Source organism: Protopterus annectens, chromosome 7.part0 (assembly GCF_019279795.1).
Source record: "Protopterus annectens isolate FY-2018-M chromosome 7.part0, PAN1.0, whole genome shotgun sequence".
Taxonomy (NCBI): Eukaryota; Metazoa; Chordata; order Ceratodontiformes; family Protopteridae; genus Protopterus; species Protopterus annectens.
The window spans coordinates 1,524,688,232-1,524,760,320 of NC_056739.1; positions in this window are offsets into that span (position 1 = coordinate 1,524,688,232).

Consider the following 72,089-nt stretch of genomic DNA (forward strand, 5'->3'; position numbering starts at 1 on the left):
GTAGCACCATTTTTAGCTGTAGTCAAATTAGTCTTGGGAATATCTTCATACTAATGTATTGTTTTTGCTCTGTTGCCTCCATATGTTTCTATAAATTTGATAAGCTTCTCCCTTCTTGTCTTAGAGAGACAGGAATAGTTTTTTTACTACTAATTTTAGGATGGGAACCATCCATAAGAAACCTTAACTTAAAGCAGTGTCAGTGGTACAACAGGTATCACACTCACCTTTGGTGAAGGCTGTGGGTTTTATTCTCACACAAGGTAGATCAATTGCTGACACTGCAGTGCAGTAGAATGCAGGGGTGGGTACTGTACTCCTGAGTGTGTTGTCCTTTGGATGAGATATAATTTAATTTATTTAATTCCATATAACCCGTCTGACATGAAATAACTGTTTATCTATTCTTTTAACATATTCTTTACTTCTATTCTTACAAAATCTATATTTAATCATATCTGTGTTTATTTTATCCACTTCTATTATAGCTTAAAAATCTTCTTTACGTAGTTTTACCCATATATTTTTTTGCTCTTTTACATTTCAAAAACACGTTCCGCAATTTCTTCTTCTTGGCAATATAAACATATTCTATCACGTTTCTTTTTATATGGCCTATTTACTTTTACTGGCACTTTATCTACTACCAGTCTCCACAAAAATCTTGACATTCTACTTTCTGATTGCAACCTTTGCTTCTTAGTTTTATAGCTTTAATTTTTTTTCATCTGTTAGTTTTTCCCTTGATTTTACATAATAATGTTTTATCATCACATTCATTCTATACTTCAATTTTTATTTTCCACAAAAATATTTTTTCTTAGTAAGATTTTATTTCTTTTTTATCTCTCTTTTACCATACCCTAAAATTTATCATACTTATATTTACACATTTTTCTATTAATCTGTCATATTTTTCATTTATCCACTTTAACACCTTGCACAAATTTAACGAAACAGCATATACCACTGGGTTAATTAACCTAAACGTACTTCCTCTTTATTTACATGCAAAACAATTTTACTGGGTTTAATCTAGAACCACATATAAATGAAAAACATATCTGTAATAATTCCTTTACAAATGTTGTTGGCAACATGAACACACTTGCTGAGTATGCTATTTTTCCCATCAACACTGAATTTATTAAATAATTTTTTTTCTGAATGATAATTTATATGTTCTCCAGAAATGATTTTTGTTTTATTTCTTCTATTGATTTTCCCAACAAATTCTACTTACATCTTTATTCCAAAATGTTATACTTAATACAGAAATTTAATTCATTGCAAAATATATACCACCATCTTTAATATATAACTTAAACCTTTACTTTTCTCTTTATTTAAAGTCATCCCTATCACTTTTAGGCGCTCATATGTGCAGATTATTTTTTATCCGAATTATTATAATGTCATCTGTATATGTTAACAGGACTAGAATTCTTAATCCTTCTAGTGTGATATACCCCACCGCCTTCATTTTGTAATTTATTTCACATACTGTCACATTCATAACTAATGCAAAGAGTATACAACTCACTAGACATCTGTGTCTTACACCACTCTTCATATGTATTTCTTGACTTAACCAGCTATTTACAAGTATTTTTACTTTATTATTACTGTACGTTGACATACATAAGTTCCTAACTTTCTCACTTGTATTATATTCTTTCATTATTACCCATAAAATGTCATGTCAAATTGTATCAAATGTCCTGTTAAGGTCTTCTGTCATGATTTTTGCTTCTTCTTTTCTGTTCATAATATCATCCACAATTTCTCTATCATTAATAATTTTTGACAACCCTTCCCCTTTATGCTATATATACTGTTTTCCATAACATTCTCCATTTTAGTTTCAAATCACTTTTGTATTATTTTCATAAAGTTCTTATAATCATTATTCAAAAATATCAGTTTCCATTTTTTAATTGTCTTCTATCTTCCTTCTTTTATTTGAATTTAAGTATTCCATTACATTAGTCTTTATATATAAAACCTTAATTTAGTCATTCATTCAAAATCTTTAAAATGTATATTTTTTGCCAGTTCCATAAATATTTATACATTTCATACCCTATTCCATCTAGTCCTGCAGACAAATCTATATTTACTTGTCCTAATACTTTATCTATCCCATTTAAAGAAATCTCCTTTTCCGATTCTTTATTCACTTTTTCTGTTAACTTTTTTTTACTTTCCATGTTTTCCTTATCTTCTTTTTTCTTTAAATATTTCTTGTACATATTGTGCTACACTATTCACAATCTTTTCTATTTCTCCATTTACATTTTTATTTCTCTCATTACACTACCAACTTCATTTACTAATATGCTTTAGTAATTTGATACTTCTTCTCTTTTTCCTTGTAAAATTTCCTTGCTTATATAACAATTATTATAGCAATAACCCACTCCTGGGTGTGGGTTATGCTGGATTTTTCCACGGTTGGTGTGGTTTGGTCACGAGAGTAAAGCCTGAGTGGCCAAAAAAAGACAACCGTGGGTAAATCCAGCATTACCCACACCCAGAAGTGGGTTATTGCTATTATACAATGACATTATTTAAGAAAAAATACTTACTTTTCTTAAATAATGGCATTATATAATGCCTCCTTGCTGCCCTTCCACAGCTGTCTGGTATTCTGCGGCAGTTCTGATGTACTGCGCATGCATATGCTTACGCAGTACATCAGAGCTGTGGGTGGAAGCAACTGAGAAAGCAAGATCTCCGTTGCTTTTTACAAACTGTCTCGCTATGTTAAAGGAGTTTAACATAGCAAGACAGCTTTAAAAAAGCAACAGAGAATTTTTGTTGCTTTTTTTAAAGCTGTCTCGCTATGTTAAACCCATTTAACATAGCGAGACAACTTTAAAAAAAGCAATGGAGAAAGGAAGATCTCCGTTACTTTTTTTAAAGCTGTCTTGCTATGTTAAACTCCTTTAACATAGCGAGACAGTATCTAAACAGCAATGGAGATCTTGCGTTCTTCATTGCTGTAAAAAAAGACTTATACTAATGGAAAAAGTCCGAGCGACCGGACCTTTTTCCATTAGTATAAGGTTGATTTACAACGTGCATGCTGACCAATCAACATACATGTTTTGGAATATTAATGGGTGGGTCATTGTATAATTTATTTTTTATTGATCTCTTTCATATAATTATTTTTCTTTGTCAAAGTCCTTTCTATCATTATGTTCTAAATCTTCTAATGCATCATTATATGTTATTATATATTTTTTCTCTATTTTCTCACATCATATTGTCACTGTAAAAAACATTTCTTTTATATATTTTTCCTTAAATGTCACCCACCATTCAGAGCATTTTTTATAAAATGTTCTCATAATAATATATTTCCATAACTTCATTACTAGTCTCTTTCCTTAATTGCATGCTTTCTTATTTATCCTTTTTATCCCTTTGCCTATTTTATATATTCTTTGTTTTCCATTATCTCTAGCCATATTGCAAGATGATAAGAAAATCCGATTTCCACTACCTCCCCTTCTCCTATAACGAAACCCTCTAATACTCAAAAATGATTTATTTCATTTCTCTACATACCCCTTTTGCAAGTCCATGAATTTTTGTTCCAAGGTTTTAACTTACCACATTGTATAACTTGTAACATTTTTCTTATATTATTTCCTTTCTTTTTATACCTGTTTTTTAAACCACAAATAAAATCTCGTTGTTATAATCACTACATAGTCTAATATCTGATAAAATAAACTTTCCCTTTCTTTACAGTTAGTAAAGCATATAATGTTATAATTCTTTATACTGTTTTTCCCATTTTAAATCTACAATGGTTAATTTTTCCCATTTTTTTGCTAAAGTTTCATCTAATGACTTTACTATATTTCTACAGAATATAGCTATTCCAGAAGCTCACTCATATCTGAAATTCCAGGTTATCTTTCCACCTCCATAGTTTTTCTGTTTGTAATATTTATTCATTTGCTAAAAATCTTGTGTCTTCTAATACAATTACATCTGCATTTACATCATGTATTTCGCCACTCCAAAATCTTCTTAATACTAGTCACATTTACAGAAAGAACTCTAAAAATTTCAGTTTCTCTTTTCTTATATTAATGATTTCATAAGTTCTTAGCTAATTTTCTTAATAGGACATTCTAAGGCTAGCCAATTTCTCCCAAATGTGAGAATCAAATCCTGTACCTTATGTCTGTGAGTCAAATAACATAACCATTATACCAACCCCAGTCATTAGTTGTATATATTCTTTTTCATCCATTTCCTTTCTTTTTTCTTTTGTACTTATCCCTTTAAATTTCCTTTTTCTGGCTTTTACTCTTTTACCAATATATTTTTTTCTTTTACTACCTCCCAATTTATGTCTTCTTCATCACTTATTTGAGAACCTTCTTCTGTGTCCTCTTTATCATTTTTTCCATCTAATTTTCTTCTATTTCTACTACCTCTAAAATATCTTCTCTTTTTTTCATTTTCTTCTTTTTTTCTGTTTCCATACTCTTATTTTCATTTTCACAATCCATCCATAAATGTCCAATTTTGTTAAATTTCTAACATTTCAATTCACATTTTTGCATCATGTCTCATTTCCCCTAACATTTTCTTTTGTCACAGTTGCTTAACAAATTTCCTTTTTTCCACAAAAAATGTTTTGGGTTGTCCCCAGGATTTTACAACACCCCTATTCTCATCCACATTTATCATGCTTGTTATATCTATAATTTTTTTCTTTCTATTTTTAACACAATATTACAATCCCATCCACCAGTCCATAAACCGTTTTCATCATAATCTTTTGCAATGTGCAGTATTTATTTCCATAAAGTCTTCAAATTTCATTTCAAAGTCTCTCTTTCCACCTCTGTTCAAAATTGTATATCAGTTTTCTTTTTTGTTTCTCTGTTAAATGTTTTTACCACATCAAGATTCCATGGATTACAGTCTTTCTTTTTTCATATTCTCCAAGAAACATTTCCATTGAAAAACAGTCTCAGATATAATGTCACAAAATATCTCTTTGTTACTAATAATAAATGCTTTTATCACATGCGCTTTTACACCCAAAGGATCTATTAAATTTTCCCACACTTCACACCTTTCCATGTAGTTGTCTTTACTTTGAATACTTACAAAGTACTTCCATTTTTCATTTTCTTCTGCTTTCTTTTCTGCTACTCCCCTTTTGTCTTCTTTTAGTTTCTCTGGGTATGTTATCTTTTCCATCTCACCACTATTCTTCAGGGTTGCCTCTGCACCCTCCATTTGCATTTTTTCCATAATGTCCTCCCAGGAAACATCTCTTTCATTTTCTGGCTCACTCTGCATCACCATTTTTTTAAGTAAATCATCTCACAACTCTCCTGACTGGTGGACTGTATTTATACATCAATCATTTGCTGACTCATCTCCATCAAACAGATTTCTTTGAGACATCTCCTCAGAATCCTGCACACATTCTCCGGTCTCAGATTTGCTTTGTCTTTCATTTCTCTCACCACTCCATTATCTCATTCTCTTTCCATCTGCCTCTTTGTTTCTCTGGGCTGCCTCTGTGCCTGGAATAGAAACAGGAAGTGCTCATGTAAAATGGGTCCTACTCGCCATAATGATGAGTAGAAGAGTTCCTTGATGCCCTAGCCACATTTCTACTAGTAGGATAAATACCACCTCTGGTCTCCCCTGAAAAGAGGCTGCTATCCTAATAGGACTAACCCAGTCAACAAAGGATAATCAAGAAAATAAAAAAATAAAAGACTGAAATGTTTTAGTGTAGTTTGAATTGACTTGTGAAGCTGAGGAAGGTGTCTAAGAAAGAATAATATTTTAACTATTTACATTTTAGTATGGAAAGAAAATGTGTGCTTGTTTCCACTTAGAGAATGACTGGGTCAAGGCAGAATATAATGGTTTTAATTTTTTCAGTTATGTAAATAATCTCATTTTTAGTCAGTGAAATGCTGATCTTATCTATGTAACTGCAAAATTAAGTAGATTATCAAACCTACAGGCAGCTATAATTAGCTTTTGTATTGAGAGAGAAAATGCTGACAACATTCACAGTCCTGCAGTGGGTGTGGTAGAGGGAAGATATGTAATTTTTTTTTTAAGGATTACAGCTTTCACCATTTAATAAATCCATGCTTTTTCACATAGTTTGTATTGAAAGCACTGTAAATGGACCACGGATAGCAATTTATGTGCTTAAAGTAAGTACACATCAGAGTAATTCAGCTGAACAGAAACAGTGGTTTAGCTTTCACAGACTATCTGAAAAGCCTGTGACACACAATGCTGTCATTGTAAATTAATGAAGGAAAAACAGAATTTCATGTATACTACAGAGACTGAAAATCTATTCTAGGAGGAGGAGGAGGACAAACAGACTGAAAAACAAAATCATATCAGTATATCTGTCCCAATGATGGCTAATTTGGATAATAAGAAAGTGAAATTTAGTAAAGAACACAAAGTGATTCTGATGCATCAGTAGCATCTAGAATATCAAGATATTATCAAGATATGTCTAAAAATATTTTTTCAGTGTCAGGTCAAACTTTTTCTGTAATGGGTATGTGCTGAAGTTTTAAGAACTGTAACTGTGCTTCTTAGAAATGCAAGCACAAATAAAGGGGAATATTATATCTTACATCTGAGACTGAGTTCCCTCAGAGTGTTCCTCTTACTCTAAAATACAGCACAGTGAAACTTACAGAAGGGCTTACAAAAGGACATGTATTTTTCTCCAATTAATGAACTTAATGCTATGTTTCTTTGACTTCATTAAGAAGCATCAGATGGCTAGATACACTGAAGTACTGTTTTCATAATGAAACCTGCAAACCTAAGTCATTTAAGCCCTTTCCCGCTAAAGGATTTAAGTTAGCAATCACTGGGTAAATGGTGCAAAACTCTTTCACACCCCAATAAAGGCTTCTCCCCCTTTACTCCTTTAATTAATATAACTTACTGCAAGGTGGTACAATCTCAGGGTAAGTTAAAGACTTTCTAGTTCTAAACACACTTATTGGAACAGCTGTAAGTAGCAAGATCCACCTATAGATGAAAAAAAGCTGAACATAAAAAATGAGTAGTTGGGGAGATGTACACAGTGGCATATAAAATCTGGACAATAATTAAAATTAAAGCAGAATATTTTTTGCAGGGCCAGGCTCCATTGTAATATACTTCCCTCCCATAAGTTAATTACCACTCCAAGACCACTGTCAGTTGGAAAAATCAGCCATATCAAATATGTTAAATAATCTATGTGAATAGAAATTCATGGCTTTTTTATTTTTAATTTTACTGTACTTACTGTAAATGAATTAGACAAATAGCAGCTGTGGATTTTACAACTAGAGCTTTTGTGAATATGTTTTCACATTTTCTGGCAAATGTTAAGTTCTTTATAAAAGTGTAGCAAAAAAGTGTTGTATATTATAGAGAGCATTTCAGTTTCCTGAATATGAATCTGATTGTACTTGTGAAATGTATGGAATATTCTTTATATGGGCAACACTGCCATTTTCTCAGCATAAACTAACATACAGTTCATTATCTCTGTAAGTACTTACAAGTTTTAACTTGCCCAACTTCCATTCACCCTGAAGTCTGTCTTTATAGTCTCCTAATGACAAGTACCAAAGGTGTTTCAGGGGACCTGTAGGATGGTTGCTAGCAACTCAAAATATGGGGATCTGTCTAAAGCACTGGCTTTAAGGTATTTTCGGCTCGTCCTTTCATGTTTTACAAAGTAATTTACTTCTTCCATCATTTTCTCTCTTAATTACTTTCCCTGTGTCAAAATCACTGACTAGCATAAAATCTCTCTCTGACTACAGATCTACTCCTAACAAGTGAGAGAGCAAAATGTAGCTTACACCACCAAATAAGACTAAGACTTACCTACAAAATCTGGGGTTAAAAGTAAATATTCTTGCTGTACATGAGGTGCTTATTATACCTGTGAAAATGTTCTCATAAGAAATACACACTGCTAGAGGATATTGTTCCCCTTTATCACTGTGCAAGCACCACCAATTAGGCAACTATATATGTGCATGAAAAGTTAATTCCTACAGTCAAATAAGATTTTGGTAATATCTTAAAATATCTAATGCACTCGATTAAAATCAGGTAACAAGACAAGCTCGACAAATTATAAACTGTAAAAACATAGTTATCTTGATGGTCGAAACATCCTTGTTTCCAGTTTATTTCTTTTATTTCAACTATTATATATATATTTCAGCTGCATTATTACTGTAGACACCCCAAGGTGCTACATACTATGCAAATTCACATAACATAACTTTAAATTGTGCTCTACCTTGGATTCTCCTACTTGCTTTTTTACTGAAACATGGTTTCATTGATTGTTTTTAGAGCAAAGCACCATCTTGCACAAGCGGCTATGCTTGGGCTTCACTACACTGTCTTACCCCCAATTCCCAGTCAACCCAACTAACCCTAAACATAAACCCAATTAACCCCACCCACACCACCACTCCATCTAATGAAAGAATTGAACCTCCCACTTTCCAGCAATTTCAAATGTAATGTGATATACTCCCCTAGCTCTAAATTGACAGCATTTATTATCAATCAGACCTGTAATCTTCACAACCCATCCTTCCACCTTTCTCACATATAATTCACCCTTGTATTCTCTTTATTATACTTCAGTTATTACTCTCCACTATCCTTAATATCTCTACTTCCATTCAACTAATCCTTTTAATTATCTCACACTTTACTTTCTACCAAACCAGTACTTCCTTCCAGCAATTGTTATAGTGCATTTTTCTTCATATAACCCTTACTACCCATTCAATTTCACACATATTAACTACACATATTACCACCAACCTTCAGTCATAACTTTCAACCCCTTAGTGCAAGAAATCAGGACAAATCCTAAAATAATCTGGTGACTCCCTGTATTCTAGCAACATTGCCAAGGCTTGGAACTCCCTACCACTACAAATCAGGGTGCAACCTAATAAAACCACCTTCAAAAAAACAGCTTATTTCCTACCTAAACAACTCCTGGACATGCAACTGCCTAGCACCTGGCTGACATATTCTAAGTCCTTTTCCCTACCCACTATCCAGCCTCTTTAAAACTCCCACAGATGCACTATATATTATGACATGTTACTTACCAACTCACTGTCGCCTACTCCCCACTGCCCCATATATACCCACTAACTCTCCCCTAGACTAAGTTGAAAAGCTTTCCCTTAAAAAGGCAGTGCAACTCATATGAACTTTATATTCTCCTCCTTTTTTTAGTTTTTTCCTTCCTTGTCTTATGTTCTGCATATCTTCAAGATCTCTACTAAACATACTGTATGAACAACAATCAAATGTTACTACCTGCTATATTTTTAATTGTATGTCTAAACCACTATGCTTATGTAAATATCTTATGCAATCATATGTTATTGTGTGCTATATTTTTATAACTGAATGTGTAAATATCTTACGTATAGTATGTTAGCAACTGTTCTGGAGGTTTTCTCCCTGGTCCTCTGCTGAAAACGGACAGGTCTGTCCAGTCGGACCTCCCCGGTAAACAAATATAAAATAAAATAAATAGAAATAAATAAAATAATGGAGGGACAAAGGCCCAAAAATAGGGACAGATTTTAAATATTGTTCTTTTAAATGTAGAAAGTTGTCAATATAACAGAATTTGTGTTAGCATGTATTTTCTGAAGGATATGAATTCTGAAATTCAAATGTTTGTCATCATTTAGTGACTTCATTCCTCCGTGATTTGACAGGAAACCACAAATTTTACGAGGAACACATGAAAATTATGAGGCAAAAATGTGGACATTCTCTGAAAATCTGGACAGTTGAGATATATGGGGTCAGTGCATAAAATGCTATATATACGAATAATCTCACTATTATTCCTCACCTACTCACTTGCACATATAACAAGCTACCACTATCATGTCATAGTCTACACCATCTCACCTACCAACTCTCCTTCACATGCATCCTACATAACATCACCTTCTTCTTCACATCTCCTAAATTACACCAACTAACATTATCAGACATATATATATATATATATATATATATATATATATATATATATATATATATATAGGTACATAAAAAACAACCCAAAATACTACACAATGTCTTAAGAATTAAAATTAAACCTAAATGGTTCTGCCTTTTTCAACACTCCAGCACTAGACTCAAGCTTATCAAGACATACATCCTAACCCAAGCCCAGCCAATAGCCCTTAGATGCACCAATCTCCACTTCACCTCTCACTTCCAGTCCTTGCACCTTTATGGATTAAACCTATTTTTATAAATATTAACCTTAGGAGTATTTGCAGTATACTTTAGGACTTTCCTGCATGCTAGGCATTCTAATCCCCAGAAAGAACAGTCACAACAGAAACCTGGTTAAAACCTGAAATAAATGATAATGAATGATTTAATATGCTCAGAGTGGATAGCAAAAAAAAAAAAAATAGCAGTCATATCCAAAAACTGACTTAAGATAACTCTCTATCCCCACCATCTCCCCTAATTTTTCAATATAGACTCCCTAGTTACTTATCCCAAACACAATAACAGAGTCCATATGTCTTGTTGGTTTATACATCCCATCAGGTAACAGCTTAGCCACTGCAGAAAAACTCCTACAATGGTTATCCAACAGTATGCCCCAAGAAACCTAGAACACCTCTAATACCATCACAAACAAACGTTCATGCTCTGACTTTCTGAATGAAATCAGCAACCTGCCACATGTTAACAGCAGCCACAATGCAAACCAACCACCACCATAGCCACCGTTTCCCTCCATTTACATTCCACTATTCCACTTTAAAAAGATTAGAACCAAGAGGCGAAACACAAATGGCCCAAATGCAAATAGATTCTCTCCCAGCCTCAGATAACCTAGCCCCTTGATTCATTCAACTCTGTAAGGACTCCATATCCCTCCCTCTCACTCACATATACAATCTATGCTTAACTAATAAGATTATGCATCAGATAATGACATCAGTAATAATCATTCCTATTCCAAAACTATCCAAGCCAACTACTGCTTCACAATACAGTCTTATTTCAATACTTTCCACTTTAGGTAAAATACTAGAAAAATATCTACAACCAAATTACTGCTTATTTGCATCAATATTTTTTCTATCCAGGAAGTGACAAGGATTCTGGTCTGCTCACAGCACCATAACAGCTCTCTACTCCCTCACAGATGGTATCCTAGCCAATAAAGAAAAAGGCAACCTGACAGGACCTGTCTTTATTGACTTCACAAAAGCCATTGATCTAATTGATCATAATTCACTGTTTCACAAATTAACTGAAATAGGCATTAATGATGATGCAAAATCTTGCTTTGTAGATTTCCTCACCAATAGCTCCTTCTAGGTGAAAGTAGGCACCATCCCCTCTGAAATAGCTCTGCTTATAAAAGGAGTCCCCCAGTGTTTCAACTTTAGTCCCTCTGCTATTTTCCATATTCATCAACAAACTTCAATCTGATTACCCTCAGATACAAATCACACTCCATTATACAAACCCAGCTCCAAGATGACCTCCAAACCCTCAATCAATGGCTAATAGGCCAGAAACCTATACTCAGTCCCTCAAAAACAGAAGCAATGCTGTTTGGAATCAACCAAAAAATAGCCAAAGCACCCAGCTTCCTTAATATTAAAGATGTTAACAATGCCACCATAAAAAATACTATATCCTTCAAATACCTTGGCATTTGGCTACAGCAACTTCTTAACTTTCAACTATACATTCAAAAAACATGTAAAAAGATCAGTACACAACTGGACTGGGCAAAAAAAACTATCACCTCTTCTGTCCAAACCAGACAGAGCTGTCATAGCTAAAGGAATACTATTATCTCAGTTTGAATATGGACTACACATAATAACTGCAGCCCCAAAGAAAAGTGATACCAGCTTGCAGATCATCTCCAATAAAATTTGACAGTTCACTGCTAATTCCCCATTAATGAACACCACTGTCTAACTCTTGCTTAAGCTAAATGGCTCTCTGTACATTTGAGCGCCACACTCTAGCTAGGATCACTAATTCACAAAGCCCATTCTCCTGAGGCATCTCCCTCTCACTCATAAACTTTTCACCAAATACCCAAGATGTAATTTCAAGGTATCCTCAATCTCAACCGACATTACTGACTCCAAAAACTAAACTTCATTGCACTGACCATGGATTTTCCATTCTAGCACCTAAACAATGGGACTCCATTCCACTCTCAATCAGAGACATCAAATGTACTCAGACATCAGACAACAGCTCAAGGAACAACTCTTCATCCAAAGTGCGGCTGCACTTACACAGGTCACTTACATGAACCCTGCAGCTCTCTCACATCCTTTTTCCCTGTTTCTTCCTCCCTTATCTCATCTTGCCATCCCTCCCATACTGCGTCTCATTCATCCCACCTCCCTCTTTTCTTTGTATCTCTCACATTTCTCTCATTTCTACTTCTCTTCCCTCTGCATGCCTCTCTCTATTTCTCTGTCTTCTCCACGTGGTATCCATTCCTGCAACTATTCTCACTTGTCTCTTCTAATGCTTTACCATGGATGGCTGCACCTCTCTCCTCTAGGCTTTTGATTATTAGCAAAAACATTGTCCTCTCCCATAGTGATTTTTTAGGTAATGCCAAACTGAAATTACTTTCAACATAAATCAAAACCAAGGAAATCTAAAAGTGCTATTCCTCAGTTCTAGGAGTCTAAACAAAAAACTCTACTCCCTACAAGCTGTCCTCACCATAGAGAATGCTGACATCACTGAGATTTGGTTAAAAGTTGTAGAGAACACATTGACACTACAAGGCTATAATGCCTTCCACTGAATTGGACTAGCTACTACATAGACAAGGACTAAACGTGGAGGTGTCTTGATATACATCAAAAATAAATATACCTCAAGTCTGGTTAAACAGGGCAATGCACTTGAGCTTCTCCACGTTCATATTACCACAGACAAAATCCCATACCACTTTCATGCAAGCTATAGGTCTCCCTCTGTGACACAGGAAACCCATAACATGTATTTAAACTTAATGGAAACACTCACCATCCAACCCAATACCATATTCATGAAAGACTTTAATTACCTCACTATTAACTGGGAATATTATACAACACCAGACATGCATAGAGATCCCTGGATTTTGTAAACACAAACTCCCTGGACCAGATTGTCAATACACCGACCAGGGGTGCAAACATACTGGATCTGGTCCTCACTAATATGGGAGCATTCTGCACACCCCCCTAGTGTAATGTCTTCTCTGGTAAGGTCAGACCACAAAATTGTCTCATTTGAATACAAAATAAAAACTGGCACCCCAACTAACCCTGGATTGTTCAGGAGCTACTATAAGGCTAATTTCCTACTATTAAGTGATAACCTGGCACAATTTCAAGTCCCCATAAACCACGAGAACACTACTGCCTGTGTGAAACTGTTTACAGAAACACTATACAAGCATGTTAATAGCTGCATAGAGGCACCTGTACCCATCAGGAAGGAGTACAGAACTAACCCAAAAAACAAGTCACCATGATGGAATCACATCATCAATAGGCTGTATAACAGAAGGAAAAAACTCATGGCAAATATTAGGAGGTGTACCACCCAGCAGAATAAAAAATTCTCATCAAACTAAACAAGAGGACAAATAAAGTCTACTAAAGTCAAATGTGAGGTAAATTTGGCCTCCCAGGCCAAGGACAACCATAAGGGATTCTTTAGCTGCAACCTCAAAGGCAAGACACAATTGTGTATGGAGCTTTTTGTTAATGGAGCCCTCTGTACTAAGCCAGAATATGTATAGCAAACTTACTGGCTGACAAATTCATCTCCAACTTTACCTTTCTCTCTCTCTCTCTCATGAAATGCCATCAAATATAACTCCTGCTACTATCACTAGGGAACAGGTCCTTAATTCTTTCTCTAAGGCCAGGAAAACTGCATCAATGGGCCCAGACAATATCCCAGGATGCCTTCTAAATAGCATGAAACATGACTTATCAGGTCCAGTAGAATTGCTGTTTAACTGTAGCCTCCAAACGGGCTCTGTACCTCATGAACAGAGAACAGCAACAGTCATCCCTCTGCACAAAGGTGGGTCATCTAAAAACCCTGGAAACTAGAGACCAATAAGTCTCACTAGTCTCATATGCAAAGCCATGGAAGGAATTATCATGAGGATAATCTGTAATGACATAGGAAACCTCCAGACACTGGACTTAACCCAATTTAATTTTGTTAAGGGCAGGCCATGCCTACTTAACCTGGTGGACTTTTTTAAGAAGGTCACCAAAGTAATGGATAAGTCGTAATGATTTACACTGCATAACTTGACCTGGCCAAGGCATTTGATACAATACTCCACTCAGGCGTTGTTAACAAACTCAAGAGGCTAGGTATAAACCCTTACGTCACCAAGTGGATAGGCAGTTGACTCGCAGACAGGACCCAGGAAGTTAGACTGAGGAGACTGCCTCTACAAAGAGGTCAGTCACAAGCACAGTCCCTCAGGGACTGTTTGTGGAACCACTCCTTTTTGGCGTTTTCTTCTCTGAATTCGAGAACAATGTCAATGTCCTCTGGCTGACTAAATTTGCAGATGATTGCAAATTAGGAACAGCCAAAGAATCTCCCACCAACAAAAATGTTCTTCATGAAGGGCTGACACAGGCAAATAAATGGTGTCAGAGTCATTTACTAAAACTAAATGCTATGAAATGCATAATAGTATCCTTCAGGAAGTTATCCACCCCTGGTAACTATCATATTGATAACGCACCTTTAAGAGCTGACCCAGTAGTCAAGTACTTGAGAAACATCACGTGTCTACAGTCATGAGGAAATTATTCTATGTTGTGCAACTTATAAACATAGGTATGGCATCTAGGTCGAAAGAGGTTATTGTTCCACTATGTTCAACATTCATCGGACCTATCTTTGAGTACAATGCCCCTTGGGTATGTACCTAACCAGGCACATCCAACAATTGGAACAACCACAGAGGTTTCTCACTAAAAGAATCCAGGGCATAAGTAACAAGTACTATGTACACCACCTCAAGCCCCTTTTCCTGTATTCTGTCTCCTACAGACTGTTGAGGGGAGATCTATGCCTGACAAACAAGGCATTGTCAGACCCCACTATGATGGATCTCCTGCATATCCACAAAACAAACAGCCCCAGAATTACCTATTTTAAAGCCTTAAACCTTGTCTGTGATATAGATAGGACCTGCTGGAGAGATAGGTATGTATCCCAGAGACTACCTTGTCTATGGAACAGGCTCCCCATCCATGTGAAACAGAGTTCCTCCCTAAGCCATTTCAAGTGCAACTTGGACAATTGGATGAGAAACCGGAAATTCACCCCTGGTTTGGCACTTTTGTCTCCCAGGCCCCTACTTGTAAATATTTCATCTTCCAGGCCTCTGCTTATACTTCCCTAGGGTACCAGAACTTGTCAGAAATTTGGGATGTACAGCTAGGCTTCAAAGGTACTTGCAGTTATTAGCCTAGTACATGTTTATGAACCTATGAACATATGTCTTCATACTTCTCTACTGAAAAGATATGCTGCTATCTCTGTGGCTTAAGCAATCTTAGTCATTATGGTTATATCTTAGCCAAAAATCTCTGCTAAGCATAATTCCATTTTTCCATCCATGTTTTTACCTCGTAAACTGTATCTTGATCTAAATGTTGTAGCATACTTTTGCATCTGTAAATAAGTATATGTTTTTAATATAACCTAGTATCTGTAAATATATTTTGTTCATTTTTATGTGATCTATTCACCTGAACTGTGCCTGCAAATGGTCCATTGAGACCAGTGCACTACCCCAGGAAACATAATTAATTAATTACTTAATTAATTGCATAGATGCATACACACAACATGCATCATGGGTGACTTAAACATTGACTGGTAGGAAAGCAATTTAGTCACCCCATCAATAAACTTATTTGATTTCTCACAACTAGTACATGGTACCACCTTCTTCTTCGTTCGGCTTTTCCCAGTTAGGGGTCGCCACATGATACCACCAACGTACATAAAAATACTAGGAAAGCCACCTTGGGTTGAATTCATACTAATAGACCAAAACCATAAACTCCACTGGATGCTTACCAGACAGTATTAATGACCAGCTACCAATATATTCTATCCGAGACAGCATAATAATATATACAAACAGGTAATTTACAATCAAATCCATAATCTAACCAAATTCCGCTTAGACAATTTCACCTCTACTCTTCAATATCACAACTGCAACATGCTAAATGTCCTGCCCTTAGAAGATGCTATTTCTCATTTCAGCAATAATGTCAACAAACATCCTCCATTTAGAGTTAAGAGAGTTAGGTCAAACCCTCCACCTTGGCTAACAAAAGTAACAAGGTAACTTCTATTAGAAGGGGATAAAGCTTGAAAACTATGGTCTATATGCAAAATCCAAACCACTTTAGATCCCTTAGAAATCTTACAAAACAGCATATAAACAACATTAAAAATATATTTATGTAACCTCCAGATCACCCATCAATACAATGCTTAATTATTTTGGTCTTCCAGAAGAAAATGACTCCTACATGGCCAAACCACCACTCCCTTCCCTTAAGTAATAATCACATGGGTAACATAGCAATCCAGTTCAACTTCCACATTCAATTAATAAACACAACTCCTTCCACCATTTCAGATGCATACAAAACAATACAGCACAGTTTACTTTTCAACCTATATCAACTGCCTGTATTGGAAAATTTCTTCACAAACTCAAACAACCTTGGCTGTTGACAATCTTCCAAATGAATACTTAAAATTTGCAGCTGGTGCACTTGCTTTCCCTGTCTCTGTTTTATAAAAGAAAACCTCATCTCTATTAGATGGAATAAATCATACCACTCCATAAAGGTGACAACTCAAATGGCCTGTTTGATTACAGACTCATTGCTATATTATCATTGCTATCACACATTCTTGAAAAATGTATACACTCACGGCACCTCAGATACCTTACTGATTAAAATGTACTCTCTATAATATATTTTCTATCCCTGCCATACCACAACTGCCATTCTCAACATTGCCAGCACCTTTAATCAAAACAGAAAAAATGTTAACCTAGTCTCAACTCTTTTCGTTGATCTCTCCAAAGCTTTCAGTACTGTTTTACTTCAAAAACTTCTCATAGAGCTCTCTTCTCTAGGTCTACATCATCACTTACCTGGTTTCAAAGATATCTATCAAAAACACAACAGTCTGTAAAATGGCAGCAAGATTTTTCTACCTCACTAGCAGTTACAGTTGGAGTCTATAAAGGGTAATTTCTGGGCTTTTTCCTATTTACCATCTTTATTAACAAACTTCATAGCACCACTAAACAAGTAACCTGAATTCAATATGCAGATGATGCAACAGTTACCTACACTGCCCCAGAATTAAAAATTAACCAGAAAATCACACACAAATCATTCTTGTGTAGAATCCTGCCTATGTACTTCAGACCTACTCCAAAATGAAAAATACAAATATAAACAATGCTTTTCACCCCTAAACAATATACAAAACAAAACATATATTCTGCAATCTTTCATCTAACAAAGCAAAACCTGAAACTGTAGCATATGCTAAACTGCTAAGACTGTGACATGACGATATTCTTAAATATGATGAGCACCTTCTTTAGAGCATTAAATAACTGACACAAAACTATTCTCTCTCTAGAGAACTAAGCAATATCCATTTTCTGTTTTTGTATTATCTTTTGTTTAGCCTCTTCCCACATATCCTTAGTTGCCACACTGGAATAATTTTAATCCATACTCCTAAATACTTAATTTCATCATGTCCCCATAAATGTGGATATTGCTGAACCAATTCATGTGTGGGTACAAAATTTACCACTATTGTCTTTGTTTTAGCTTCATTAATTTTGTATCTTGAAAATATTTTAAACTGTCTTAAAATATTCCACAACACTATAATGTCCCTTTCTGGTTTTAACAGGTATAAAATAATATCATCTACAAACAGAGCCAACTTTTCTCAACTACCATATCAATTATATCCTTGGATTTCTGAATCCCTTATTTTCTTTGCGAATGGTTCTAAATATAATGCAAATGACAAAGGGGAGAGAGGGCACCCCTGCCTGGTTCTCTGCTGAAGGAGCACTTATCAGACAGGACCCCACCTACTTTAAGTTTTACCTTTGATCCCTTATATATCCTCCTAATCAACTTTATAATTCTATCAGGGAAAGAAAATGCTTCCATTGTCCTTCTCATAAGTCTCAGCTTACTCTGTCAAATGTTTTCTGTGCATCAAGACCCATCAATAACAGTGGAATTTTCTTACATTCTGCTTCCCTGTGGAGCATCAATGTTCTGTTAATGTTATCAAATGTCTGCCTCCCCTCTGCAAAACCACATTGATCCATATCTATCAATGTTGGCATTACATTTGCCATTCTTTTAGCCATTATAGTCATAAACACTTTATAATCATGGTTTTGCATTGAAATGGAAATGTATGAATAGCTGAAGCTAATGGATCTTTACCCTGTTTAGATATTGCAGCTACAACTGTTTTCTTCCAGGATGTTGGTACTTCACCTCTTAAACTACTATTAAACAAAACCTTCCAGATCTTTATCAGTTTTCCCTCCTAGTTTCCAAACTTCCACAGGAATGACATCTATTCATGTGGACTTTCCTGTAGATTGGTCAGTCATCACCATTTTTATCTCATGTCGTATCCAGACTGTTAGTAAATGAGCCTCATCTACCTCTAACCTTGGCATATTTAATTCTTCATTAAACATTTCCATGTATACCTATTCTTTATTTCCATATTTTTCTGCTTTATATGGATTTTCATAGAATTTCTGAAATATTTCTGATACTTCTACAAGATATCTTGTTATCGGCTCCCAAATCTTGGTGACAGCCTTTTCTACTTTCTGTTGCCTGAGTAGCTGTGCTAAAAGTTTTTGTACTCTAGAGTTATTATAAAAACAGTTGCTTAGCATGTTATTGAGGTAATCCCGTATTTTCTGTTTAACATCCTGCAGTTACTCCTCTTCTTGTTCTGTCAGATTCTCTCTATTTTGCAATACTTTAACATTAGTCTGTCCCTCTAAATAATGCTTGTTACTTCTCAACCATGTTTTTAATCGACCTTATAATTTTATCAGGGAATGTAAATGCTTCCGTTGTCCTGCTCGTAAAGTCCCATCTTTTCTAATTCTCTCAATTTCTTTTATTTCTTTTTTTATTTCCAACTTATTTTTAAATATCCTAATCCCTAGCTATATTTTCAGAAGAATTTTCTAAGCATCACTGTCTCCTTTTTATTTCATTACCCTGTGTTTTTATTTTAGTTGTTATTGGAGAATGATCTGAAATAGTTATCGGGTGCATATAAAGACCTTACATTAAATGCATATGTTCCTGTGAAATGTAAATTCTATCTAGCCTAGCCCAGCTTTTGTATCTTGTAATATGTAAATTGACTCTGAACTCCTAGTACTGAATTCACATCTTCCATGCCAAATACATTCATACATTTCTTGAAAATCTACCCTACTTTGTTACATTTTCCCTTCTGGGCCCCCCAGACACTTCTTCATTGTTGCAGATCAAATTCCAGTCCCTAGCTATAAGTAATATTCCATGCTGAAAGCTGAATATTTCTCCCAGAATTTTCTTAAGCTCCAATATAGCAGTTTTTTCGTGGAATATAAATATATGCCAGTGTAATCCTCTTCCCTTGTCAGTAGCCCCTTAGTAGTACAACTCTACCATTATTATCTTTTTATCCTCTTCTATCACTGTTGGAGCTACTCTTGCAATTCCAGGTATTCCACTGAATAACGATCCTGAAAACCTTTCTTTATCAAATTCACATGTTCACTTGTTTCCAAGTGTGTCTCCTGTAGCATAACTATTTGCACTCTACATTTTTTAATAAAGTTCACTATTATATTTTTCCATTTGTCTATGAGACCATTTACATCTAAAGACATTGCAAAAAGCATCATTTTCTTGAAAAGTTATTATTCTCACATTTTACATATAACAACTTTTTTGTTAAATGTCTAGTTCCAGCTTTTGTGTTACATGCATATACTGTTTGACAGGTTAATATTTTATACAGTTTTTTTTCTTGTCATCTCCATTTGAGCCTATGCCACACCTTACAAAATGTTTTGTTTTATTTATTGAAAACCCTCAAAAACCCTTAAAACATATTAACTTAATAATAAGACACACAACTATGTACATCTTCAAATATTGAAGTTTTATACTCCTAATAGGAGCAAATGTTCCAAATTGACAGCCATGCAGACAGACTTAAGAAAACTTAAAAGAAAGGTTATCCATACTAGCATGCATGGTACAGCCTGTGCTTCTACTAGGTCCTGTCCAGCTTTGTCTTATATGTATAGCTCTCTCAGCTGGGAAAACACTTAAGTGCTTTCAGAAAACATTTTCTCCAAGACATTTCTCTTTATCAGATTGTCTCCTAGAGAGATGACAACCAGACACAAAACTGCCAAGCATATGTTTGTTTACTATAAAAAAGCCTTATAATATTCTATATTCTTTTTCATTTGCTTGCTTCCTCATAAAGCATGTTACTAGATTAAGCTAAAGGTCTTAACCCAGTCACTGCCCTATACAAAAATGAGAAAAAGCATGTTCATTTTTCTTTTGTCATGCTCTTTTAGCCATAAGTTTTAAATTGCAGTGCCTACATTTCTTAAAACTGAACAAGGAGAAAGAGAGAAGAAGGGAGAAAGAAAAAAAAGGAAAAAAAAAACAGGAGTACTTATTTACATTAGTATCCCATTACACTATCCCCATTACAATTAAAAATAACTGAGACACTGTTACTTCATAGAATGCAAAACAATCATGCACTATTAAAATAGTACCTTTAAGAAAAAAGTTTTACTTACAGTTAACTTTCTCCCTCCTTTCCCCCTCTCCAGATTATTTTTCTAAACATTAATGACATGAAGTAGGGCATATGCTTTTGAGTCCCCTACAAGTTTAACAAAGTCAAAGTCCAATATTTCCAGATTTTCTTGTTCTGTCATGTTTCACAAATGGAATTATTGCTTTGAAATCCAACATTTGTCAATTTGCAAGTTACTGCAGCTCCCAAATCCTATTGTTGCTTCATTTCCAATGTACTCTCGATTCTTCTAGTCAACTCTCGTGCTTTTCCTTCTGTCAAGTGTACACATGATGTGCCCTTTTAATTAACAATTTCTGTTGTGGAATACTAGTCCAGTTACTTATTTGTGCTTTCATATAATTAATACAGTCTGTTCCTTCCACCTTCTTGGGTACAGCAAAAAATCTCAGGTTTTCCCTACATGCTATGTCCTCTAATTTTATTATTTTTTGAAACATTTCTTGTGCAGTCTCATATTCAGCTAGTTTTTCTTCATTTCAACATCTGAGTTTTGCAATTTTTTCATGTTATCTGAATATCTGTTTAAAGCTTCTTCCATTTTTTCCAGCTCTTCATTGTTTGAGTTTATATACTCCGTAGTGTTTGATTTATCGTAATCAGGTCTGTGTGTAGTTGCCTTATACATTATTCTGGGTTACTGGAAGTCATGTCTGGAGCTTGCACTCCTTTCTGCTGAGCAGCTGCAGTACAGTTCCAAGTCAGTGTTTCTTCATCTCCTTTTGTAGCTAAATTTCCATCAGGTCTTTTGTATTTCTGTTCTTTTGGCATCCAGACAGTGCACTTACTGTTCAGTTACTGAAATTTACCCAGAAATTTAGGTCAACTAGCTTTGTCTGCTAAGTTTCTGTTTTCACACTGGGAGAGCTAGAATTAAGCTGTTACACGGTGTGCAGCCATCTTGGAAGTTGTTACAACCCTACTTTAATGCCAGATCTCTGCACTCAAACAGCAAACACTCATACATAGCTAAAACAAAATCAAATAACTCAGCTAGCAACTCACTACATTCTTATTATGTCACAAATCTGTAGAACTCTATCTGATGTTAGCTAAAATTGATGGGCAAAAAGAAAAGTTTCAAAATACTAGTGAAACAACATTTAAACACCACCTGGCTCTGATCATGCTCTACACTTGGATAATCCAACTGTACTATCCTTTCACTTATACTATTTTTTGATATCTTCTTTCTAAAATTACACTACTTCCCCAATAACTTTTTATTATGTTTCTCTTTATCCTGATTTTTTCTTTTCAACACTCCCACTCTTACATCCACCTAGTTCTCTTCTCTATATAATCTAGCCCCTCACTCTTCTCACTGCAAATTCTATTTTTTCTCCTTCCATTCTGTGTGTCTACATCACTAACCTATTTTCCTTTCTTCTTGTCCATCTTCTACTAACTTTAAATTTCTCAATGAGTTTTCTTCATTTTGCTTGTTTCTACCAAGTATGCATTGTTCGTCTCAATACCCTTCTCATCTTATTTTGACAATCTCTTACTCCTTATGCATCAGTCATTCTATATTACAAACAATTTCATTACCATCACTTGGGAATGATACATGGTTTAACTGCTAAATGTACTCACCACAGATTCTACTATACCTGCTTTGTAAATTAAAGTATCAACTACATCAACTGTATCTTTGTAAATTAATTTATGTAATTTTACTTGATCTATCTTGTATTCATGTTTTATTTTCTGTTCTCAATTTTTTGCAAAATAGTGTAGCTTTTCTTCTTCTGCTTACAATGCAATGGGTTCTATCCCATTCAGACTTTCTGGGTTAACAATACATAAATTATTTAAAAATACATTTAAAATATATACTGTTATTTATCCAAAGTAGTGTAGTCTCAGAATGAGAATAATTATGTAAGGGAGGTTTAGGAGGCAAAGCTCACCACTTAGTGAGTATAGTGCCTACAGCCCTTCAAAAACACTTAAGTCTATCTATGGTAACAAGTTTGAGTACATATTTTGCAATACAATTGTCTGCCAGGAATAGTGCAGAACATGTTATTCATCTAATTCCTGACAATATATTTTGGCTATATGTCGATTCTCCATACAGTAGTTTAACTCATTGTGATTAACTAGTTTTGATTTGATTTTATAAGATTTGCTGTTTTGTAGGGGAACCTCTATAAAATTTGCTGGTTACGAATCAGATCCCAGAGAATAGAGCAATGTTACCACAGGCTAGAAAATTGTAACGCTTACCAGTCAGCTATAGAACCAAACTCTTACTTTGTGCCCTTATCTAGAAACCATTACACTTAGGCCATTGTACTTCTTTAGCTAGATCACTAAGATGTATAGCAGATGAGGGGTCATGGCACATTATCATTTTTTCTTGGCACTAGCCAGTCCCCCGTACTGGCTGGAGTTATGTACTAAAGTATTTCTTATTAATTTCCAAAAATTTAGAATCCATTCCCTGTAAATGCTTACCAGTCTTGGATAGTGTGCCTCTCAGCCGAAGTCATAGCTTTTCAGGAATGCCATATGCAGATGTATCAGTGTTACATGATTAGGATCACTACTGCTGAAGTAATGGCTTTTCAGGAATGCATGATACAACTGTTGTATCAGTGTTACATGATCATAATTACTACCAGCACAGAGGTGCAGTTTAATTGACAACCTGTGCCTTACTAAACATGTTTTTTTTTCAGTTCTCCAAACATGATGGTGATTAATAATCTATTTTTATGCAATTATAGTATCAGTTGTAGCTCTAATTGATTGTATATTGTCAAAGGCTTTTCTACATGTTCATAGGTTCATAGGTAGATACTAGGCTATCTGCCCTAGGGCATTTATAAGCCTAGCCAGAGTGTATTTGGCCTCCGCCTCCCTATTAGATTAGCCTACTGTGCCTCTGTAAAGTAGGTCACAGAAGGTACCCTTTTAAGATTAGTTTACTGTGCCTCTGTCTAGCAGGGACACAGAAGAGATCCCAGGGGTGAATTTGCGATTTCCCATCCACGCGTCCAGATTTCGCTTGAAGAGGGTCAGCGAGGGGCTATGCCTAACATGAATTGGGATTCTATTCCAGAGTGAGGGGAGCCTCTGGGAAATTAATCTGTCCCTCCAGCATGTCTTATTTATTTTTGTGCTGAGGTTTAGCTCCCTGGAGCATGTAGCTCTAAGGGACTTGGATTTTTTGAGGTGGAGCATGTCCATTAATTCTGGGTTTGACATGGCTTTGTACGTCAGGCATAGATCGCCTCTGAGTAGGCGATAAGCAACTGAGTAGAGCTGGAGTTTCTTTAGTCAAGCTGCATAGGACATCTGTTTGTAGCCCATGATCCTCTTGTTGAGGTACTTTTGGGGTCTCTCCAGTTGCTGCAGGTGTCGGGTAAGGTACATCCCAAAAGGGGCATTGTATTCAATTATGGGCCTGATGATAGATGAGTAGAGGGGCACAATGACCTCTCTTGATCTAGATGCAAACCCTTTCGTGATAAGTTGGGCTATGTAGAAGGTCTTTCTAACCACTTTGGCAAAGTGATTATCAAAGGAGAGATTACTATCTATGTTGGTCCCCAAATCTCTAATTACTTCTTCCGTACTTAATGGATTACCACCTATGTGGTAATTTGTAGGCACCTTGTTTTTCCCAACGGGGATGACTATGCACTTTTTAGCATTTAGCTTGAGGCCGTGGCTCTGGCACCAAGCATCCGTCTCTGTGAGACCCTTTTGGAGGATGCTTGTGTCAGCTGGAGATTTGATTATGGCCCCCAGTTTGCAGTCATCTGCGAACTTTGTCAGCCATAATCCCCCCGTGTTAGCCTGAACCTCAGAGAAATATATACCGAACAAGAGAGGTCCCAGAACTGAGCCCTGTGGGACACCACTTGTAACTGGTTTGGATTCGGACATGGCACCTGCAATTCTGACCATGTGGGTTCTATCTCTGAGCCAGTTTGCAACCCATCTTGTGATATAGGGGTTGATATTTAAGCTGGTAAGCTTATTTATGATGTCCGAGTGGGGTATTGTGTCGAAGGCTTTTGCGAGGTCCAGGTAGGCTGTGTGGACTACCTTGCCCTCATCTATGGCTTTGGTAACTGTTTCAAAGAAATCAACTAGGTTTAAGAGGCAGGATCTGCACTTAACAAAGCCAAATTGGGTAGGATCCAGTGTCTGGAGGCTCCCAATGTCTTTGTTTATGAGTTCCATGATAATACGCTCCATAGTTTTACAGACCAGACTAGTCAGGCTTATGGGGCGATAGTTCCCAGTGTCCATTGTGGCACCACCTTTGTGGAGTGGGACCACTGTAGCTGTACGCCATTCTTTGGGTACATATCCTGTAGTAAGGCTAAGTTTGAACAGTGACTTAATGTGAGGGTTCAGTTCTTCTTGGTGCTCATGTAAGACACAGCCTGGGACACCGTCCGGTCCCATAGATGCTGTGTTTTTTCCTTTGGAGAGGGCAGCTTTCACCTGTGCATCTGTGATGTCAGGGAGGTTACATTCAGTTGGGATAGGCATTTGCTCCTTTGGGGGGGAAGGTAGGGAGAAGTTTGCTCTGAATCTGTCTGCCAGGATGTTGGCTATGTCTGTAGGTTCGGTATATTTTGTACTGTTATGCAACAATTCAGAGCATATCTAGGAGTTTCCACCCATGTTCCTGACATAACTAAAGAAGGCCTTGTGATTATCTTTAGTGTCTAGGGCAATTTTTCTTTCGAAACTGGCCTTTGATGATTTTATGAGGGATCGAAGTTTCTTGCTAATACTAATAAGAGATGCCTTCCCTTTTTGGGATTTTGCTCTGTCATGTAGTAGCTTCCTCCTTCTGTTGTATAGCTTATTTATGGCTGGGGTCCACCAGACTGGTCTCCTGTTTTTCGAGGAGTGAGTCTTGGTTTTATTTGGGATAGCACGATCCATGCATTCCTGCAGGTGCTCATAAAATGCATTTGTAAAGGATTCTGTGGATTGGGCTGTATTATCCTCTGGCCCGGGGGCTTTGAAGGATTCCACCTCAGTCTTGAGACGTGCAAAGTTGGCTTTTGAGAAATTCTTTACAGTGATTTCCTTGGCTGGGGGTGGGGACAGGATATGGATGTCCAGGGAAATTTGTTTATGGTCTGATCTTACCAATGAGAGGTTTACCTCTGGTGTGGAACATAGAGTCCCCATGTTGGTGATGACCAGGTCCAATATGTTGTTCCCTCTTGTGGGAGTGGTGACCAGTTGTTCCATTGTGTTAGAGTTTATAAATTCAAGGAACCGTTGGGTGAGGGTGTTTGGGCTTGAGTAGTTTTCCCAGTCAATGTTTGGGTAGTTGAAGTCACCCAATAACATAGTGTTTGGAGAGACCTTCATATTCTCCAGTGTTCTCAGGAATGCCAAGTGGGGTTCCTCTAATAGGAAGGGTGTTCTGTAGCAGGCTACAAACTGAAAGGCAGTTTTGCCTGCTGTTAGTTGCACATGGATGGTTTCCAGTGCTTCGTGCAGTGCCACTAACCTGGAGGTGTAGGGATCTTTGATGAATATAGATACTCCCTCTCCTTTTGTCCTTCGGTCCGAGTTTTGGGGCCGAAACGCATGGTATGAGTTATAACCTGGTAGTGCTGGGGTGCTCTCAGGAGCCTTGAACCAGGTTTGTGTTACTGCACAGACATCAATTTTCTCCATACTGAGGAGAGCCTCGAGTTCATGTATCTTGAGGTTTAGACTTCTGGCATTGAGTAGCATTACCTTTAGTTTTTTTATCCTTGGGTTGTCTATGGAGGTGGGTTTGTCCTTTGAGCCTTGCCTAAAAAAGGCACTATGGGGTGGCAAGAGCCTTGGCCAGTTTACGAAAGCCTAAGAGTGCCAGGTGCAAGCCGTCCCTAGTGAAGCAACGTGGCTTGTTGAGCATGTCATCCCAGGCTGACAGACACTGGATCCCATTTGAATGACACCAATACTTTAGCCAATTGTTGAAACTGATCATTTTGTCTTTATACTGTGGCATCATTCCTGGTGAGGGCAAGATGCTACTCAAGGTCAGGGTCATATCAGCCTGAGCTACATGGTCAGAGAGCTCCTCTATGTCTCTTTTCATGTAGTCCAGGGAGGTACGTCTCAGGTCATTCACACCAGCATGGACAATGACGGAGTCATACTTGTACTTGCTTTGGAGTGACCTGAGTGCTTGCATTATGTGGTGGATCCTGGCACTCGACAGGCAGCTTACAGTGACCTTCTCCTTGTTCAGTCTGGTGAGCGGGACGTCAGTGTGCCGGACAATAGAGTCCCCTATAACAAATGTCTTTGGTGTGTTGTTTGGCCTTAAGGGCTGTGACTGTGAGGCACACTGATTTTGTGAGGTATGTGATTCGTGGGTATTGTTGAGGGGTGGCTGTTGCTTGGATATCTGCTTAGGAGGTCTTTGCTGTTTTGGCAGATTTTTATTTAGAGCCTCCGAGTATGTTTTTGTGTGTTTATGTGTTGGGTATGCAGATGCAATAGGTCTGTCTGAGACTGGATTTATGGTGTGGGTAGTTACCTTTTCCTCCTGACTGACTGTGCCAGTCTTGGGTTGAGAGAGCTCTGCCTCCAGTTTGGCTGTGTAACTGCATCTCTCACATGTATTAGAGTTTGTTGGAAGGAGGAGAAGGTTGTCTGTGTACATAAGGCAATTGTAACATTGCCTCAAAATTCCCAGATTCATCAGCTGGACTGGAGAGTAACCTTGAAACTGACCCTTGGACATACCAGATTAGTATAGGGAACTGTTTTTTTACTGATCAGATTAGGGAAGGGAATTGATTTTTCACTTGATCAGGAAGGACCAATCGGGAGCCTAATACTTATGAGAAGTCAAGGAGGGTGTAGTGCTTTAGTTAGTGTGAGAATAGAGTGATTACTTTGAGAGTTTGAACAGTTCTAAGGGAAAAAGTGAAGAGCAGACTTTGTGGAGCTTGGAATAGTTTAAACCTGTTTAGGCGGCACTGCCCGATGCTGCTCAGTGCGCAAAACCGTGCAAAAAGAGAGTTGTAGGGTTTTAAGAGAGAGAGATCAAGGAGTTTAGAATTGACCCAAAATGGCCAATAAAACTACAGCTTCTAGGTAGTAACCACTCCTCCACATTTTGTGAACAATAAAAAACTATTAAAACTATACAAAAACAATGGTATTAGTAAGAAGTATTCTTAAAGTGGTAATAGTCAATGCATTCCTATAAATACTGTAATATATTGCAATGCACACAAACCTCACAATTATAGTTTTTCCAAACTTTCACAAATATTCATATCTTGAAAACTATACAACCTAGATGGGTATTGTTAAAATATTTTTGTTAAGCAGACATCATTTTTCACATGACAGCAAGACATTCCTTTATAACTGTATGTTTATTGAGATATTTACAGAAATGTGAAAACATGGGGCATGGCCAAGATGATGAACTCATAGCAGTACAAAGTTTTTGGTCTGCTTTCTTTTTTTCTGACAGGATATTGTTATATAAATTTAACAAAAACCTATTTTCTTATATATCTCGAGCCTCATAAATAAATTGGACACGTATTTGGAAGAAAAATAAATTTTATATGATTTTTCTTTGACTTTTTCCTGTCAGAAGTTTTATTTACTGTTTTAACAAAATGAGCAACTCAAACATGAACTCTCAAGAAAATTCAATGTAAATCCAAAAAAACAGTCAAGTCCAAACAGGCTGTACTAACTTTTATTCCATAAAAACAGGTAAAATGGTGATAAAAGTGTGAGCGCTTTTGGGATAACCCTTCATCAGACAATGAAACAGCATTCATGAAGTCTATTTAAATACATTTAAAAACACAACCACCAATCTTATCACTGCCCTCCTTTTTTTAAGGTCTGGTCTTAAGGTATACATATATTCAACCCTGGTGGGTGATTTGCTGCTAGCTGCATAATCCAGTGTAGTTCATTACACTCAGTGACATTCACTATGTCCCCCCCCCACTTTACTCATATGAGTAACCTGTGTAATCATAAATTTAAAGGTGTGTGTTGGATTCTTAGAAGTATGCACATACAGAGCATTATGTTCATCTTTCTGTCTAATACTGTACAGGTGATGTATTCTAATGTTCAGTTTACAGTTGGTTTTCCCTACATAGTAACTGGGGCATGATTGACACATTGCTAAATATACCACATTTTTCATGTGGCAGTCTGCATATAGTTTAAATATATATTCCTTTTTATTTATGGGGTGAACAAAGCTATTTTTATCACTAATCATGAAGCAAGTCTTACAGTGCCTGCAAGGAAAGGTACCTGTTCTATCTGATGTTAACCTAGTTTTATTTCTCATTCCTGGTTCTTTACACAACATGTCTTTCAAGTTACTGTTACATCTAAAACCAAAGCTTGGTTCTTTATCCATTATATTTTTGAGTCTATCCTCGCTTAACAGGACTTTCTAGTTCTAGTATGAGTGGAGCTTTTCTCCTCGGGCCTCTACTGAAAATGGACATATATCCAGCTAGACTAGCCCGGTTAACAAATGTAAAATAAAATGTAAAATAAAAAAAAAATAAAAAAAAAATGTTTAATTATTTCGCAAACCCCATTGATATTATTACTATATTGTAGCATTAGCCTATGTTTATTACTGTTTTGTATCATTGTGTTGTTCTCATGGCTTTCTGTCTCATTGGCTTTGAACCATGTTCTAGCCTTTCCCTTCTATCTTCACTAGTTCTAACCCCTCCTTGCATCACGTTGTTTGTATAACCCCTTTGTACCATATGGTTCTGTAAACTCTCCAGCTCTCTTTCAAAGTTAGCTTCATCTGTGCATAAACCCTGTCCCACTACTATGTTCTTAAAAGTACGTCGTGGGTGCATACTTGAAAATTCCAAATAGTGATTGCTCCAACAATTTTTCTTATATAGAGAGGTTGACATACCAGTCCCTGCATCTTTGGTTATTCTTACATCCAAAAAATTTATAGATTTAAAATCACTTTTTACTGTAAACCATAACAAAATCAGTGGTTGTTTCTAAATGCTTAGCAAACCTTTTCAGTTCATCCTCACTGTTTTGCCATAAAATATAAACATCATCCACAAATCGAACATAATGCAGTAGATATTCGCTCCACCATTGATCATTAATACATACATTCATTTCTTCCCAATACACCAACACTAGGTTGGCGTATGGGTTTGCACAGGGTGTGCCCATAGCCACACCCTGGTTTTGCCTATAGTATGTTCCATTACACATAAATACATTATTTTCAAGTAAGAGTTGTAGAACTTCCAGAATTAACTGGTTTGTTTTCCCATCAAACACTTTCTTTACTTTTAGTACTTCCCTAACCGCATTTAGGCCACAGTTATTACTAATAACAGTGAAGAGGTTGTTAACATCAAGAGTAACCATTAATACATTGGTCATTGTTTTATTTTTTACAACCTCTGATAACATACTCAAAATGTGTCTTGTGTCTTTTAATATTCGTGGGTAATACTGCATCACTATTTTCAGTTTAGTTTCCACCCATATGGATAAATGTTCTGTTATCCACCCCCTACCTGAGACTATCAGTCTCATGGGTGGTGGTATAACATTTTTGCGGATTTTTGGAAGCACTTTAAATATTGGTATCACATGATGCTCTATATGAAAAAAGTGTAACAAATCTTGTTCTAACAGCCCCTGTTCCTTGAGTTCTTCAAGTTTTGCTCTCACTTTACAGATTAATTTTCTCAGCATTGTAGGAGAAACACTTAAATAAGTTTGTGCATCTTTAAGTAAATCATTCAATGCTGAGGTATAAGCTGCAGTCTTCAAAAGAACAACACCCCCACCCTTGTCTGCTGACTTAATTACAATATGGTCATCTTAAATCAAAGAACTTAATGCTTCCTTTTCAGAAGCATTCAAGTTATCATATTTATTATAACTTTTATCAAAATAATTTCTAATTTCAAATTCAAGTGTCCTTAAAAAAGTTTGTATTTTGGGGTTTATTATTGGTACAAATGTGCTTGGATGTTTTAACATTCAAATTACTACCATACATTTTCCTCAGTGCTATATTGCTCCCAAACATATGCAAATCTAAAAATAACATCACTTTCGAGCCTCTGCTTGGTATAAAAGTCAGCCCTTTCACTTACTTTCGAGCCTCTGCTTGGTATAAAAGTCAGCCCTTTCACCAAAACTTGTAGATGTTTTATGGTTAAAACCACATTAGATAAATGAAATATATTATAGTCACTAACAACAGTCAGTCCACTATTTTCCATCTCTTCACGTCCCTCTGTTGGGAGCGGCCTCTCTGATGTTCATTCTTCTTGTGCACTGGTACTGGGAAGGTGGGAAAATTCAACCCCTTTCCCATTTCTATCAAGTTAGAAGTTTTAGGCCTTGCTCCTAACTGTAAATTGTCTAATTGTGCTGAGCTTACTGTCTCCACATTCTGCAACTGATTCACCATGCTGGTTGTTGCTTCTACAGAGGGTAAAGCCTCTGTAGGTGTCACATCCAAATTATTCACCTCACTTCATTGTTCCTGACCTAGGGTAGATGTTAACCTTCTCCCTTCAACCATCTGAGGGCACTGAAGGTTACCAGTTCTTTCTTGTGGTTCCTTTGGCAAGGTAAAGATTTGTCCCTTAAGAAAATCCTGGTAGTCCCTATGAATTTTCTTAATTTTAGTTGCCTGCAACTTGTTTTCAAACAGTTTGATGCTAGCAACAGCTTCTGCATATTTATTTTGATGGAACCCAGTAGTATACTGTTCCAGTTTTTTTTGTATTTTCTCTATATCATTGCATAGTAGCTGCTCAACAGGAGAGAAATGTTCTATCAAGAGCTGCATATAATGATAGCTAGTCTCTACATTAATCTGTTGCCAGTGTGCAAGTAAATCAGGGAACATGTCTCCTTGTGCTGGCATACATAGTACCCTCATGCCTCTTGGTACTATTTTAAACTGCAAACATGCCTCCATATGAAACCTCTGCCATTGTAACCATTTCAGTTTCTGTGCCAAGCTATCAAAAGAGCTTAACAGATTATTAAAGGTTTCATAGTAATATATCTCACTCACAGAACATAAATTAGTGGAGACTCCTTCATTATTTAAATCAGTATTAAGCAAGGGATTCTGGCCTGATGCCATATCAAATTTAAACATATCCTTGTGTTCAGTTGCAGTTTATGAGGGTGGTAGCCAAGTTCAATATCTTCTGTTCTTTGCTCAACCATGTGGAAAGGAAAGAGCCCCAGTTACAAAACAGTGAATGAAAATGATCTCTTCCTCTCCTCAAGGACTCACTTGCCAAAAAAAAATATAAATCCAAGAAAACAGTGGAGTCCAAACAGGCTGTACTAACTTTTATTCCATAAAAACAGGTGAAATGGTGATAAAACTGTGAGCGTTTTCAGGATAACCCTTCATCAGACAATGAAACAGCATTCATGAAGTCTATTTATATACATTTAAAAACACAACCACCAATCATCTCACTGCCCTTCTTTTCTTAAGGGCTGATCTTAAAGGTATACATGTGTTCAACCCTGGTGGATGATTTGCTGCTAGCTCTATAATCCAGTTTAGTTCATTACACTCAGTGACATTCACTATGTCCCCCCATATGAGTAACCTGTATAACCATATATGTAAAGGTGTGTGTTGGACTCTTAGAAGTATGCACAGACAGAGCATTGTGTTCATCTTTCTGTCTAATACTGTACAGGTGACGTATTCTAATTTTCAGTTTACAGTTGGTTTTCCCTACATAGAAACTGGGACATGATTGACACATTGGTAAATGTACCACATTTTTCGTGTGGCAGTCTCCATATAGTTTAAATATGTATTCCTTTTTATTTACGGGGTGAACAAAGCTATTTTTATCACTAATCATGAAACAAGTCTTACAATGCCTGCAAGGAAATGTACCTGTTCTATCTGATGTTAACCTAGTTTTATTTATCATTCCTGGTTCTTTACACAACATGTCTTTCAAGTTACTGTAGCATCTAAAACCAAAGCTTGTTTTTTTTATCCACTATATTTTTGAGTCTATCCTCACTTAACAGAATTTCCCAGTTCGGTTTAATTATTTTGCAAACCCCATTGATATTATTGCTATATTTATAACTTAAATTTATAATTTATATATATTTATATTTTTTAGCCTATGTTTATTACTTTTTTGTATCATTGTGTTGTTCTCATGGCTTTGTGTCTCATTGCCCTTGAACCTTTCTATCTCTCTTCACTAGTTCTAACCCCTCTTCTATCAAGTTGTTTGTATAACCCCTTTGTACCATATGGTTCTGTTAACTCTCCAGCTCTCTTTCAAAGTTAGCTTCATTTGTGCATAATCTTGATATGCATAAACCCTGTCCCACTACTATGTTCTTAAAAGTACGTCTAGGGTGCATACTTGAAAATTCCAAATAGTGATCGCTCCAACAATTTTTCTTATATAGAGAGGTTAACATACCGGTCCCTGCATCTTTGGTTATTCTGACATCCAAAAAAATCTATAGATTTAAAATCACTTTTTACTGTAAACCGTAAAAAATCAGTGGATGTTTCCAAATGCTTAACAAACGCAGTTCATCCTCACTATGGTACCATAAAATGTAAACATCATCCACAAATCGAACACGATGCAGTAGATATTTGCTCCACCATTGATCATTAATAGCTACATTCATTTCTTCCCAATACACCAACACTAGTCCACCATTGATCATTAATAGATACATTCATTTCTTCCCAATACACCAACACTAGTTTGGTGTATGAGTTTGCACAGGGTGTGGCCATAGCTACACTCTGTTTTTGCCTATAGTATGTTCCATTACACATAACTACATTATTTTCAAGTATGAGTTGTAAAACTTCCACTTTTTCCTGTCAGAATTTTTTTCTGTTTTGACAAAATGAGTAACTCAAAATTGAACTCTCAAGAAAATTCAGTATAAAAAGAACTACAATCTATTGTGGTCAGTATCCAGGAATTTTCTATTAAAATAGATAAACTTGAGACCAAAATGGACTACATAAAAGTAGATAGCAGAAAACAAATGGAAATGTTAAATGAAGTTTTAAAACAACAATATGTGCAGATTTCATCAGTAGAGGATGCAGTAAATAATTTAGATGGAAGATTAGCAGAAAATGAGAATCATACAGAATTAATTATAAAACAGAATACTTTGCTTTTGGAGAAAGTAGAAGATCTAGAAAGTAGATCTAAGAAAAACAATATCAGAATATATGGAATTCCAGAGAAGGAAGACGGGAGCAATATGTTACAGTTTTTGAATAACTGGTTACCTAAAGCTCTTAACCTGCCAGAAGCTCTCTTGGTATTGAGAGAGATCATGGATCTCTTTCAACTACACGGTTAAAAAACAACCCTCTGATTCCAGAGCTATCATTAAGTTTCTTTCCAGCCAAGATAAGTATTTGTGCTAAAATTTGCCTGGGTTAATTTACCAATAAAAGTAAAAGAAAATGCTGTCAGGTTTGATAATGACTATACTTCATCAGTTATGACTAAAAGAAAAGCCTGTATTCCATTCATGAAAACTTTGAAAAAAACTGAATATAAAATCTCAATTAACTTTCCCTGACAGTATTAAGATTTCTCTACCCAATGGTCAAAAAAACTTTTACTACATTGTATGATGCTTTGGATTTTACTTAAAAGAAGATATTAATAGATATAACCAAAATCATGGACTGGTCTCTTATAAGTTTAAAGAGACAAGCAACAGGAAATGGTTCAACATCTAAATAAAAAATAAAAAAATGAAAGAAAAGTAATGATATTGCTATTTTATTTAAATTGTTTATCTTCATACATATAACATTGTCATCTTTATAAGTCCATTATCAGGTATAAGGTAATTGTACTTTTTTTCTTTTTTCCTATTATTATAATTAATTTCCCTCTACTAGGTATAATTTACTATCATTGAAATACTACATAATTTTATTTAACATAAGTAAAATCCAAAGATATATAATATATATATATATATATATATATATATATGTGTGTGTGTGTGTGTGTGTGTGTGTGTTTGTTATAATAATAATAGATTATATGTTTAAGATGATTTTGCTTCACTGTTATTCATTAATACGTTTAATTTTCATATTCCATATTTCATAAATCTTAGTTATAGGTTTTGTTAAACTAACTGTTATCCACTTTAAAATATATTATTAATGATAGGTTTAGTTAATACCTTTTAAATGTTTAAATGCAGTGCTTTTACTGCTGGAATAGTGTTAGGGTATAGGGGAGGCTTTGTTTTTGTCTGTAAAATATAACAGTTAAATTTAAACTTCATTATTTAATAGTTGTAATGCTTTTTTGACTTAAAAAACGTTTAACTGTCTTTTTTTATTTGTGATTGTAAAACATGATCATGAGCATTTTTAAACAAAATAGTCTCCCTTCTTAACTGATTGTCCCACTTAGTGCACATTTTACTTTGAAAGAAGGGAATTTTAACACCACAACCTTTGTATCTTGAATGCAGCAGCAGTTTGGACTTGATCTAAATGCAGAAGCAACAGGAACAAGGAAATTGAACTTTGACCCAGCTATTAACAGGAAGTGATCAAACAGAATGTTAAAATGAACAGCATGAATGGAAAAAAAATTCAGATAAATTCAAGTATGTATTTAAAAATGTTTTACAAGTTTTGTCTGCAGATGAATTAATTTAAAGTTAATAACAGAAATTAATGACCGCTTATTATATATTACAGTTTTTAACTGTGAAGTGTTTTAAAAAGGCGTTGTAACCCTTTAAAGTATTTAAATGCTTTTAACAAATGCATTTTTTAAATACATGCAGAAACCATTAATACATTAATAGACATCAGTTCACGGCAGTTAATTAGTGAATTTTTTTTTTCCTAAAATGTTGTGCAAACATCTTTTATAGTATGTTAAGTGATTAAAATGAATGATGTATAATATGTGTAGTACTAATAGTCATGAAAATTAAGATAGAAAAGAAACTGGGTTGTTATATCCTAAGTAATAATAATATATATTAATTAGATGTGGTTTGGCTCACAAAGACTGTAAATTAGACTAATGTGCTTATGATTGATGCTAATTTTAGTGACTTTATTCAATCCAAATCTTTGCTGCTTCAAGGCTTTTTAACATGTGTATATATATATGGGTCTACTTCAGATGATCAAAGTTTTAGAGCTTTGAACGTCATATGACTGATGACCATATGATCAAAGGTTTGAAACTTTGAACACCAAATAAAATAAAAAAAAAAAAAAAAAGTTTTCTTTCATATTTTTGCAGGTGGGCAAGCCCTCCTGCACCCCCCACATCCCTGCTAATTAAATATACCAACTCTGAGATCTCACTACAGTGAGGAAAATGGTAAACTTCCCATTCAGCAATGTACTGCCATCTCCATTCAGAATGTTTGACGTTTAAAAACTTTTATCATATAGCCATTGGCCATATGATATTCAAAGTTCTGAAACTTTGATCATCTATAGTAGACCCATATATATATATATATATATATATATATATATATATATATATATATATATATATATATATATATATATATATATATATATATATATATATATATATATATATATATATATATATATATATATATATATATATATATATATATATATATATATATATATATATATATATATATATATATATATTTATATATATATATAAATATAAATATAGATATATAGATATAGATATGGATATTTTTTATTCCAATTTGGTTCATTAGTAATATGATATGCTGGTATAACCTATTATCAGACAGGTCCTTCCTTTTTAGAACATAATGTAATAAAAATAATTTTAACTCAGTTATACTAGTGTGTGGAAGAATGACAATGATATACAGCAACTAAGGAAACTATGTTAATTATTAGTAAACCATAGCTTGGTAATAGAATTGATTAGGAGGATGAATTAACATGGTATATAGCAAATTGCACTATTATTTAAGTGATTAATGTAGTGTCTCCCATCTAATGCTATGAATGAGCTAGCATATAATGTTAAGATAAATAGATATATAATTATTGATAAATTATGTGCCAGATGTTGCTGAAACCAATTTCATGTTCTGGTAAGGATGAATAGCTGACCTTTACCTTTAGTATTACATTCTTTAACTAAATCTTAAGTTCTGAAGTTACTAATACACCTTGTGCTGGCTACGTCTTTGATGTTTGATTAGTGTATCTGAAGACTAGTTACTTGAAATGCATATAAGTATAAAGTAAAGATAATGTTAAGGTTAATAATTTAGCTTTAAATATAGTTATACCTTAATATATCTTGTAATATATATATTTATTACCATTTTGTTTGTTGGGGTGATACTTAAAATCTGATCATTATTGTTATAATATTGGCAATTAAGATTTTTGTTAGGAATTTAAAGTGGACTGTTAATAGCTTTATAGATATAGAAATAATATATTATTTAAATGTTTATTGGTACTAAAATTAATATGTTTAATCATAATCTATTAACTCTATTAAGGTTAATGGTGTTAAATGCTGAGTGTGCTTTTATCACTTATTTTTTTAATGTCACTGTGTTATAATCAGAAAGTAGTGGCATCTCTTCAGTATGTTGGTAGTAGTATGGGTTTCAGTATAATGAGATTCAGTCAAATGCGTTTTCAGTATTCTGAAAATTAGATATTGTGGTCTCAGTCAAATGAAATTCAGTATTTTGAGTTTCAGTCGTGTGAAGTGGACCCATGTTTGTTAGTGGGTGGTTTGAATGATTTTATCATCAAACCAAGATTTTTTATTCCATGGTAAAGGGTTTGAATATTTTTAAATTTGATTTTTCAATTTCAATCTTATTTTATTTGTCAATAACAAAAATGTTCATTATTTAGTTTTCATTTTTTACACTAAGTCATCATATACTAGTTTTAAAGATGTTTTTCACATATGTCAACTTATAACTGTCTCTCATTAAACATTAATGGACTTAATAGTTCTTTGAGGAGGAGTAGTTTAAATAAATACATAAATGTACATAAAGCCCACATAATCTTCTTACAGGAAATACATTTATTAATGGAAGATGCAAATAGATTGTTGTTGAAAGATTACTCAATTCTGGTGTGCTCTTATTTTAAATCATACAAGAGGCACTCTGAGAAACTCATTACCGATGGATAAAGTAGGAAATACCTTGTCTGACAAGAATGGTATGTTAGGTTATAGTGGTAGTAGAAATAAATAAACATTACACTTTTGTAAATACTTATTAGATACCTGGAATTGGAGCTAAAGCTGCTAAGAAGCTTTTAGATAATATAACCTTATATGCAAAAGATGATTTGAATATTGCAGGATTTTAATTGTATTCTGTTTAGTAAGGATACTACAAATGGTAGAAAACCCAGAATGTCTTCAGTTCCTAAACATTTAGAACATTTTTTATTGATTTAAATATGACTAATGTATATGATTTAAAGTAAAAAAAAAATCTCTTAATTTTATGCATTATTCATACGGATTTGGCACCCAAACTAACAATGACAACATTTTCACTTCAAGTAGTTTTTACATGAAAATTGTAGGAGTTGATAATGTCATGTCCTTTATCTGACCACAATGCTATTACTTTTACAATTATTTTGAACCCTAGAAATCTGATCCTTTGTCAGCAAATTCCTGCTTCTATAATAAAAATGAATAATTTTAAAGAGTGGTTTTTGATGGAAATAAATCAGTTTATTTATTTTAATAATAATGGTGAAGTGCTAGGTTGTCACCCCTCTGTTTTTTTCTTGGACTATCCGGAAATCAAACTGATTCTCCGATCATCTGGAAAACACTGTACAGACGCCGGTAGTCTATTTCACAAAGGAAACATACTATCAGAGTTGGTAAATTGACTGATTTACTACTTTTTTTACAGAAAAGCATAGTAAATCAGCCAAAAGGAGGCAGCAGGAATGGAAAAAGGGGGCGTTCCTCGTCAAATTATATAATTGTGACATCACAAAATGGGTGGAATGTGGGAGGGGGTGGGTGGGGTTACTGATGGCATGAGGGGTGTGGCTTTACTTTGGTTTTAGCCACGATGAAAGGTGGCAACCCTAGTGAAGTGACAGAGGTTATTTTGTAGTATGCATTAAGAATGTGTCTGCATGGAAGAATTAAAAATCAGTATATATGTAAATGAAGGGAGTGGGATAAAGAATTTAAAACATTGCAATCAAATATAGATAAATTAAAGTTAAATTTAAAACCCATTGATAATGGTGCAAACACTGAATTAAAAATATGAAATCAAAAATATCTTGAGATACTTCATAATATATTTTCAGTAAATCTGGAAAAATTGAAACTACAGTCATATTCAATAAATTCAAAAAGTTTGCAAAAGTATATTAGATCTAAGAAAAAGATACATACAAGTCATATTAAAGAAATAACATTAAAACAGGGAGAAAAAAATAAAGAAGTAAATGATCTAAAAGATATTTTAGAATGTTTTACAGACTATTATGAGAAATTGGACAATAAAAACAACTTTTGAGAATAATATAACTGTTAGCTTTTTGAAAGATAATAGGCAATATAAATTAACTAGTGAACAAAAGTTAGAATTGATAAATAATTTTCTTTTAAGGGATTAAAAGGTCAAATAAATAAGCTTAAAGCAAACAAAGCCCCAGACCAAGACAGTATATTTCCATAGTTATATAAATTTATTCCTGATAAGATATCACATATTTTACTGAAAGTGTTTGAACAAGTTTAATCCCTTCTTGGCATTATTCTCTTGTATATCCCATCCTTAAACAAGAAAGATTTTAAACTTTGTTCCTCATATAGACCCATATCATTGCTAAATGTAGATTATAAAATGTTTATGTCTATCCTTGCAAAAATATTAAATCCCATTATGCCAAGATTAATAAATGATGAACAGACTGGTTTTATTTTACATAGAAAGGGTCAATATAATATAATTAGACTTAATCCATTAATTGATATAGCTAATAAAAATAAAAAATAATTATCAATAATAAATTTAGATTTAAATTTACTTGTTTAAAGAACTTAAAGAATATAATTTTTCTATAGAATTTATAAATCTAACAAAAAGCCTTTATAGTATCTCATTTTCTTTTGTTAAAATAAGCCTTTTTCTATCTGACCCCTTTAAAACCTTAAAAGGTACTAAACACAACTCCTTGTGTTCTGACTGAAGAGTGCTCTCAAACAATCTGGAAATATATCGCTAAGTATATTTCTTGGCACCTCTTTTTAGAGTCCTGCATTGTTTTAATTTTTGCCTGACTGAATTATTTTATATATTTGCTGACTGAATTATTTTATATATTTGCTGGCATTGTTTTTTGTTTCTGATCTGTACTTAAAATGAATTTATCCTCTATTCCTGTGGTGGTGTTAAAGTTTATAAAACTGGTCTAACAGCTTTTTTGTTATCTGATTGCTTCAAGACTTGCTGATTTAAAATAGTCCCTATTTGTAAATTCCTGCATACACTGTTAGAAACTCCTTCCCCAGGATTCATGAAGCTTGCGCTAGGTGCAGGCGTTCTGACACCAAATATGGCCGCTGAGAGATTCAGGTGCAAGCTGTTTCCATGTGCACTACCTGTGTATGCTACGCGCACACAACTCCCGAGCCCTGTATGCTAATTACCCCATGTGCAGTTTACATTTTTGCAAACATAAAATCGAGCCATGACAGCTGACCAAACACATGTATTATATTGTTAATATATGCCAATGGCTAAATATATAGCCATTGGCATAAAAAAATGTACAAAATATAAAATTAACATTTAATATATATAGTCACACTATCGCGACGTGGAAACGCAGGGCAGTGGTGCGCAAAGGGGATCGCAAGGAATATATAAAAATATAGAATAAAACTGCAATGAAACACATATCATTATTTCCCCATAATAGTCAATGACATAAGGGTAGCTAAGGGGCAGTGACAGTGTTATGTGCAGTAGCTAGGAATTAGTAGGCAATGCCATGCAAATGAGAGGAGTAATAGTGAATCGCAGATTCCCCGCTGGTGTAAGGATGCACCTCACAGCATAGCGTTATAACACTGAGGTGTGCCCTTGAGATAAAGATGACATCAAGAGAGGTGTGAGTTGCCATTGCTCTAAACACATTGGAGCATTGCTAAACCGGTTTGCCCCTAGCTAAGCAAAGCTGCAGGATAGGGGTGTGTTGAATTGGCCATAGCTATGCTTAGCTGAGAGTACACAAGGTAACCGAGTATGCATGTAAACGGAGATGAAAATGCGCGTAAACCCAGTAAACGGGTTTGAGCGGTGTGCACTGCAGCTGAAACAGGAAGGATATAGGAAAGAAATAAGGAAATGCTGCAGCAGTGAAATTGGAGTACAAATGACTAATTAACACCTAGGAACCTACAGTGGGCCAGTGACAACAGCTAACAAGGCTGCAAGCAGCTACCTGCAGAACAGGAAAGGGGAGGGGCTGTACTGCAAAGAAAACAGTAAAGTTTCAAAGCAGAACAAAGCCAATTTGCAGGTTATCACCTACAAGGCACATTTTGCCATGACTGGGTAGGGAAAGTACAAAATAAGACAGACAGCAGATGGTTGCATGCCTGATAATGGGAGGGGATCCAGGTTTAAAAGTGAATTAAAGGGCAACAGATTAATCAAGGCAGGCAAGTAGATCTCCACAGTAAAGGCCCCACACTTGCAGTACTCATTGCAAAACCCCTAATTAAGACATGCTGCAGCTGGAATAGCTCATACACATCCACTGACACCAGCAGCATCCATAGCACAATAGTATAAAGTGTGAAAGCACCTCACACACATTTGTGTATTCCCATACACTCTGCACCAGTGGTGTATACAGATGAGGAACTTTTATTATGTACATGTTAGAGCCTGCCATAGCTTTGATCAACCAGCATGTGTTGGAGACTGAAGGTGGTGTGGAGAATGATGCACACAACCACCTCAGGCACCGGAGGAGGAGGAGAGTGTTCAGACCCAGGGTACCCTACCAGGGGCTACATGATCTGGAGATATTAGAGCATTACAGGGTGGACAGGAACATTCTACAGCAACTTGTGGAGCTGTGCCGGCCACACCTCAGAGCCAGAACAAACAGAGGGGAACCCATCCCAGTGGATGCGAAGGTATATGTAAGCCTGAGAATACTAGCTACATGTACCTTTCAAAGACCAACTGGGGATATCATGGGGATCTCACAGGCATCAGCATCCAGGGTACTACACCAGTTCCTGGATGCCATATTACCACATGCCAATGAGCACATATACTTCACCCGAATGCAGGAAGAGTTGGCCAGCAATATGCATCTCTTCCACCATGTGGCAGAATACCTGGAGGTACTGGGTGCAATAGGCTGCATGCACATACACATGAAGTCACCACCCGGTGAGCAGGGTAGGTGCTACATAAACCACAAGGGATACCCTTTCATCACCTGCCAGGTCATGTGCAATGCCCAGGGCATTATCATGGATGTGTGTGCTGGCAGCCCTGGAAGTTATCACGACTCCCACATCTGGCATGCCTCACAGCTGTATCAGTTATTTGCCAGGGGGGATATCCCAAATGGTCACCTAATGAAGGATGCTGGCTATGCATTGGAACCATGGATGATGACTCCCATCAGAAATGCACACACACCCATGCAGGAACGCCATAATGGGGCACACGCACAAACCAGAATCATCATAGAGCATGTGTTTGGGATGCTGAAATCATGGCTCCGTTGCTTGGACATATCTGGTGGAGCCTTGCAGTACTCTCTAGGCACATGTGCCCACATCTTCATAGTGTGTGCCCTGCTACACAATATGGTCCTGCAGAAACAGTTGCAGCAGGGACAGAATGGTGAAGGCCCTCACAGCCCACCACCACCAGTGGCACAAGGTAAGTCAACTGCTGAACAGTAAATTAAGCTATCAGCATATGCAGATACTGTATGTAAAGATTCATAGGTAGGTACTTGGCCATCTGCCAGAGGCCATTTATAAGCCCAGCCAAAATGTGTCAGCTTTTGCCACCCCATTGATTCATTAACTGTCCCTCTGTGGAGCAGAGCCAATGGTGGGATCCTTGGGGTGCATCTACTGTTCCCCATCCACTCTTCAAGGTTTTTCTTGCAGAATGTTTGTGAGGGGCTCTGTATAATGTAGTTAGGGACATTGCTCCAAAGTATGGGGAGTGTCTGTGACAGGAATCTGTCCCTCCAGCATCTTCCAGTTATTGTTGTGGCAAGGTTCAGCTCACTACAGTGTGTGGCTCATTGTGACATGGATTCCCATAGGTGGAGCATATCCATCAAGCCTGAGTTCGACATGGCTGTATTGGCCAGCGAAAATCATCTCTGGGTAAATGAGATGCCACTGAGTAAAGCAGGAGTTTTTTCAGTCTGGCTGCATAGGCCATATGTTGGAGGCCAGTATTCCCCTTGGTGAGGTACATTCGTGGACCTCCCAGCTGTTGGAAGTGTCTTCTGAGGTACATCCCACATGGGTTATTATACCCTATGATGGGACTGATGAGTGATGAGTAAAGGGGCACTATAACCCCAGGATGTCTAGATGGGAATCCTTTGGAAATCAGATGGCCTACATAGAAGGATGTCCTAACTACTGTGGAGATATGATTGTCAAAGGGGAGATCACTATCTACCTTAGTCCCCAGATACCCCATTACCTCATCTGTATTAAAGTGGCTGCCACTTATTTGTTAATATGTGGGTGCCAGTTCCACAATGGAATGACCATGCAGTTAGTGGCACTTGGCTGGAGGCCATGAAGTTGACACCCTGTGACGTTCTCTGTGAGGCCCCTTGAGGGATGTCTGTGTCAGCTGGACTATCAGTCATGGCTCCCAGTTCACAGTCATTGCCAAACATGGTCTGCTGTAGTCCACCTGTGTTTGCCTGTGCCTCTGAAACATATATGCCAAACAGTAGGGCTCCCAGGACTGAGTCCTGTGGGACACCAGTCGTGACTGGTCAAGAGTTGGACCTGGAGACTGTTAGTCGTACCATGTGGATTCTGTGTGTAAGCCCATTGGCAATCCAACCTGTGATGTATGGGTGTATGTACAGGCTGGTGTGTTTATCAATAATACCTGAGTGGAGCATGGTGTCAAAAGCCTTGGCGAGGTCCAGGTAGTATGTGTGAACCACCTCCCCCATCATCTAATGTCTTGGTGGCTGTATGTAAGACATCAAACAGGTTCAGTAGGCATGAATTGCACTCAACCAAGCTGACCAGGGTTGGGTCACGTGTTCGGAGGTTACCAATATCTTTGTTAATGAGTGCCATGAGGATACAAACCATACCATTGCAGACCAGGCTAGTCAGGCTTATGGGGTGGTAGTTACCATGGTCAGTTGTGATTCCACCTTGATGGAGTGGAATAACCATTGCCACGCGCCATTGTATGGGCATGTAGCCTGTGGAGAGGCTGAGGTTGGAAAGCTTAATTAGGTGGGGGGTCAGGTTGTCTTGTACAGTTTGCAAGATGCAGTCTGGGACAACATCTGCCTCCATTGATGCTGTGTTCTGCTGTTAGAGAGGGTCATTTTCACCTGTGTGTCTCTGATGTGTGGGATACTGTACCTTTCAGGTAGTGTTGTGGGCTCTTTAGGGGGTGAAGTATACACTGAATGTATCTGCAAGGATGTTGGTGATATCAGTAGAGTCAGCATATTTTGTGGAATATTTCACCGGCACAGTGCAAATCTGTGTGTCACCACGTAGATCCTTGACATAGGCAAAGAAGGCTTTGTGGTTATCTTTTAAATCCTTGTGTATTGTCCTGCTATTAGCCTTGGATGATGTCATGAGGGACCTACGTATTATACTAATAATGGTCACTGATGTCTGCCCTTCATGGGATTTGCTGTTTGTATAGAACACTGTCCTACATCTGTAGTATAGCCTGTTTATTGCAGAGGTCCACCAGGCTGGTGTCCTTGTCTAGGAGGAGTGAGTCTTGGTTTACCATTGATGGCACAATCCATACATCCGTGTAGGTGCTTATAGACTGCATTTGTAAATCTGTCTGTATCTTGAGCAGTGTTGCCCCTTAGTGTGGGGGCTGTGAAACCCCTCAACCCTGTCACTAGTAGTGTAAATTTAGCTGTAGGAAAGGTATACACTGTGGTATCCTTGGGTGGGGGAGATGCTTGGGTGTGGAAACAGTTAATAGTTCATGGTCAGATATAACCAGTGACAGGTTAACCTCCGCTGTGGTGCACCTGTTGCCCATGTTGGTGATGACCACTTCTAGGAGTTTCCACCCCACGTTAAGGAGGTTACCACCTGATACAGGGCATATGAGGTGATAAATTCCAGAAAGTGCTGGGCCTGGAAGTGAGTACCAGAGTACGTTTCCCAGTTAATGGTATGGTAGTTGACATCGACCAATGCCAGGGTGTGCGTTAGGGCTGTCATGTTCTCCACTGTCTCCAGGTAGGTAGAGTGGTGGTCCTGGGTCATGGAGGGTGATCCATAGCAGGCCACAGTTTACATTGCAGTTGTTGCTGATGTTAGCTGCACATGGATTATCTCAGAGGTATCATGCTGCCCCACTAACCTGGAGGTGTAGGTATCCCTGATGAATATGGATACAGCCCCTCCATGTCTGTGTCAGTGCATGTTCTGTGGCTGAAATGTGTGGTATGGGTTGTATTCTGGTAGTGCTGGTGTGCTCTCAGGAGCCTCAAGGCAGATCTCAGTTACTGCACAAATGTTGATGTTGTTCATCCTGAGGAGTGCTATGTGTGCATGCATCTTGTGATCTCAACCCCTGGTGTTGAGCAGCATAACCCTCATTGAATTTGCTATTGTTCCAGTTACGGAGCTGGTATTCACCTTTGAGACTCTCCTAAATAAGGCACCATGGGGGCACCAATAGCCTTGGCCAGTATTCCAAAGCCTAAGGCTGACACATAGGCCGGTATGGTATCATTGCATGCATGTTCCCCATCTGTGCTTGTTTTTCTTCTCTCCTGTAGGTAAGCTACTGGTAAGCAATAGAAAGCATTAAACTTATATAAGTCTTCTAGCTTCTAGGATAGGCTTTTGGAGTGACTAAGTATCAGTGTTCTGTATGTTCTTGCTGTACTTAACTGTTTCCTGACTACATGGTGATTTCTCACTGTATATTGTTCATAGGTTCATAGGTTCATACTAGGCTATCTGCCCTAGGGCATTTATAAGCCTAACCAGAGTGTGTATGGCTTTCACCACCCATTTTAAATTAATTTTGCTATGCCCTTTTTCGAGGTTAGTATACTGTGTCTCTGTCTAACAGTGACACAGAAGTGATACCCGGGGTAAACCTACAATCTCCCATCCACTCATCAAGATTCCTCTTGAAGAGAGTCAATGAGGGACTCTGCCTAACCTGGACTGGGATTTTATTCCAGAGTGAAGGGAGCCTCTGGGTTATGAATCTGTCCCTCCAGCATGTCCTATTTATTTCAGTGCTGAGGTTTAAGTCCCTCGGCCGTAGCTCGATGGGATTTGGATTTTCTGAGCTGCAGCATGTCCATTAATTCCGGGTTGGACATGGCTTTATACGTCAGGCACAGATCGCCTCTGAGCAGGTGGTATGCCACTGAGTAGAGCTGGAGTTTCTTTAACGGCAGCCTATGGCATCTGTTTGAGCCCCTTGATCCTCTTGGTGAGGTACTTTTGGGGTCTTTCCAGTTGCTGCAGGTGTCTGGTAAAGTACATCCCAAAAGGGCATTGTACTCAATTATGGGCCTGATGAGGGATGAGTAAAGAGGCACGATGACCTCCCTGATCTAGATGTGAATCCCTTCATGATTAGGTGGGCTATATAAAATGTTTTTCAAACCACTTTGGCCACGTGGTTGTCAAATGAGAGATTGCTATCAACTTAGGTCCCCAGGTCCCTAATTACTTCTTCTGTACTTAATGGATTACCACCTATGTGGTAATTTGTGGGCACTTTGTTTTGCCAAAGGGATGACTATACACTTTTGGCGTTTAGCTTGAGGCCATGGCTCTGGCACCAGTTGTCTGTTTCTATGAGGCCCTTTTGGAGGATGCTTGTGTCGGCTGGAGAGTCTATTATGGTGCCCAGTTTGCAGTCATCTGCGAACTTGGTCAGCCACAGTCCTTCCATGTTGGCCTGTACCTCCGAGAAATATATACCGAACAAGAGAGGTCCCAGGACTGAGCCTTGTGGGACGCCACTTGTAACTGGCTTGGAGTCTGACATGGCTCCAGCTATTCTAACCATGTGGGTTCTGTCCTTGAGCCAGTTTGCAACCCATCTAGTGACATAGGGGTTTATATTTAAGCTGGTGAGCTTATCTATAATGCCCGAGTGGGGTATTGTATCGAAGGCTTTTGTGAGGTCCAGGTAGGCTGTGTGGACCACCTTCCCCTTGTCAATGGCCTTGGTGACTGTTTCAAAGAAATTGACCAGGTTTAAGAGGCAGGATCTGCCCTTAACAAAGCCGAACTGGGTAGGATCCAGTGTCTGTAGGTCCCCAATATCTTTGATCCTTTCCATAGCTTTGCAGACCAAGCTAGTGAGACTTATGGGGCGATCGTTTCCAGGATCCGTTGAGGCACCACCTTTGTGGAGAGGGACCACTGTTGCTGTATGCCACTCTTTGGGTACATATCCTGTAGTAAGGCTGAGATTGAACAGTAGTTTTAGGTTTGGGTTTAGCTCTTCTTGGAGTTCCCAGGACTGAGCATTGTGGGACGCAGCCCGGGACACCGTCTGGTCCCATTGATGCTGTGTTTCTTGCTTTGGAGAGGGCAGCTCTTACCTGAGCATCTGAGATGTCAGGGGGGCAGCACTCTGCTGGGATAGATATTAGCCCTTTTGGTGGAGGGGGGGAGAAGTTTGCGCTGAACCTGTCAGCTAGGATGTTGGCAATGTCTGTGGGTTTGGTGTATTTTTTGTCATTTTGGACTAATTCTGAGCATATCTGGGAATTCCCACCCAGGTTCCTAACATAACTAAAGAAAGCCTTCTGATTATCCTTAGTGTCCTGTGCAATTTTTCTCTCAAAGTTGGCCTTAGACGATTTTATGAGTGCCCGTAGTTTTTTGCTAATACTGATCCGAGATGCCTTCCCTTTTTGGGATTTTGCTCTATCATGTAGTAGCTTCCTCCTTCTATTGTATAGTTTGTTTATGGCTGGGGTCCACCAGACAGGACGTCTGCCTTTGGAGGACTGGGTCTTGGTTTTATTTGGGATTGCATGATCCATGCATTCCTGAAGGTCTTCATAGAATACGTTTATAAAGGATTTTGCGGTCTGGGCCGTATTATCCACAGGCCCGGGGGCTTTGAAGGATTCCACCTCGGTTTTGAGGAGTGTGAAATTTGTTTTAGAGAAGTTTTTCACTGTGGTTTTCTGGGCATGGGGTGGGGTCGGGATGTGAATATCCAGTGAGATTAGTTTATGGTCTGATCTTACCAGTGAGGGATACACTTCTGGTCTGGAGCATAGAGTCCCCATGTTGGTGATGATTAGGTCCAGTATGTTTTCCCCTCTTGTGGGAGTGGTAACAAGTTGTTTCATAGCATTTGAGTTTATAAATTCTAGGAACCTTTGGGCTAGGGTGTTGGAGCTAGAGTAATGCTCCCAGTCTATGGTTGGGTAGTTGAAGTCACCCAATATAATGGTGTTTGGAGAGACCTTCATATTTTCCAGTGTTCTCAGGAAGGCCGAGTGGGGTTCCTGGGTTTGGGAGGGTGGTGTGTAGCAGGCTATAAACTGGATGGCAGTTTTACCCACTGTTAATTGCACATGGATAGTCTCTGATGCTTCGTGCTGTGCCACCAACCTGGAGGTGTGGGTATCTTTGAATATTGATACTCCCCCTCCTTTTGTGGTTCGGTCCAAGTTTTGGGGCCGAAAAGCATGGTATGAGGTATAACCTGGTAGTGCTGGGGTGCTCTCGCGAGCCTTGAACCAGGTTTCTGTTACTGCACAGATATCGATGTTCTCCATGCTAAGGAGAGTTTCGAGTGCATGCATCTTGAGGTTTAGACTTCTGGCATTGAGTAGCATTACTCTTAGTTTCTTATCCCTTGTGATACCTATGGAGGTGGGTTTGTCTTTTGAGCCTTGCCTAAAAAAGGCACTATGGGGGTAGCAAGAACCTTTGCCAATATCCAAAAGCCCAGGGGTGACAGGTGCAAGCCATCCCTAGCGAAGAATCGTGGCTTGTCGAGCATGTCATCCCAGGCTAACAGGCATTGGATCCAATTTGAATGACACCAATACTTAAGCCAATTGTTGAAATTGATAATCTTGTCTTCATACTGTGGCATCATTCTTGGTGAGGGTAAGATGCTACTCAAGGTCAGGGTCATACCGGCCTGGGCTACATGCTCAGAGAGCTCCTCTATGTCTCTTTTCATGTAGTCCAGGGAGGTACGTCTCAGGTCATTCACACCAGCATGGACAATGACTGAGTCATATTTGTACTTGCCTTGGAGTGACCGGAGTGCTTGTGTTATGTGGCGGATCCTAGCGCCTGACAGGCAGCTCACCGTGACCTTCTCCTTGTTCAGCCTGGTGAGTGGGACGTCAGTGTGCCTGATGATAGAGTCACCAATTACAAGTGTATCAGGTGTGTTGTTTAGCCTTAAGGGCTGTGACTGTTCGGCACACTGGCTTTGTGAGCTATGTGTTGCACGTGTTTTGTTTTGGGGTAGCGGTTGCTTGGGTGTCTGCTTTGGAGGTCTCTGCTGCTTAGGCAGATTTTTATTTATAGCCTCCAAGTATGTTTTTGTGTGTTTATGTGTTTGGTTTGCTGTCGTGGTAGGTCTATGTGAGACTGGAACTTTAGTGAGTGTGGTTTCCTTCTCCTCCTGACTGGTTACGCCAGTACTGAGTTGAGAGAGCTTAGCCTCCAGTTTGGCTATATGGTTGCATCTCTCACATGTGTTGGAATTTGTTGGGAGGAGGAGAGGGTTGTCTGTGTACATGAGGCAGTTGTAACATTGCCTCAAGATTCCCAGATTCACTTGTGATCTGAAGGTCTGCTTATTCACCTATTATGGCTGTGATGGCCTGCACTTTAGAGATTAACAGATAGCCTACTACCTATCTGTCCAAGGGCAATTAGAAGCATAGCTACAGTGTGTTGGCTTTCCCCACACCATTGATGAAGTAACTGAGCCTCTGTCAGGCATAGCAATTCCAGGCAGAGTTGCTGGAAGCTGTTGAAGACTGGGGTTGTGGAGGGTGATAGGGGCATTTAGTGATCTATTGAGGGCATGTTAATGTGACAATTCAACACCATTCAATTCCCCCAACAGGTCTCGCAGCTGTCAAACTGGACAGGCTCCCCCAGCCCCTGGCTGTATGGTTCCGGGACACATGATCCCAGGGGTATATATTCTGTTACCCATTCACACAACAAGGTTTCCCTTGAAGTGTGTCAATGAGGGGCTATGCCTAATGTAGTTAGGATTTGTAATGTATTGTCTCACAGTACATTTGTATATGTTGTTATTTCAAGAGTATGTGAAGCTCAGTGAGTTTGGGGGCTCCCGCCATTTGCTTGGCCTAGCTTACACATAGAAATAATCTAAATAGGAAATAGGCAGAAGCAATGTTGTCAACTGTGTAATGGTTACAGCATCTGCATAGTATCTGTGCATTCGAGGTTACAATCCCGATAAGGGCAGGGATGTTTATCATGTTCAAAAGTATACCTTAACCACAGCTTGCATATATAGGTAGCAATCGTCTGTATAATAAACATTCGAAACACCAATATAAACCCATGTGTGCTGGAGAGTACAGTCAATGGAGAATGTAATGTTATGTCAGCACATAATGATTTTACTTCACTGACATGTATATATCCTGAGTAGTTAGCGGATGTGGACGTGTTTGCGCGCACAGGTTATACGTTACAAAGTTTGTTTAACTGTGTTTAACCGCTGCTATAATGTCACACAAACATTTTTAAACATGCTTACACCTGCTTAAATGAGCCTTATTCTGGAGTAAAAAACATTTGTAAAGCATCACAGGTGTTGAACCCTGGATCATGCACACTTTAGTCATGGGAATTACCAGTAAGCCATCTGAGGTGTATACATGTTTCACGGTCTTGAGACTACACCTTATACCATATGCATTTCACTGTAATGATCACAAATGGGACAGTCACTTTGTGTACATATGTACAGTACATTGTAATATACTATAGTTTGTGAACCAACACATTCCAGTCTACATATGTATTACTGTTACAAATTAATATATATATATATATATATATATATATATATATATATATATATATATATATATATATATATACACACACATATATGCATGTTAGTGATGTCTGCAAATAGAGATATATATATATATATATATATATATATATATATATATATATATATATATATATATATTATACAGTTACATCAATAGCTATATATATAAACATCTATGAACACACTTCATGACACAGAAGCACTCCAAAGGAATTGGAGTATACACAAAACATGTGCAGCTCTGGTATTATAACAATTAATATTAACCTAATTCACCATAGAATGGGTGGTTGTTGTGTTTGTGAAGATTGGGGTGGGGGAGGAATGATGGGTAATGCAATCATGCATCAAGGAGGGCCTGAGTCGGATGTCCAGTAAGTGAACTGGAGGGGTATACATGGAGTATGGGGACAATATAAAAAGGACACAAAATAAGAACCTTTCTCATTCATAATACACCCTGTCATGTCACATTGCAACACCTAATTTCACAAACATATGAACATTAACATGTATCAAACATACGTACACCAACTGACTGTCACATTTGTTTTCAGTGTTGAGGAATGTCTGTAGTACAATGTATATTCTAAACACCATAGCATTTGTACATATCTCAGATGCCTTAGTGGTAAAGTCAGTGACTGTGGTGTTCATGGTCCAGGGTTCAAGATCTGCAAGGGCTGTTAGGTTATTTTGAGGACCAGAATAAGGGCTGTTGGATGCAGGTGGATTAAAGCACTCTTAAGCAGTTGTAAGTGGGTTTCCATGGGTTTGCGTGACGGTAAACAGCACTGAAACATGGTAAACGGAGAAGCACTTCAAAGGTCTAACCTTTGCTTAACGTTGTGCACCCCATGGGCAAACCTGCTTACAACCACGTAAATGTGCATTATTTACACTTTCCCTAGCAGTGCCTACTCTGAGAGGTAAAATAATTACACCTTCCAGGAGTAGAACCCACAACCATATACTCCATCCTCAGAGTAACCTAACACTAAGTTGCCTGGGATGTACCTATCCCAGTTGTGTATGCAGACAGGTTAAAACACAAAAGGGAGGAATGTGTTGAACTAGGACAACCCGCCATGTACCCAATTAAAGGTGTATGCTCATATATAGATATATAGATATATAGATATATATAGAGAGAGAGATACATAGAGACATGTTGATATTTACAGGTCTACATATATATGTAGATATATAGATAGGTTAAAAACATCTACACATCTATGGAGGTACAGATAAACATATGCAATAATATATATATATATATATATATATATATATATATATATATATATATATATATATACACACACACACACACACACATGCATACATGTCTGAATATAACATGGACCATAGCAATCATACATTCCGCCCCCCCCAAACAATATGAACATAACATATGAAGAGTATATGCCAATACACTATTACAAATATGTTCTATGGACACAGTCACCAACACAACTGCAATGACTGCAAATATCCATGACAGAAATACACAGACAGCTTTCATTTTGCCAAACTTTATTACATTCCCATGTATTGCCAAAAGGATTCAAGGACTAACAGTACCTGCATGCTATACAGGAAGCATTTAACAGTGCCTTAATGAATCAGTCTGCAATTACCATAGTATTAGTGCACTAAGGGATAGGTGTTCACATAGGGAAAGAACACCCACACACATATAGATGTTATATAAAAGGGGTTCCTACACACCTGCATGTGCTATGTACACTCACCAACATTTACCCCACAACCAAAATAATTACATCAATACATACTGTCATACCATAACCAATTATTCAACTACTGTACATCTGCTGAAACCTTAACATACCTGGACACAGACACACTAACATGGCCCTATGTGAAATAGTTGCTGTTATACAATTGAACAGCTGCTGATGTAACAGGGTTTGTATGAACTAATCCCGTTTCAGAGGGTTGAAATGTTCGTACACCAGGAAGTGTTACTGAGTACTGATTATCAGCACAGTATGATACTCAGTAACACCAAACTAAATATGTCTGGTAAGCACACTGTAAACCCCCTAACATTATATGCATAGCTATGCAGCCTTGAGCTGGTCAAACAACCTGGCCAGACTGAAACATATGCAGAAGTATTAGGTACAGATAAACCCTGCACAAGTAGCAATATATTACTGTTCGTCTCCATACAGCTGTTGCAATAGATTCCAAACAACACTTCCATGCTGTCTTCCTCACAAGTAAGGCAAAGGGACAACACCCAAGTGGAGTACTCAGTTATACTCCACTGTAGCCATGGTATTGGCTAAGGCAGTAGCAGCGCAGCTGATATGCATGTAATTAGCTACTTAGGAACAACAATTGGTTATAGGGATAGCACATGTTACTGATCTGTAACTATAAAAGGTTGCCTTGTCACACATTCAAACCATCTGTATCTACCTGTAGGACAGCACAAAACATTGAAAAATGAACCAAAAACAAGTATTATACTAGTCAATAACACCTCCAATTACTAAGAAGGCATGTATAACATGTAGTATGTCTGTGTATGTAGTACCTGTTCTGTAAGAATTACAGTGTAATCAATGCATATAGTGGAAATAGCTATCTTGTAGTGATGTATTGTTGAGCAGTAATAATGCTTGTAGTATTCTATGTGTGTACTGCTGTAGGTCACAAGGCAAATGCCGCATACACCACAAGGGATGATATGGGCTTGGAATCCACCAATTCGCTTCCAGCCACTGTCAGTGCCAGGATTGGTCCAACAAGTATGTGCTATAACAGGGGATAGTATATGTCGATATATTGTAACAGTCGACATATGTATGGGTGTATAAGTAAGATGAACATATTAAAGGTGGGCTTACTGAGCAAATATGGTGTGCATTGTGGGATATTGTGCCAATAACTGTGTAATGTACAGTATTTTAGGCAGATCTGTATTCTATTCTACATAGCAGTTCTGTTATGCAAACAGTAGTTATGTCTATTGGCAATTACAATACTCAATAACAGGATACATATCATTTGTATTCATCTGACAGTTTAGCAGCATGATAGCAAAGATAATTGGAAGAGCCAGGTAACTATCCATGCACATAACACATGTAATATCCACCTCTCTAGTATCGTTTGCAAGCAATAACAGCTGTGCATGTGTACATGTTATGCAAATGTGTAGTGACCCTTGTTACAGGGCTGGACCTCTCTAGTATCATTTGCAAGCAATAACTGCTGTGCATGTGTACATGTTATGCAAATGTGTAGTGACCCTCGTTACAGGGCTGGACCTCTCTAGCATCATTTGCAAGCAATAACTGCTGTTTATGTGTACATGTTATGCAAATGTGTAGTGACCCTCATTACAGGGCTGGTCCTCTCTAGTATTGTTTGCAAGCAATAACTGCTGTTTATGTGTACATGTTATGCAAATGTGTAGTGACCCTCGTTACAGGGCTGGTCGTCTCAAGTATCATTTGCAAGCAATAACAGCTGTGCATGTGTACATGTTATGCAAATGTGTATTGACCCTTGTTAGAGGGCTGGGCCAAATAGCTATGTGCACACCTACATAGAGTGGATATTGAGAGTAGAGACACACTGGTTGAACTACCAGGTTTGTGTAGCCCAAACTCTCATTGCCAACCTAACAGCCACCTGCACATACTGTATGTAAGGTAGTGCACAGCACTGGTAATGAAACAGGTTGCATAACATCTTTAACTCGTGTAACATCTGCAGTAGGAGTGTAAGATGTAGGAGACAGCTGCCCATGTGTAATAGCCGCTTCATAGGTGATGGCTTACACTATCTGATTATATCCTGATCATGCTGATAGTGGTATCAGAGTCTATTGATACATGACTCTGTTTGGAGAGTGGGTGTCTGTGCCCAACAGAGCTCATGGTCCTGGAGGATACCCAGAGAAGGAAACAGACCTGTAGACACTTGCATCATCTGTAATCAACTAAAAGGATGTGATGTGCTCCTCAGAGGAGGATTGCTGCTAAAGGTAGCTACAGTGTTTCCGTAATAGCCAGTGTTGTCACATCCATAACACAAATATGTACATGTGAGCATCACTGTCTAAAACATCTTCATAAGCAATATATAAACTAAATACAGTACTTGGTACTTGTAGTACTGAATGCTCATACAGGCATGTCCACTAGTCAGCTACTGGTGTTTATTAATGTCAGCTTTGTGTATGTGGCCATCCTTGGGGAATGTAATCTCTATGCCATGTACACTGCCAAACCCACCTAACACCATGCCCCACACCTTGTTTGGGATGCAGCTACAGGGGTAAGCTGGAAGGCAGCCCAGTCTACAGCCATGACTGGACTGGACAGTCATGAGGTGTAGGTTAACACATGCATCTCATCAACACAACCAACACATATCCTTACCAGAACGCAGTAAGGACACCCACACAAACTACCAGAAATCACACACATTCACAGACGCTTCTAAGTATCTGGCCAAACAAGTGACCTCCCCAAGCTGGAAGAGACAGACACTGAAATACACAAACTGTATGACATAGTTTGCATAATTGTGCCACACCTCAGAATACATGGCTGGACACATGCCCAATAGTACTTATTTGTGAATGCAAACTCTAGCACTATGTTACACACCAACCTATACGAGGGCATACATACTGTCAGCTGCCTGTCTCCCATGATTAGCCACATATCCATACACTCAGACCACCTTTTGAACTATACACATGGCTCTGGCATATTCCATGTTGTTGTGCAGGACCTGTGATGCAGTAGCCTGGACTGCATGGAAGCACATGTAGGAACTGTCAGGTCTTGAAGCCCATGCAGGTATGTTCCAAGGCCTGGGTAGCATTCTGCCATTGGCCAGAATGATACTGCAGTACAGGGACAAAAGGATTGTATTCCACAATTATCTAGTGTAGTCTTGCAAGTCAAAGGGTATCCAGTATCTGTCTGCCTGGGATAATATGGTTGACAGACCATGATCCTTTACCAGACAGGGCCTGCACCTGTCACCCCTGGGAATCTGGATACTGCTTAGGGCTCATGCTTCCCCTATAGTGCCTTCATCATGCACAGTTCAAGTGAAGGTCCACTGCTGTTACAGGGACAGCCAAGCAATAAACTGCAGGTCTCACTACACAATGATACATGTCAGAATCACTATATGAACTCACATATGTCAATCCCTAACATGGAGAACATATCTGTGCAGTGGCTGAGACATGTTTCAACGCTCCAGAGAGCACACCTGCATGACCATGTTATAACACATACCTCACCTCTTGCCCATTATCCTTTATTGGAACACACAGGCTGCAGGTGTATCCATATTCCTGAAGGATATGTACACCCCTACAGTAGTTGCACTTGCATAACTTCAGATGCATCATGCTGAGCAACTACCTTTGTACCAAAGTGGAATTCAAATTACACCTTGCAACAGATCTTCCACCATGCTGCGGATTTCCCAACTGTCATAATGTGCTGTAATGGGGAAGATTAGGTCTGAGACAGAACCATAATAATGGCTACTCTCAACTATTCCATTATGAAATGGGAAGGCTCCTCATGTACCAACACCTGCGCTCAATGCATGTTGGATTCCATCAACCTCAATAACCTGGATCACAGTAATCACACAAATGGGGCTAACAGTATGCTACACATAGTCAGTCTCCAATGCCAATGTTATGTTTCCTAAGAGCAGAGTGGTGACTGTCATGGCACCCATGCAGATGGACAATGCATGTGCAAATGCTGAAATGTTCACAAAATGTTCACAAAAGAACCTTAAGCAGTCACATATGCACAGTGATTGTGCCATTGAAACAGAACCAAGATTCAACCCAACACAAACAAGAAGGCAAACTGGTGGTACCATGCTTTAAACTGTACCACAGAAGGTAGTAGCTGTTGCAAGAGTGAACATACATAAGTGTAGGTGATCCCTGGTCAGCCTCAGTAAGATGCAGATACACCATATAAAACCACACAAAGCTACTGTGAAACTAATCAGCCACATGTTATGAGGCCAAGCACAGAGAATTCTATAGCTGTGTCATTAATCGTAATGGCAACAGCAAGACCTGCCGTGCTGCACAGCACTATGGCATGGGAAGTACTGCACCTGCAGAAATAGCACCTGTTCATCCAGAGAGGTCTTGGAGAACCTAAACCCACTCCCCCCCCCAACAGGTACACTTAATAATATATCCATGTACACTACAGAGCCCCTGTAATAATGACTATGCAGGTACAAGCTGCACTCTCTAAAGCCAAACAATCAGCTATCCACATACACATCATGTTCAATCATAGCTCCATGTCAAGCTGTGTACACACCGAATGGTGCACAGCAACAGTTGTCACACCCCACAAAGGGGGAGACACCATTGATAATGGGAAATAGTGCACAACTACCCTGCTGCATCTGGTCTGTAAGGCCATGAACCATGATCAACATATTTGATGTACTCAGTACAGATGTAGATGACAGTAGGGTTGATTCACACTGCATATCATGACCTTGCCAGGTCATAGAACACCATCACCCATACTGTGTTCCAGCTACACTCAGTAAACTAGGTGTATAATCCTATGTCACAGGAGTGGTTGGCAACTGGACTGCTGGCAGAACCCACACTACAGAAGGTGTCTGATGAATACACGCACATTAAACCAGTGCCAGCCACAGTAATACAGGGGTCATTCCTGGTACTCCCCCTCTTTGTTATCTATATCACACAGACTAACACAGAAGGCATCAGCCTATTGATGTTTGCAAATGACTATGAACTAGGAGCAATAGTTGACTCAATGTGTGCTGCATTCAACATACAGAAAGGCCTTAATGTGTCAGATGTGTGGTGTGTGATGTATGGCAACAATCTGACAAATAAGTATTGCATTGTCATCCCCTATGTTACAAACCCTGTACCCATGAACTACCAACTAGGCAGTGGTCAACATAATGGCAACTGTGTATGGAAAGGAGCTGGACAGTACTCTTTCCTTTGATAGTTACTTCACCACACCAGACAGGTAATCGTATGTGGCACCCCTAATCATGACAGGGTGCCATCCAGGAATATAGAGATAATTGCTCAGCCATACTCAACACCCATGTGACCCATAATAGATCACATATTTCCTTTAAGGGTTATTGCCCATATGTAGATGGCCTACACTGCCCTTCCCAATCTCTAGCTGCACTATGTAGCATGCAGCCTACCCTGAATAAAGCCATGTCCAACCCAGAGGTGTTGGACATGCTACACTTAACATATCCTGATCCCAAATAAACACATACTTCATGGACATCCACCTTTCTAGTACAAGGATCACAACATGCCTGACAGATCTTTGTCCCATACACTTAACAAACTCTTGTCATACTATGCATCCCTGTCCAGTGAAGCTGCATATTGCCCCTCTCTGTGACATGGTGTGATGACCGCATGCCAAATATATCAGTAACCCTTTAGATGAGTTCTGTGGCACTGCTTGAACTGGCCACTGAAAATTACCTGTCTGTTGCCTACAGCTTGGTAACCTGTCTGTCTAGGCTCATAAATTGCCCTGGGCATATAGCCTACTAGATCACTATGACCATACATGGTATAGTTGATATCCTACCCTGCAAATACCATCAGGCTAGCTATTGTCCCATGTGTTACACATGTGCAACACAGGCAATACATTGCAGGTTGCTACACAGCTGTGCAGTGCCATGTAGATGTATATGGCAAAACACATACATGCTTGCAAGTCTGCAGGGTCAGAGGTCATGTCTCTAACGACTGTGTATGACTATATATGTGACATATACACAGCATTAAGGTTGATTGCATTAATGTGAACACATCCAGGCATGTGCTGATAGGTAAAGACACAAGTACAGGCAAACAGACATGCCCACATCAAGACAACATCCACATGGTGTATGAGCAATGTCATCACATGACACACATAAATAGCGATAATATCACATCACCAGTAAGTGTCAAATGTGTGTGACTTATACATGTCAGTGGTGTTAGTGTCATGTAGATTTGCAAAGACATATTTATAATCTTAATAAATGTGATACACATGTATGTTCAGCTGTACTTCTGTACTTCTCTGTGAGTTACTGTGACCTGTCTCCATCATTATGTCTTCCAGGTATGCCACATAGCAGGCTGCCAGCATACAGCTGCTTGGAGGATGAGGTCCTCATCCCACACCTCCTCGACAACTATACAACACTTTTCAGCTATGTGCCACAGGATGCACAGCAGCAGGATGCCCTGTGGGAGGAACTCTGCAGGAGGGTAAATGATGTTGGTGGTCACAATCGCACCTATCAGCAGGTGCGCCGACACTGCACTGACCTCATAAGATGGGCAAAACAGCGTGCTAATGCAATTGCCAGGGAACAAGGTGCAACAGGTGGGGGGGCCACTCACCCAGCCCCCACTCACACATACCGAGGAGCTACTGGCCAACCTGGGGACATCTGCAGACCTCCATTCACAAGCTTTAGCTGGTATTGTGGAGGTGGGTGTCTCTCAATCACCGAGCCTGGAGTTGCCTGGTAAGTCACGACTGCACATATAACACAACTATATTTCACATAGTTCCATTTGTTACTGTACAATATGTAATGTAACATCATATGCAAGGCATGTATGTACACATGCCACACACTATAGTCTGCTACTCTATGTATGCACAGATGTGCATACTCCATAGTATAGTGTATTGTACTGGCTTATGTGCTAACATGGACATTGCTCCCTGTAGCTATCACACAGGTGTGGATAATGATCTTACTGCTGTGACACTCCTGTTTAGGTACCTCTGGCATTTTGCAGCGACAGCAGCTTGTGTCAGGTGAGATTGTTATTATTTTCCAGGCTTGATAATGCACGGATCATATTAATTGCATGCTATCTGCCATAACACATGTACACATAATGTATGGTGGTCCTGTTAATAGACACTGGTCAGACCTGCAATGCATCACAGTGGTTACCCATGTGAAACAATTGAAGACTATATGAAACACCTACACTAAACCTTCCAAACTGTCATTGCCAGATGTGTGGACAACAGTGAATACAATGGTAGAGGTGTGTTTCACTGTAGGGACAGGTACTACATATCAGCATTACACATGTTGTGAATACGAACAGTGCTGTACAGAGAGCATATGTGTGCACACACTCTAAATGTGTTGGAGCTGGAGTATGACCGTCCCACAGGATACACCCTTGTGGATTATACCCTTGTTGTGAATGTCACACAATATCATGTGCTATCTGACATGTCCAATGAACACATTTGCTTACATCCCTGGGGCTGTCCATATAGGCCCGCATCAGCAAACACCTGCACACCTAGACCCATAAGTAGCTACCCATAGTTACCCCCACCCACACCTCCTCTACAGCACCCATCCTTACTCTGGGTCCTGGTCAGTTCTGAAAAAAACACTACACACTGCCCACTCTCCACTTCACAGGACCCATGTCATACAATTGTCTTGACCCATGGGTCATCAGGCTTTCCCACCCTTGTATTCTGGGTATGTATACACCCCAGCCAGAATGGTCGGTGTATCACCTTCTTTTGGTCTTGTCAATTTTTGGGGTGTCCCTCAAGGGACGCTTCTGTCTGTGTTCCAAGATTAGATTTCATGTGTGCACTGTGTACCCCCCCCGGTTGTATCCTGCCTGTGGTCTGGGGAGCAGTGGACTATTTACATTGTTTGTAGGTTTGTGTGTATGTTTCCCGTGTCCAGCTGGGGGTGGGGGTGGAAGGTCATACTATGTGTTTCATGATTCTTGCTTGGGCCCCTCACTTCCATTGGCATAGCCTGTGAACATATGTCATTCTTGTGTGCTGTTTCCTATCATAGCTGTATATCTGTGTATATCTACGCACACACACACACACACACACACACACACACACACACACACACACACACACACACACACACACACACACACACATACACAAAAATATATATGTATATTTATATGTCTGCAACTATATATATATATATATATATATATATATATATGTCTGCAACTATATATATATATATATATATATATATATATATATATATATATATATATATATATGTGTGTGTGTGTGTGTGTGTGTGTGCAAAGCAATGCATACCCCGCACAAACGCACTTACACACAGTTACTGGTGTTTATATATGCTTAAACCTGCTTACTAGTGCCTTATTCATTATGACACTGACACTTTGCTCCAGTTCACTTTTAATTGTTATTTTGCAGGTTATACAGTGGACAGATGTCACAATATGTTCATGTACAGATTACTGATGGTAAATGGTATGTGATGCAGTGGGATTCAGAATGGGAATGTCTGTTTGTTAGGCGGTTGCTCTAACCAATACACTATCGCTGTGCTGCTTCATTTCCATATATACCCATGGCTCCTGGCTCCCCAAACACCCACCCCAACACTGCAGTCATCCATTCTCCAGTTGGATTCGCGGGGTATCCACACCACTACACATTGGCCACTCCCTACTCCTGTAGACCCATCCCATCGGTTGACTCACTCCACATATCCTCAGAACTCCCAAACTTTTAGTCCACAAACATTGGTGACATGAGCGACCAAAAGGACACTATTTGCAATTTTTGGGTTGTCCCAAATGAGACACACATGTCTTTATGTCAAGATTAGACTCTATACTTCATTACATCCTTACTCCTGTTAACATGACACTACAATAAATTAATAAGTATGACTATGTGGTAACGCACACGTTACACATGAGAGCCTAATTATGTACGTGTTCAGCATATTTCTTTTACAAATAGACCGGTTTAGTAATTGGTGTTGCCGTAGCAGGCAGATCACAGGAGTAATTCCATATGTGGGAAAGTCCTCACATTTGATTTTTTTCAGCACAGCACTGACTTCGGACATTGTACACACTTCTGCATTTTAGCAGTTTTGTCCCTTCCCTCTTATGCACAACCTATTATTCTATCTACTGTCGAGGTTTGTAAGGGCACATTCATGTTATTTATATTCTGCCTGTGGTGTGAGTAGCAGTGCTTTGCTCACTCCTGCCCAGCTTGATATGACATACACTGACAGCGCTATATAATACTGGGGTTGCTGTTGATTCCCTTCTCATTCCTTTTGTATGCTTTATTGTTACATCGTTCTTTCTTCAGATATATATATATATATATATATATATATATATATATATATATATATAAATGTGTGTGTGTGTGTGTGTGTGTGTGTGTGTGTGTGTGTGTGTGTGTGTGTGTGTGTGTACATATATATATATATATATATATATATATTTATCTATATATATATATATGTATATGTATCTATATATATGTATATATATATATATATATATATATATATATATATATATATATATATAGATGTATATAGATATATATAGATATATATATATATATATATATATATATATATATATATATATATATATATATATATATATATATATATATATATATATATATATGTATATATTATATATCTGTACATACTTATATACATTTCCTATGCTGGGCACTGCTTAGACCCATGCAAGAGCACTCAGACTTGCTTACTGGTACTTATATATTTTTACTGCTGCTTATGTGTGCTTACACACCTGCCTACTAGTGCCTTATTCATTATGACAGTGCCACTTTGATTGAATGACATTTAGTTAAATATCTCATGCGATACTCTTATGTTGGTTTTACAGCAAAACAACATTCATTCCACATGGAAAATGATATGTGCTATTGTTGGGCTCGAACCGTGAATGCCTGTTCGTTAGGCAGATGCTCTAAACACTACACTATTGACATTTACGTTGATTCCGCATGTTTTTCTCTATTTGAATTAATTTGATGTATAAGCTACGCTCGGCGGAGGGCAGCGACACGCAAACACGCTGCACTTTGCTTACACCTTCAATACTGCAGCAATTCAAAGGTATAATAGGGACACGGGGAATCTAATTGTGAAAGTTCTAGGGACAGGGCTCAACATTCCACTACGTGCTTGTGTGTTTACTACTTTGGTTTTATTTCACTGTTTGTGGACACTCTTGTATGCTTAGCATACATTTCGATATCCACAGACACTAAATTACTGAGTTACTATTAGAGGCGGGCTCTACTAGTAGGCATAGTAGGTTATGCAACTGTCGAGGCATGTTTACGCCCCCGTAGAGCACATGTACATGCCCCCTGCACTCGGACACATTTCCTGTGCACGTTGAGGGTACGGTGGCATGCCCTCATACATATTCATATGGCAGTCCTGCACTATCTGTAGTGAGGATGCTCAGCGCAAGGCTAAAACCGTCCTTGCACCGAGCTTCTTGAATCTCGGGGCTTGTCTTCTCACTGAAGAGTGCTTTCAAACTATCTGAAAATATATCGTTGATAAGTATATTTCTTGGCATTTCTTTTCAGAGTTCTGCATTGTCTTAATTTTTGCCTGACTGAATTATTTTATATATTTTCTGACTGAATTATTTCATATATTTGCTGGCATTGTTTTACACCACACCACATGGATCATACAGCCCTCCAGAATACACACCAGCACTGCCTTCACATAAAAACATAAAACACACACCCACCTTTATGGAGGCTCTCAATAAAAATCTACCCAAACAGCAGAGACCTCCAAGGGAGAAACGCACTCAACCACCACAACACAACACTAATCATGAGACACATAACTCTCCTAAACAGTGTGCCACTCAACCAAGGCCCCTAAGACAAAATAGCATGTCCAGCACACTAGTCATAGGTGACTCAATAGCGAGGCACACTGATGTCCCATTCACTAGATTGAATAAGGAGAAAGTAACAGCTACCTGTTGGATGTCAGGATCCACCACATAATGCATGCACTCAGGTCCCTCAACAACAGGTACAAATATGACTCTGTCATTGTACATGTGGGTGTGAATGACCTGAGACATACCTCCCCGAACTACATGAAAAGAGACATGGAGGAGCTCTCGGATTATGTAGCCCAGGTGGATATGACCCTATCCCTGAGCAGCATCCTACCATCACCCAGAATGTTACCACAGTACAAGCAGAAAATTATTGATTTCAACAATTGGTGTCATTCTAAGGGGATCCAGTATCTGTCTGCCTGGAATGACATGATTGACAGACTTCAATGCTTTGCCAGAGCTGGCCTGAATCTGTCACTCCTGGGCTTTCGGATACTGGCCAAGGCTCTTGCACCCCTATAGTGCCTTTTTAGGCAGTTTTCCAAAGACCAAATTACCACCGTAACAGCTACAAACAAATGCAGTCTGAGAGTCATGCTGCTTAATGCTAGAAGTCTAAATCTCAAAATCCACTCACTCAAAGCACTCCTTAAAATGGAAAACATTGACATTTGTGATGTAACAGAGACCTGGTTTAAGGCAGCAGAAAGCACCCCTGCACTACCAGGCTATAACTCATTCTACACCTTTTGGCTGCAGAACTTGGACCGAAGCTCCAAAGGCAATGGTGTTTCCATATTCATAAAGAATGTGCACACCTCCAGACTGGTAGCCCAACATAATGCATCTGAGATATTTCAGGTGTTGCTAACATTGGGTAAGACAGCAATTCAGGTCGTAGCCTGCTATAGGTCCCCAACCATGTCTCAATGTCCCAAGACTCACACTCTACATTCTTAAGCACCCTGGAGAATATTAGGGTCCAACCTAACACTCTCATACTGGGCAACTTCAACTACCATTCCATTAACTGGGAAAACTACTCATGTATCAATACACTTGCCCAACACTTTCTGGAATTCATTAATTCAACTGCCCTGGACAAGCTCGTTCTTACCCCCACTAGAGGTAGCAACATCCTTGACCTGGTCATTACTAATTTGGGTGACCGTTGCTCTACACCAATAGTCAACTCCTCCCTGGTTAGATCCAACCACAAACTAATCACCTTTGAAATCCACATCCTTCCCACCCACCCCCCACAAAGGTAACCAGCATGAAAAGCTTCTCCAAAGCTAATTTTGGGCTCCTAAAAACAGAGGTGGCAAACTTCATGGCACCCATGCAAATGGAGAATAGTTGCATGACTGCCAAAACATACACCGATGCAATGGACGAACACATACACAAATGCATGGATCTTGCCATACCCAATAGAACCAAGATGCTCTCCTCAAAAAAAAGTAAGCCAATTTGGTGGTCCCCTGCCATCAACAAACTCTACAACAGAAGGAGGAAACTGATGTGGAATAAGGTGAAGTCCCAAGACTGGAAAAACTGCCTTATCAACCTCAACAAAAGGTTGAGATCCCTCATCAAATCCTCTAAAGCTAGCTATGAAAACAGAATTGCAACAGATAGTAAAGACAACCACAAGGCCTTCTATAGTTATATAAAAAATCTCCACGCCAATATCCAGATTTGCTCTGAGCTACTGCACAATGGTAACTCCTATACCTAGACAAAAGATATTGCCAATATACTGGCTGACAGATTCAGTGTTAACTTTACCCCTTTCCGCCCCAAAAGACCAATCACAATACCAGTAGATTGCCAGGCACCCAGTATTACTGCTGCACAGGTTAAAACAGCATTGTTCAAGGCCAAGAAAACAGCTTCTATGAGACCTGACAATATCCCTGGCTGTGTTCTACATGAACTACAGAGTGAACTGGCACCTCACCTGTGTGCCCTGTTCAATCACAGCCTCACCTCAGGCTTTGTCCCTTCTGAATGGTGCACTGCTACAGTCATCCATCTCTGCAAAGGAGGAGTGATTACAGACCCAGGGAACTATCACAGCATTAGCCTGATGAGTCTGATATGCAGAGCTATGGAACACATCATCATGGACCTAATAAACAAGGATATAGGGAATCTCCAAACTCTGGATCCTCCACAGTTTGGTTTTGTGAAGGGTAGATCATGCCTGCTCAACTAGGTCGACTTCTTTGAGTCAGTCACCAGAGCTGTGGATGAAGGCAAGGTGGTTCATACAGCCTACCTTGATCTGGCCAAGGCCTTTGATACTCAGGAATCATAGAAAAACTCACTAACCTAGGCATCAACCCTTATATCACTAGGTGGGTTGTAAACTGGCTCACAGATAGAACCCACAGTGTGAAAGTAGCTGACTCCAATTCAGACTGCTGACCAGTCACAAGTGGAGTCCCACAGGGTTCAGTCCTAGGTCCTCTCCTGTTTGGTATCTACTTCTCTGAAGTCCAGGCCAGCACAGAGGGACTCTGGCTGACAAAGTTCACAGATAATTGCAAGCTGGGAGCTATTATTAATACCCTAAGTGATGTTGACATCCTACAGAAAGGCCTCAATGAGACCAACAACTGGAATCAGAACCATGGCCTTAAGCTCAATGCCAAAAAAATCTGTCATCATCCCCCTTGGGAAAACCCGGTTCCCTTGAATTACCACATTGATGGTAGTCCACTGAACACAGAAGGTGTTATAAGAGATCTGGGAACACAGGTTGACAGCAACCTCTCTTTTGACCACCGCATTGCCATTGTGGTCAGAAAGTCCTTCTATGTGGCACATCTCATTACTAAGGGTTTTGCATCCAGGAAGAAAGGGGTCATTGTTTCCCTCTACTCTTCCCTCATTAGACCAATCATCGAGTACAATGCCCTATTTGGCATGTACCTCACTAGACACCTGCAACAACTGGACAGGCCACAAAAGTACATCACAAAGAGGATCCTAGGCCTTAAACACTTGTCCTATATGGACAGACTCAAAAAACTCCAACTATTCTCTGTCTCATATCACCTACTTAGAGGCAATCTCTGCTTGACTTACAAAGCCATGTCTGACCTAGTTATGTTAATAATGCTACATCTAAAGAAATCCCAATCCCTCCAAACCACATGCTCCAGAGACTTCAGCCTCATTACCACAATCAACAGAACATGCTGGAGGGAAGTTTCATAACCTAGAGACTGCCCATGCTATGGAAAATAATTCCCATACATGTCAAGCAGAGCACCTCACTGGCCCTCTTCAAGAGAAATCTTGATGAGTGGATGGGAAATAGAAAATTCACCCCTGGGATCACTCTAATGGCTCTACTCGACAGAGGCACTAGGAACTAAAGTCAGGTGGCATGATGCCAGGGTAATCCTACGGGCTAGGCTTGTAAAGGCTCCAGGGCCATTAGCCTAGTACACACCTGTGAACCTATAAACAAGGATATGCTTTGTCTTCTCTATTATTTGCTTTAGCTATAGAACTTTTTGCTAATTACATTAGGTCTAATAATAAAATTAATAGATTTACAATAGACAGCAATTATAGGTGTAAAATTCAGTTATTCACATATGATATTTTGATACCTAGTAGATACATTGAATACACATTAGAATACATAATTATCCCTATACATTATTTTGAAAAAGTTTCATGCTTAAAATTTAATAACTCCAAAACTAAAACTGTGCTTATAAACAAAAATTTACTAAATATTAAAAAAATAAGATATTTCATTGGAATAATTCACAAATTGATTACCTTGGGATAATTATGAGGCCTTCTGTAAAGGATTCAATTTTAACAAACTATAGTAATGTAATAACTATAATTACTAAATTGATAAAAGGAATAATTCCTTTTTCACAATGGAAGATAGATTCACTTTGATAAAAATGGCAATTCTGCCAAAAAATTTCTTTGTTACACAATCTTCAATAATTCTTCCTTCTAAATTTTTTTTAAAATGTTGAACTCTAGTCTTCTTGAGTTTCTATGGTTCCCTAACAAACAAAGAATATCTTTTGATTGGCATATTAAAAGTTGGCAAGAGGATGGCATAGGTTTCCCAAATATTGAATTATATAACAAATCTACCATTCTGAATACAATTTTATTATTGGTAAACTTTTCATATAAATCTAATTGGAAATCCATCCATGAAAGATTTTTTTTCCAGTAGTAGATATGTTATGGATTCTTATACACAATTTGGAATAAATAAATTTTAATTGGATTCTAAAAACTGTGTATCTGAATGATAGGAAAAATCCCCATTTCTTATCCATTTGCATACTATAGTATACACACTTTTAAATGTTTTATGAACTCTAATTATATAGTTTCCAAACAAGGAAATGAAATTTCTTATGAGTATGTGTTTACTATTTATCTTAGTCAATAAAAATTTTAACCTTGTCTGGAGGATTTTGTGTGTAGCCAGTTCCGCTGCAATTTCTAAGTTAGTTAAGGACTTATTGTTTTTATTATTCCCTATACCTAATACTAATATCTGTTTAGAAACATTTCATACAACTAAAATGTCAGAACTTAAAGATACAGATTTACTATCTGACATCAGTTTTTAAATGGAAATAAAGTATATGCATCAGTCCATCTACTTGTTAAATATTGTTTAGAGAAAAATAATTGTTTAAATATACAAAGTTGTAAAAAATATGTAACAGATAAAATTAAAATCTCTATGGATTTTCAAGGAAACATATCCCTAAGATCTTACAGTTTTCCTTCACAATCACTAATATTCTAAGTAGTGATAAATCTTACTTGTCTGTAATATATATAATTTTAAGAGTGGAGTTTACTTCTTCATATTAATGCTTTTGGAATTACTCCTCCAGAATCAATAGGTCTGAAAGTGATAAAAGTTTAATTCTGAAGTCTGGGGGGACTACATCTCTTTATTTGAAAATTTATATTTGGACATTTTTTCATGGAGTTTTTTTAACACCTCATAACATAGGATTAATATATAAAAGTAGGAAAATCAATTGCTGGAAAATTAAAGAAGATTCTAATGCTGATTGGCTGAATATGACATTAGATTGTAAAATGGTTGCACCATTCTGGACTGATATTAGAAACTTTATTCAAGCATTGTGGACAGATACATGTAATATAACTAGTTCATTGATCATGTTTAATGCTCCAATTCCAGAATTGAGCCCTAAACTACAGGTGCCTCTTCTTTGATAAATTTAGCTATAGCAAGAAAAATAGTTACAATGAATTGGAAATGTCAAACTACTCTATCTTTTAATGAATGTATATATCTGGCTAAGAATGTTTGTAAAAAAGAACTATCAGCCATAAAAATGAAAACAGCTGATATCACACATCATATAGATATTGATTAAAATGAAGTGATTTACAGGGTAAATAATGGTTTGGTTTATTTTACTGTATTATGTTATGAACCTTTGTAAATAGTTATGACTTTGTTAAATTTTGTTATATAGATTTATATATGTTTGCTTAAAAATATTTTCAAAAAATGAGAAAACATGTTTAATTTCATAATTAGCAATACAAATAATACTGGATATCTCTCAAGTTGTGCAACTTACAGTACAAATATTTTTTTCTGTTCAAAAAAATTAAGACTTCCTAACATTCATATTCTTAACATTTTAAGTATAATTTAAATTTGATAAGAAGAAAATATTATAGCTATATACACTATGTACAAAAATGCCCAGTTTGTCATTATACATAATGAATACAATGCAAACTAAGACACTACCTAAACTTTTCTTGCAAAACAATACAATGAAACTCAGAACAAATATCACATAGAAATTGTAGTTGAACTAGGTTGGAGACAGTTGTGTTTTGATGTAAATCAGTAACAGAAATTACTTTAGTCCATGAATTTTTTTTGGTAGTCCTAGGAAGGTTCTGATCTGATTAATTCTAAGTTCTTTGTAGATAGTTTCCATTAATGAGGATAAAAATTCTTCAAATTAAGGTTCATATCACTTCTTCCAGTTCTTTATGATGTTTTTTTCTTGCCATTGCCAAAATTATCCAAAGCAGATATTTATTTTCATGTTGCATTTTATATGGTTAAATTATATTGAATAAGTCAAGAGGTTTAGACAATGAAAAAGTATCATACCACAATGCTCCTAAAATGTTCAACTTTTCCAAGAAAAGTTTAACAAGAGGACACTCAAAGAAGATATGAGACTAATCTTCATTACAGGTTTTCAAACTTCTCCAATAATTAATGATGATATTGCTATTAAATTTAGCAATTCTTTTAGGAGCTAGAAAAGAGTTCTAAAAATATTTCCAAGTAAAAATTTTTCATTATTGAGACCATGAAATAAGTTTTATTGAATGCAATAACTGAATTCTACTCTCTAATGTTTAATTTGATTCAAGTACAATATTAATGTGTTTCCAGAATGTATAATTGATATTAATATCGTTGAAGTACAACAGTAATGTGTTTCCAAAGTTTATCATTGATATTTATATTATATAGTATGAATATGTTTTATAGCTTGGAGATTGTATTTTCAATGCTTAGTTTATTATATAGAATTTTCTCTATGAAGTGTATTAGAGAGAGTGTATTTTTATATTGAGAGTGAGACAATAGTAGATTTTTCTGTTGACAATATGTTGATACATACATTAAGTAAGTAAACCCACTCTTCTGTATCTGGATTACATTCGTGAGTGAAGATCCTTAATTTTTAATTCAATAAAGCAATATATGTAATTCCTTATTTTGAAAATATAAATGCTAGTATAACTGGATTTGTCAAAAAATGTTATTTTTATTGGAATAATTAGATCAATGATAGTTTAAGATCAATATTCCCTAAGATAGTGCTTTTTAATTATTTAAAAAATGATTAATATAATTAGATTCAGTAGGTGAATAAATGTTATATTGTATATAATTACGTATATAATGCCAGAAAAGATTATCTTTTGTATTGTACTTTTATCATGAAAAATGGATGAATGCAACATTTTCTAGTTAAATTTCTAACTTTGCTCTATCCAATTAGTTTTAATAGTTATAGATTTTATGTAAGCATTTAAGTCAGGAAAGTTGATTACTCCTGATTCCCAGTGCTTAATATGGTGTTGTAGAGCTATTCTAGGCTTTCTAGGAAACCGGAGAAATTTTAAGAATAAATTGTTAATTTTCTTTATGTGACATCTGTCGGGATTTAAAGGTAAAGGTTGTATAACATAAAATATTGTAGGGAATAAGACCATTTTAATCAATTATAGTCTGCCTTCAAAAGAAATTATTAATTAATTCCATTTGGAAGTCAATTTAATAATAGCTTCCAGAATTTGTTTATAGTTAATATCAATGTTTTTTAATTGTATCCATTTTGTTAATACCTAAGTATTGTAGTGTTAAAGTATTCCTGTTACTGCTATATATTCTTGAAGTTGTTTTTGCTTATAAATAAATGTTGTGATTTTGTATTATTAAATGTTAACCCAGAACTAGATATGAATTTATTAATGATAAGTTCAACTTCTTTTAATGCTGACATTTTATTAGGGAGGGTTAAGAGAATGTCATCAACAAATAACATTAATTTAGACTTACAAATATATCTCTATATATTTTATGTTTTATAATGTCTAATGGAGTCAGCTAATAATTCATTGGAGAGTGTAGGGGAACAATAGGCAACCCTGCTTAGTTCATTTCATCAAAATAATTGTCTCATATGTGAATGGACCCAGTTTAATAGAGGCCTCATTATTTCTGTATATATTGTTTAAAAGGGAA